This window comes from Lutra lutra, chromosome 6 (assembly GCF_902655055.1).
Source record: "Lutra lutra chromosome 6, mLutLut1.2, whole genome shotgun sequence".
Taxonomy (NCBI): Eukaryota; Metazoa; Chordata; class Mammalia; order Carnivora; family Mustelidae; genus Lutra; species Lutra lutra.
Window position 1 is genome coordinate 24657012 of NC_062283.1, and position 60948 is coordinate 24717959.

The 60948-nt window shown below is 42.2% G+C and overlaps 2 protein-coding genes across 4 annotated transcripts in view; one reads left to right on the forward strand and one right to left on the reverse strand.

The window, feature by feature from the left end:
• SERPINB1 (serpin family B member 1) overlaps positions 1–7732 on the forward strand; it is an 8990-nt gene extending 1258 nt beyond the window's left edge. For all 3 annotated transcript variants that reach the window (XM_047734744.1, XM_047734747.1, XM_047734745.1), the window contains exons 2-7: positions 107–282; positions 3126–3263; positions 3805–3922; positions 5173–5315; positions 5414–5581; positions 5965–7732. In XM_047734744.1, the coding sequence (XP_047590700.1) occupies positions 115–282; positions 3126–3263; positions 3805–3922; positions 5173–5315; positions 5414–5581; positions 5965–6366 (1137 nt within the window). In that variant the 5' untranslated portion in view covers positions 107–114 and the 3' untranslated portion in view covers positions 6367–7732. The remainder of the gene's footprint in view (positions 1–106; positions 283–3125; positions 3264–3804; positions 3923–5172; positions 5316–5413; positions 5582–5964) is intronic.
• A 30556-nt stretch (positions 7733–38288) lies between these two features.
• On the reverse strand, positions 38289–60562 carry WRNIP1 (WRN helicase interacting protein 1). The gene is made up of 7 exons (XM_047733588.1): positions 59560–60562; positions 57185–57376; positions 55673–55914; positions 44555–44784; positions 40415–40570; positions 39609–39688; positions 38289–39023 (listed from the first exon to the last, which is right to left on the reverse strand). Exons 1-7 carry the CDS (start codon positions 60379–60381, stop codon positions 38748–38750), a joined length of 1998 nt encoding a protein of 665 aa, XP_047589544.1. The 5' UTR covers positions 60382–60562; the 3' UTR covers positions 38289–38747.
• Between the last annotated feature and the right edge of the window lie 386 nt (positions 60563–60948).

Below are 60948 nucleotides of genomic sequence, written 5' to 3' on the forward strand. Positions count from 1 at the left end.
ATTCCAGGGTGGTTGACAGCCTTCGAGGAGGAGCTGGGGAGGTGCGGATTGCCTCATTTGCTGCAGTGGCCGGTGGGCAGCTCGGGCCCTCTGTTCTGTGTTGCAGCCTTCACCATGGAGCAGCTGAGCACAGCCAACACCCATTTCGCCGTGGACCTGTTCCGCGCTTTGAATAAGGACAATCCTACTGGGAATATCTTCATCTCTCCCTTCAGCATTTCATCAGCACTGGCCATGATCTTTCTGGGGACTCGAGGCAATACTGCAGCACAGGTGTCCAAGGTCAGCAGAACCGAACAAAAACAGCCCGCTCTCCCTTGAGTCTCCTTGCTCATGTCAAGTCTGTACTGAGAGGTTGTGCCTTTGAGCTCTTACAGTGTGTGTGTATGTGTTTGAGATTTTATTTATGGATTTGAGACAGAGAGTGTGAAGGGTGGGGGGAGGGCAGAGGGAGAAGCAGACTTCTGCTGAGCAGGGAGCCTGAGGAGGGGCTCTATCCCAGAGCTGCGGGATCATGACCTGAGCCAAAGGCGGATGCTTAACCGACTGAGCCACTCAGGCACCCCTCTTTTTTTTTTTTTATTTTAATTGAAGATTTTTGTTTCTTTATTTGACAGAGATCACAAATAGGCAGAGAGGCAGACGGGGGGTGGAGGTGGGGTGAGATGGCGGGGAGGGGAGGGAAGCAGGCTCTCTGCTAAGCAGACAGCCTGATGTGGGGCTCAATCCCAGGACCTGAGCTGAAGTCAGAGGCTTAACCCACTGAGCCACCCAGGTGCCCCATCAGGCATCCCTCTTAACGGTGTGTTTCTAAAACTGTATTTCTGTGTTCAACCATATACTGTGAGGTCAGAATTTCAGAAGAAGCCCCAAGAACAATCCATTTGTATGCAGGCTTTCCTTCATGATCAAGTCTTTACAGGGCACCTGCTCTGTGCCAGGCCCTGTTTTTTATGTGGCTGAGGGCAGGGCAGTGAGGAAGGCTGATGAAAGCCCTGTGGTGTGCCTCTGGCATGACAGCTTTCCTGTAAGCCAGAACATCTCTTCCCGGACGAGGATTTTCCATTCTCTGCTTTGCATGTGATGAGCCTGTTTATATAATGTTACTTTTGAGCATAATGACACATAGGAAATGCTCCACAGTGGAGAAGTTGGCAGTGGTGTCCTTTTGAGGGGACAAAGCAAGTGTGTGATTCCGTGTTGCCTCCGCCTTGCCCTGGGCCTGGCACCAAGTGTGGCTCTGTGGGCTGTGACACAGTGTGCCTTTGTGAGTGGGAGGGCCCCGCAGGGAGGGAGTGACTGGGGGTGGGGGGGGACCAAGCCCTTGAGGGTGTGGCAGGTCCCTCTCTCACTCCCAGGAGGAGAAGCAGATGCCCAGCCTTCCTCCTGTCCTTTGTGGGGGTGGAGGCCACTTCCGTGCTGGGTATTCTTTCATTCCAAGAGGGGAACCCTGGCTTCCCTTGGAATCTAGGGGAAAGGAGTGCCAAGAGGGAAGGGCTTTCTGACGTACCAGTCATAAAGTACAGGGCAGCCGACACTAGGAAAGGTCTAGCCCTGGATTCAAGTTTATGGTCTGTTCCAGCTGCAAAGCCTCTATGACTGTACTTTATGGAGAACCAATCCTCTACATCAGTGCAGATATGAAAGCATTTAAAAATTTTCAAAGCTCCTCTTTTTTTCTTACCCTCTGGTAGTAATTTTTAGTGACTCCCTACAGGTTAATACCAGCTTCTGTTTTTAAAAAATTTTACTTATGGGGCGCCTGGGTGGCTCAGTGGGTTAAGCCGCTGCCTTCGGCTCAGGTCATGATCCCAGGGTCCTGGGATCGAACCCCGCATTGGGCTCTCTGCTCAGCAGGGAGCCTGCTTCCCTCTCTCTCTCTCTCTCTCTCTGCCTGCCTCTCTACTTGTGATCTCTCTCTGTCAAATAAATAAATACAGTCTTAAAAATTTTTTTTTTACTTATTTGAGAGAGAGTAAGTGAGAGACACAGAGCAGGAGCAGGAGGAGAAGCAGGAGGAGAGGGGAAGCAGACTGCCCGCTGAGCAGGGAGTGTGGCCTGGGGCTTGATCCCCGGACTCCAGGATCAGAACCCGAGGCCAAGGGCAGACATTTAATGGACTGAGCCACTCTGGGGCTCCCTGTCAGCTCCTATTTTGAGGCTTTCTTTATGCCTTCAGTGAAGAATAGTTTCAAGGTCCTCCTCATCCCTATTTCCCCTGAAGCAGATCGATCGCAGCAACTATGGAAACATTCCGTATCTTGGTGAGTAAGTGGACTTTGTACACTGTAGAGGTTTGTTCCTTGTGTCTTAAAAGCAAAGAACCAGCCCAGCCCTCATAAAATCATAAATGATTTGTAACTGATACATGAGGAACTAAACTTTTGCTGAATATTAAGTTTAAAGAAGTTATTTTTAAGTAAGTGAATTACTGATGCTAATAGTATAATAAAAAAAAAATATTCCCCCTCTGCCTATAGTAACTTTGAGTTCCTGCCTGGGTCATGTTTCTTATTTTTTCTGTTTATTTCTGAGAACGTTCAGTGAAATTATATTAGATACAAGATAAGCACATGATTTATTTATGATTTTCTTTGGGACAAAAAGCAGACTTGTATAAATACTTAGTTTATTAACCACTCATACTGTAGAACTAGAATTATAACAAAAAGTAGTATAAAGTAGTTTATTTTTTAAATTTTTATTCTTTTAAAGATTTTATTTATTTATTTGACAGACAGAGATCACAAGTAGGCAGAGAGGCAGGCAGAGAGAGAGGAAGGGACGCAAGCTCCCTGCTGAACAGAGAGCCTGATGCAGGGCTCGATCCCAGGACCTTGGGATCATGACCTGAGCCGAAGGCAGAGGTTTTAACCCACTGAGCCACCCAGGCGCCCCATAAAAGTAGTTTCTGATGTAATTATTGTATCTCACAAAGCTGTACATTTTGGATTCTCTATTATTTGTTCACCTATGAGAAATTAATAAAATATTGGGCTGCAGATCATGAAAAATCAGTAAAACAAAAAAACACATTAATTTAGTTTGGTGGAAGCAAATGCCAAGGAATCACCTTGTAATTTCAAAATAAGAATGTTATAGAAGGAACGTTTTCTTTATTTTAGACTCTTCATTTTGATACGGTTGAAGAGATTCATTCAAAATTTCAGAGTCTGAATGCTGATATCAACAAATGTGGAGCTTCCTATATCCTGAAACTTGCTAATAGGTTATATGGAGAGAGGACATACAATTTCCTCCCTGTAAGTACTTTGCACTTCCTGTTCAAAAACTCAGACAACGCAGATTTTTTTCTAGCATAACCAAGCCATAGAAATGTTTTAATTTTTATAAAAACTCAGAAAAATGATACAGAATGAAAACATATGACAGACAGCACTCCCATTAATTGACATGGCCTCATTTTATAGTCTTCACAGTGAAAAAGATCAATCCTGGCTGTTTTGCTAAAGCAAGAGTTAATACCATAATTCTTTTCCAAGGACAATCAGTATTTGCTTATTTATGAAAATGTCAGCCAAATGTTGGAAAAGAATTGGTAAATTTTACACAACACCAAAACTACTGAACAATACATTAAAAAATGGTTAAGTTGGAAAATTTAGTGTTCTGTGGGGTTTTTTTTTAACCATAATAAAAAAAGTATAAAGTTAGAATTTTGTTGTTGTTGTTTTATAATGCAATTTGTACCTTTAGGACCATTTCTGCTTTAAAGGATTTTAGGAAACTATCTCTATATGTAGTAGGAGTTATTCATGACATTACCTTTTTTTTTTTAAACAGGAGTTCCTAGCTTCAACTCAGAAAATGTATGGTGCTGAATTGGCCAGTGTGGATTTTCAGCAAGCCTCTGAAGATTCGAGGAAGGTGATTAATGAGTGGGTCAAAGGGCAGACAGAAGGTAAGAGAGAGGGCAGAATGTAATCATTACACTCGTTCTCCTCCTCCTTCCAGCTTCCCCACCTGCATGTGATTGCCTCTGCCTTTTTCCTGTTCCCTCATCCTGACCCTGGGAATCCTGGGGTTCATCCTGGGCATGAACTCTGTACCACCCGGTTGGACAGTGTTCACACGTAGAAAATTCTTCACAGAGGAAATGTCAGCATGATTTAACTGAAGTAGCTAAATAGGTTTTCCCTCGTAAGTTCCCAAAAGTCCGTTTTAAAATGAAAACTCAGCTTGAATGTAGAATAAAACGAAAAAAAAATTCGAGGGAAATCTAGCCTGGCCCAGATTATTTCATATACACATGGAAAGAAATACGCTAATACTTGTGAAGGAATATTCACGAACCACTGTGGTCATAAATAATATTTGTCCACTTCTCGTCTAAGAAATCAGGGATCGGAGGGTACCTGCATGGCTCAGTGGGTTAAAGCCTCTGCCTTCGGCTCAGGTCATGATCCCAGGGTGCTGGGATCAAGCCCTGCATTGGGCTCTCTGCTCAGTAGGGAACCTGCTTTGTCCTCTCTCTCTGCCTACTTGTGATCTCTGTCTGTCAAATAAATAAATTAAAAAAAAAATCTTTAAAAAAAAAAGAAATCAGGGATGGTAGCTGGGACTGTCGAGCACAGCTGTCTCTGACCTAGTCATGGGAGGAGTCAGGGCACCTGCAGAACACCTGTCTTCCATACAATGAGTTGTTCAGGGTAGCGCTGTCTGTGGTCTAGGGTGTATCCAGTGTTTCAGTGGAGTAACTGTTCTTTTTGGATATGTACTAAAAGCTTTTTTCTTTTTCTTTTTTTTCCTTCTTTCTTTCTTTTCTTTTTTTTTTTTTTTTTTTTTTTTTTTTGGTGAGATTTGGCTCCTACTTAGAGGGTTTGAAAAAGTGATTTACTAATGCCCAAAAATACTTTCGTTCAGGACATTTTTTTTTTCCTGGAAAAGAATGGTCATTCTCAAAATAAAGCTCATTGTTTACCATGCACTCCAGAAAAGGAGCAATGTGCTGTTTTAGCTCATTAGGCCTTTACTTGGATTATTTAAATGAGAAACATGCTGATAGGGCTTTCCTAACTTCATATCATGCAAAAGAAAAATTAAGTACAGAATTTGCTTTTGGATTGCATTTCAGTGCTAATCAAATGTTAGTTCCAGTTTGGAATTCTGATAGATGGATTTATTTTTAAAAAGCTAACTTTATCTTTTTAGGGAAGATTCCAGAACTGTTGGAAGCAGGTACAGTTGACAGCATGACTAAACTCGTGCTGGTGAACGCCATCTATTTCAAAGGCAGCTGGGAGGATGAGTTCCGGAAGGAAGACACTGCGGATACCCCATTCCGACTGAATAAGGTAAGAGAGAGGTAACTGCCTAAACTTACTCTTGGCTCGAAGAGAATGGGGATAAAAATGTGAGTGAGTCGTTCGTTTGTTTGTTTTCAACTCTTCAGAAAGACAAAAAAACCGTGAAAATGATGTATCAGAAGAAGAAACTCCCATTTGGCTACATCCAGGACCTTAAGTGCCGTGTGCTGGAACTACCTTACCGGGGCAAAGAGCTCAGCATGATTATCCTGTTGCCTGATGACATTGAGGATGGGTCCACGGGTCTCAAGAAGGTAACAGCTCCCAGCTTCACGCTTCTTGTCTCTTCTGGTTGTATCCACCTGCCTTGTGTGGTAGTGGCCAGTGCTTGGTGTGTGCTTATGGATGGTTCTTTCCTTTCCAGTGCTTTGTCATTCTATTGTCAAGTGGCTCATGGACGTTACTACTCCAAAGCCCAAAGTTTACATTTTCAGCTACTATCAGGGAACAGCTCTGTTATATTATCTCCAGTCCCTGGAAAGAAATGACATCTTCCAAATGGAATCTGTCTGGGGACAAGACACGGAGGAGACTAATTAGCAACTGATATAATGGGTCCGTTCATTTCAATAATGTTTTACTAGCTTGCTTATGTAAAATTGTTCTCACTTCTTCTTTTTGCCCATTCTCATTCCAGCTTGAGGAACAGTTGACTCTGGAAAAACTGCATGAGTGGACCAAAGCTGAGAATCTGGATTGGGTTGAAGTCAACGTCCACTTGCCCAAGTTCAAACTGGAGGAGAGCTATGACCTCAACTCCCACCTAGCCCACCTGGGTATAGAGGATCTCTTTAGTCGCAAGGCTGATCTGTCTGGCATGTCAGGAACCAGGGATCTTTTCATATCAAAAGTTGTCCACAAGTCCTTTGTGGAGGTGAATGAAGAGGGCACAGAGGCGGCAGCCGCTACAGCAGGCATTGCCACCTTTGCCATGTTGGTGCACGAGGAGAACTTTGTTGCTGACCATCCATTCATTTTCTTCATTCGGCACAATCCCTCATCTCACATCCTGTTCTTGGGCAGACTTTCTTCCCCTTAGAGACTGGAAATACGAGGTCAAGCTTAGAGCTTTGTTAGCTGCACTTTTAATGGTGTCAAGTTTCACACATCTTTGCCAATACCACTACCATCCCTAAGCAGATCTTTAATTTCACTTGTAAGTTCAGCTCTTTCCTGTTTACATACTCCCGTGAACTTTGGCACAGATATCTATTTTCCTATTTTTTTTTATATTGACAAAGTCCAGTGATTGCTTTTGAATGCAAGTAAAAAAAAAAATCAAGAAATGAGATGTGTTAGATTCTTGACAACATAGTAGTGTATGAAGTTGCTATGCTCTCCTGATAGCCAAAGGAAACATGGTAATTCTGTAATTTATTTTACGCACAGAATTTTGAAAGCCCATATCGAGAGATGCATATTGTAGAAAGGAGGCTTAAAAATGGATATTCGGTGGAAATATAGGGCCTCAATTAAGGGCCTGGTTTATAAAGATAAAATTGCCTTGGCCAATATTTCTGATCCCTTATTCTACAAGATTAGTGTTTTTGGTGGTTGTTCTTATTCTTTCAAACTGTTAAAGAGCCACCAGGCTATCCAGATGATAGCCTGCCTTCCCCTTTTCATTCTTCTTTATCCTATGTGATGTGGCATTGGTGTGGGATTACATGGAGTCAAAAAGTAGGTGTCTTATCATAAAAGATGCTAAGAAATGACAGAAAGAATAATATAGTGGGAAAGACTATTAAGCAAAGAGGGGGTGCCAACATCTCACTTGTTAACTGTTTTCTTGCATGTTTTCTGATGAAGGTTCTTGACTTCAGTCATGTGATACTGGTATTTGTGGCAATGGGATGGCTTTATGAAGGCTGTGGGGGGAAGTAGGGGGCGGACTCTGATTGATATACATGTACTGCTTGGAATGAGGCTTGAAATGCTGCATTTTCTTGTTCCCACAAAACTAGTTGGCTGGTTAATAAATGTTCCTAAGATTCTATAAGCCAGACTCATCTCAGTCCCCTTCTTGTTCTCTTGAATCTTAGACAAGCCAAGAGTAAAACAGGGAGTTCTTGGTCTGAAGGAACTGATGTCCATGATGACAGTCCTCAGAATAAAAAAAACATTTTGGCAAATCTGTTGTTGGAAAGCTTTCCTTCCTTGTTTTCTTCTTCTGGAAGGAAATAAGGTAAAAACTCTAAAGTCCTTTGAAATATCTGACCAAAAAGTACTTGAAGAAGAATAACCTCCGTGACTGGCTGCGCGTGGTGGCCAACAGCAAGGAGAGCTAAGAGCTACGCTACTTCCAGATCAACCAGGACGACGAGGAGGAGGAGGACGAGGATTAGAAGTCCTGTGTCTGGGATATTTTGTATAATCTTTAAATAAAATCTAGGAATCACAAAAAACAAAACAAAACAAAACAAAACAAAAAACTCTAAAGTCCTTACATTGTCTGGGAAGAGAATAGAACAGAAGCACAATTACAATTACATTCTATTTTGATAAGTCAGGGGTGCACGTTGTATAGTCTAAGGTAACCACTAGAAGAAGAGTGAAAGGGTTTATAACTGTGAAAAAAACCAAAGAGAAAAAGGGAATAACAAAAAATGAACTATCCAAAAAGAAGAAAGATGAGAGAAAAGCACATAGAGCAGGCATGAGAAATACCAAGAAGGTATATTAAACACCAAATATCTAGGTAACTACTTAACATGCAAATTGGCTAACTGTGCCAGTTAAAAGACAAAGATTTTTAGGCTAAATTGCAAAAAATACTATCTGGTGTTTATAGGAAATATGTCTATAACATAAAAATAGAGTTTAAAAGAATGGAGAAGATATATGGTACAAATACCATAGAAATAGATATAAGCTACAGATATTTTTGGTGGAACATGTTAAGTGGTTCTAGTATTTATACAATAATGTAAATGACCAAGGATATCCAAGACAGTCTTGGAAGAAGAACCAGGTGACAGGACATACCTAATTAAATTGAGACATCCTCTAACTAATATCAGTGTCCTCTTTTACTCTGAAAATTGAGTCAGTTTGGATATTAAGTCATATGGTCATCATAGCTATAACAAACGTGGCACATCAAAGTTGAGAGTGAAGGAAGAAATTTTTCAATCAATTGTTCTGGGATATTTGGGAATGCGTATAGAAAGTAATTCAAGTTGATTCCTGTCTTGAACCTAAACAAATATTCATACCAGCTGGACTTAAACTCTGAGAGCAAAACAATAAAACTTTTAGAAGGTCATATACAAATGTATGCTCATGAACTTGTGATTTCTTTTTTTTTTTTTTAAGATTTTATTTATTTATTTGACAGACAGAGATCACAAGCAGGCAGAGAGGCAGGCAGAGAGAGAGGAGGAAGCAAGCTCCCCGCTGAGCAGAGAGCCCAATGCGGGGTTCGATCCCAGGACCCTGAGATCATGACCTGAGCCAAAGGCAGAGGCTTTAACCCACTGAGCCACCCAGGTGCCCTGAACTTGTGATTTCTTAACAACATACACACACACACACACACACACACACACACACACACACACACACACAATTTTTTGTTAAATGTATTTCTAGGCATTTGGACATTTTTTATGATAAATTGGGCCAAGTGAAAATTAAGAACTTCAGTCCTGTATCACACACTATTGAGAGTGAAAAGACAAACCTCAGATTAGTTGATGGAGGCCAGTACCCCAAGGAGAGAACATCTTCGTAGTGGTCTGAGAGAATGTTCCCAAAGGCAGGTTTCCAAGTCTGGAGCCTTTCCCTCTTTATCTCCCAGGCTAGAACTCAAAAATTATGATTAGGGTAGCCAGATTTTGTGAAGGTACAGCTTTGGAGAACAGGCTTCCAAATATCTTCAGAGTTTTTATAGGTCAGAAACGCTGTATTGATTACCCGAAGAAACTGGAAGCCCATCTCCAGGAGTGAAAGAAGGGGAATCTGGTTGGGTACTACTAAATCAAGAGGGCTTTTAACATCATCCAAAGTCAAATTGCTGAGGCGATTTCTACATTGGTGTTTTTCCTTAAACAGATTACTGCCATGTTTTTGCTATTCTTGAGTCTTCCTCACTCAGAAATAAATTATAAGATCATAACCTAGAACTGTCATGTGCCCATAACTTCTCCCAGTTTGGGTCAGGGAGAGACTCACTCAAACTTCATGAAGAATGACACGGGGCAGCCTCATGTTTCATACGTGACATTTGTATTAACGCCAACCCCATGAGGTGGGTGTTACTGTCTTTGTTCTACAGAGGAGAAGCAGAACGGGGATTGAAGCTCAGAGCTCCGCAGTGCTGAGATCACCGTGATTCATCATGAGCTGAAAGGTCCCCAGAGTGTCACCACCAAGTCTCACCCAGAGGGATAAGAAATGCATTCTAAGTGAGTCTTAGAGAGTCTGCCCTTCAATATTAATGTTACAATTCCACTCTCAGCTTCCAGTCTCAGCCACTGAAAAGGAAACCTTCGATAATTCTACAATCTCAAATAAACTTGCTCTTGGAAAGGAAGACTATAACCTGGGATTGCTTAGAGACAGGAGGTAAAGGGCATTTCAGTAGAACCCGCTGGGGTACCATTTTTCCATGGCACGAATTCTGCACCCTGTTCACCTCCAGTGCCACTGCCAAAAGCTGAGATCACTACAAAAAACGATCTTGTTGGGGACAAGAAATACTTTGGAAGAAGAATGGGCATTTAAAAAAAAAAAAACAAAATAGCTGGGGGCACTGAAGAAGGATGTGTTACACTTTAACCTTGGAGAGGTGGCTGGCTCATAAACGTGTACAGTTATAAAGCATTTCTTCATCCAAACGCTCAGTGTTCTAATTATATAGACTGAACTTGACATCAGCCACTTTACGATCTGAGAAAGATCGAATGATCAGTAGCTGCGGTGACAGGGGCCCAGTCTACAGGGTGTGAAGGGAGTGATGTGGGGTGAATGGATCCGTTCAAAATTAGACTGCCAAAGAATAATTTGTAGTGCAAAACCACATGTGTGCATGGAACAAAGGTGATTTTCTTTTCTTTTTTTTTTTTTTAAGATTTTATTTCTTTATTTGACAGAGATCACAAGTAGGCAGAGAGGCAGGCAGGGAGAGGAGGGGGAAGCAGACTCTCTGCCGAGCAGAAAGCTGGACGTGGGGCTCAATCCCAGGACCCTGGGATCATGACCCGAGCATACGACCGGAGTGGAAAGCAGAGGCTTTAACCCACTGAGCCACCCAGGCACCCCCGAAGGTGATTTTCTAGTACACAGGGGGGACAATTGAAAAAAAAAAAAAAAGGGTAATGCGTAACAAGAACAAGAGGATATTACTGAAAGAGGTTTTCAAAGAGTTCTTGTGCAAGCCCTTCCTTCAGTTTGTAACTATGTTACACCAAATCCTTGTAATAAGATATTTTGTTTCAGCAGATAAATGAGTTTATGAATGACTTAAATATTTGATCGCTGTACAGTATTTTAAAATGTCAGTTTTCAAAGATAGAATATGCACTGTAAATTTTAGTTTTCTATGCAAAATTTGGTACGTTACCTGAGATATTTAGGAAACTGGGTAAGATTTTCCTATTTTCAGGTAAACCCAGATGTTTTCAATCAAGGCAAAATAAGAGATATTAAAATTTTCAATTGCTTTCACATGACATAATTATATTACTATAAGGACTTATATGCTTTTATTTTATTTATTTGTTTGTTTGTTTGTTTGTTTGTTTGTTTTAGAGAAAGAGAGTGCAAGTGGAAGGGGTGGGGCAGAGGGACAGGGAGAGAGAGAATCCTAAGCAGGTTTCACACTAAGCATGGACAGGGGGCTCAATTTCATGATCCTGATATCATGACCTGAGCTGAAATCAACAGTTGGATGCTTAACTGACTGAGCCACCCAGGCACACCAGGAGTTTTATGCTTTTAAAACTCATTAATTTGTTATTATCACTCATGTCCTACATTACTTGCTGAACTACTTTAAAAAAAGTATTATTTTTTAATCATTGTGGATTTTCTTTTAAGCAAAAATATAGTAACTCCAGAAAAAAAAATTGTTAACCTAGAACAGGTAAAGTCCTTCATAGTCAAGGCTCACCATCTTCCATTGAACCACAATAATGGCATGACATATCTCTTAAGAGTGTTCAAGTCAATTTCATCCACTCATTTTTCTAATTAACTTTCATTCTCTGTATATTATGTGCTAAGCTCTGGAATAGGCTCTAAGGATGCAACGATGGACAATGAGCCCAGTGAGGCCCTTGCCCTGAGGTAGCTTATGTCTAGTTCATGAACTAGTTCTCCAATAACTCATTTGGTTAATGACCCATTGGATAGCAATGGTACCAATATGGTTGTTGGCACCTTAATCTTGTGCTTTTGCTCATATCTTTTCCTTTATTGCAACCCAAGGAAAGAGTGCCAACATTCTGGGAAGCTTTTTCTTCTGCATTATTTAGTAAACTGGTAATTAGTTGGTCTGTACTTAACCTTGTTATCAGTGTATGTATGCTGGTATCTATCTACTCCCCCTCCTGGATATACTTATCCCGGGGTGTACTGTCAAAACAGAGCTGTGAATCCCCAAAGCACAGCTAATCTAAGAGCAGACAGGTGCTCCCCTTGCAAAGGGAAGAATGTGATCAAAGACACAAGGTTAGGGAAACAAAATCAGGATGGTGTGATTGGAGATGAACAAGTAAAGGGAAGAACAAGAGGGATGTGTCCAGGGAGTGGAGAGCCTGGATCATGTAGAGCACTGAAGGCCAGGTGGCCCTGGGGATTTCTATCTTAAGTGCAATTACTCCATTCACCCTAGTAGGTCCCATACCCTGTTTTAGGTACTAAAGACAAAACAGTTAAAAAACGGAGTGACAAAGCTATGCCCTCATGGCTATTGAGGTGTTTTAAATAGGTAATGAGAAACATTTACTGTGCCTGGCATGTGAAGACACATTGGGGGGTAGCCAGGCGTGGGAGTCTGAGGGCTACTTAGGGGGCTCTTCCAGGAGTGAGAGATGAGAGTGGCTGCTAGCAGGGACCAGTGAAGGTGGATATCAAGAGATCGATTTGAGACATACTTGGAAGTAGCCACTTCAAAGGAGGTAAATTGTGGAGGGTGAGGGAAAATGAATGATCAAAGTCTTCTTCCAGCTTTCTAGCAACTGGGAGAATGGACAGGGATGGGAAGATGGGAGGAAGAGCAGTTCTGGTGAGAACTACGTGGGAGTCTAATCATGGAGGTTCAATCCGTGTTTGTCATGGATGAGGACGCCTGGTGTGAAGGGAAGGGAGAGGAGAGCACCCAGGGCGGGGGAAGAGCCCAGAGGTGCTGGCATTCAGGATCAGCCGGCAAGTGAGGGCGAACAAAGGATGCCTAAGAGAAGGAGCTTATGAGATGGGAAAGAACAGAAGAGGCAGCGGTCAGCAGACTGGCAGGAAGGGAGAGCTTCAAGCAGGAGGAAGTAGACAAACTGCGTTCAGTTCAGGAGAGGTCAAGGGAGGTGAGGACTAAACTGCCCATGTGACTGGCCACATGAAGGTCCCTGGGGACCTTAGTGAGGGAATGTTGATGTAGTGATGAGAATGGAAGCCAAATGGAAGTGGCTCAAGGAGAAAGCAGCACAAGTTTTTGGCTGCAAGACTGTGACAATAGCATAGATTTTTTTTCTTATTTATCAACCTACTGAAGTATAGTTTATAATCACCCACTTAATGCATGAAATTCAAGGAATTTTGACAAATGTATATATGCATGAAAGCACTACCCTTATCAGTAGATAGAACACCTCTGTCACCCCAAGGATCCACCGATTTTTTTCGATGTCACTATAGATAACTTTTGTCTGTTCTAGGATTTGAAATAAATGGAATCCTACAACAGGTGCTTTTTGTCTCTGACTTTTCCCCTGACCCGATCTGGGGAATTCATCCATGTTGCTACATGTATTAATTCATTCCCTTTCAAGGCCAACCAGTATTTCATTGTATAGATATACTACAATTTAATTACCCACTTGTTTTTTAATAGACGTAACTAAGGTGGATCTATGCTTATGAAAGCAAGAACAATTCAGCATTAGATAGTCTAGTAATATATGTTGTAATCACTCAATTACTAATCCCAAGAAGAAAACCAATATAAGAAGAAATAGAGTAAAAATAAAATGAAGTAAGAATAAACAGTATAAGAGAAAACCTACAAGAATCACAAAAAAGAAAAACATATATATACTTGTTTCAATAAATAGCGGAAAAACATTTAGTAACATTTAACTTGTTAATAAGTTTCTGCTAGAAACCAGCATCATGCTTGGTATTAAAATAGTATAAGCATTTCCATTAAAGTCAAGACCAAAGCAAGACCTCTTATCACATATGTTATTGTACATTTTTCTAGACATTCCGGATAGTGAAATGGCTCAAGAAGGAGAACTAAAATATGAGGATTGGGAAAAGACAAAGAAAATATCTAGAGAATTAGAGAATCGATTCCCAAACTATTATAACTTATTAGTTATAATGAGACCAACAGGATAACAAGATTCCAGATGAATTTACAAAAATTAATAGGTCTCTATTTAACATGATAGTAAGTTAGAAATTGTAATAAAAATCCCATTTACTGGGATGCCTGGGTGGCTCAGTTGGTTAAGCATCTGTCTTTGGCTCCAGTCCTGATCCCGGGTTCTTGGATTAAGTACTGCCTAGGACTCCTGCTCAGGGGGGAGTCAGCTTCTCCCTCTCTTTCCTGCTCCCCCTCCCTGTGCTCACTCTCTCTGTCAAATAAATAAATAATTTAAAAAAATTTTTTTAAAGATCCCATTTACCTTATCAACAAAATTAGAAAATATCTAGGAATTAATAGAAGTGCAAGAGAAGAAAGGAAACCATGAAACTTGAGTGAAAAACAGGGAAATGATGACTTACAGCAACCATATTATAAGACAGAACCAATGTGGTCAATACAAGAATTGCCCCAAATTCATCTATAATTCTAACATAATTCCAATCAAAACCCCAATTTGATAAACTAATTAAAGGTTTTCCTGGAGGCGTAAATGAGTAAAACAGGAAAAATTCTTTTAAAAAGAGGGGAGAATGAAAGAAAACTCGAACTATAATAATGTAAGCAGTGTGGCTCTCACTCAGAACAGACAAATCAATCAACAGAAGAAAACAGAGTGTCTAATGATGAATCTGTGTGAATATGAGGGAGTTTGTTAAATAATTAATGTGGACGGACTAAGTGGAGGTTGGGGCAATCGGCTGACTTTTGGGGAAAAAAAAATATCTCCACTTCATACCCTGAAGGAATCTCAGGTAGATTAAAGACCTAAACTAAAAAAATAAAGCTATAAATTAAGAAGATAAAGTAATAAAAGTACTGCAATAAAACCTCAGAGAACATATTTAAAATCCTTGAGTGAGAAAGGGCTTCATAAAACAAATGACCAGGGTCATAAAGTAGAGATTTACATATTTCATTTCATAAATTTTTTCTACCTGTAGAAAATATTTGCAACATATATGACCAGGGCATAGTAGCCCTAAGATGTGCACCATGAGAGGTAGTTGTGTGTCCGGGCGTCAGGGGGAGAGGCTGGGTGGATGACTTCTGAGGAGCCGTTGGCTCTGTGGTACGAGGATTCTACAGGATTCCAGTCCTAGGAACTGGAAAACTCCCTAACCAGGGCCCAGTTGGAAAGTCCTCTGTCCTCACAGCCCTTCAACAGGTGGAAAATGAGCCAGGTGTGTGCGCCTCTCATGGCCTTAGGTGCTAAAGATCAAAAGGTAACTGAGACAAAATCATTCTTTTGGATGGTGACTATTTTGGAAGACAAGGACCAGAAGCAAATTATCACAATAAAGCATGAGAGGTACAGGACAGAGGCAGGGATTAAGTATTTTCAAAGAAAGAAGTGATTTACTTTGCCCCAGGGGGCAGAAAGGAAGAGGGGGAGGGGAGGTCAGTTAATCCTGGAACCCAGTGTTTTATCCACACATTACCATTCAGTTCTCTTTTAGATAATATTTTTTGTTGTTGTTTTTCAATCATTGCAACCATCAAATATCCTAACTAGGGATCACCTTTATTGGACTTTATAAAACTTATAAAACTCTTTAAAAAGTCTATATTTTGATAAATGACATGTGCTAAAATTAATGAGTGTTTTTTTTTTTTTTAGTTATTTTTTATTTATTTGAAAGAGAGAGAGAAAGCATGCAAGCAAGAGCAGGGGCTAGGGGCAAAGGGAGAGGAAGAAGCAGACTCTCCTCTGAGCAGGGAGCCTAATGACCAGGACTCCAGGCTCCATCCCAGGACCCTGAGATCATGACCTGAGCCAAAGGCAGATAGTTAACCAACTGAGCCACCCAGGCACCCTGATAAATCCATTTTGAATGATCAAATTATCTTGTGAAGAAAGCAACATCCCTTAGGACTGAAGCTCTGTGTTTGGTTTTTATGTGTCCAAGTGATAATAAAGAATTCTCACTCTATTTGTATTTTTCTTTCTCTAGCCTGCTCTTTTCTTTTGTATGTCAAGAAAGCCTTATAAATATAAGCAAACTTGTCACCCATTAAGCAGGAAAGCTTTCTTTTTCTAAGCAGCTAACCAGTTTTGTTACAACAATGAGTACAATTCTTGGTAAACTTCTTTGCTGGCTACTCTTTAGAAGAAATAAAAATAAATCAAAATCAACATTGACATGGAAAATCCTGTGAGGAAAAGCCAGATAATTGCTTAATTTATATTGCTAAGAATCACCAACCCAGCAATCAAGTGGCTCATGTAGTAAATTAAAAATGCCAAGGAAAAGAAAAGAAAAGGAAAGGAAAAGAAAGGAAAGAAAAGGTGCTTCCCTTCCTACCTTCACCTCTCTCAACCCTGCACCTTGCCCATGGGCACAGCCCTTTCTAGTTCCAATCCGTAACTCTGGGAGAATTTGCTTTGCAATGGTCAACAATGATACTGACATGTATCCAACTCTAAAAAAAAGAAGGTAATATTCTCATACTACAAAATGCTTATGTGACAGGAACTTTTCTAAACTTACCTGTTTGCTTAGAGCTTGTTTAATCCTCTCAACAGTCTGATGAATTTAGGTATAACCAATATCCTTGGCTTACTGATGGCAAAACCAAAGCACAGAGTCAAGTTGTCAAGGTTCAAAAAGAGCCAAGTTTCAACCTAGACAGTATGGTGCCAGAGTGTGTGTGTTCTTAGCCACAGTATTGCATTATAATTCACTCCTTGTCTTGAAGATCATTGCTCAGGTTGATGTATTAATACTCCTGTGAACTGATGTGTTAATGTGCTGTAACAGTGGCCGGTGACCAGGGATGAGTAGAGTAGAATTCTCTGTCAAAGAGTCTTTTTATGGAGGAAAAAAAATGACAGAATGAGCACAGCTGCAGAAGACTCCAAGCTTAAAGACCAGGTTCTATTTGGAATGGTAGACTCAAATAGCAAAAGGAGATGGCCATTAATATATCAGTCATAGAAGACACATTCCTCACCTGGGAAGTGAAGAATGCAGTCCCAATGTCAAGTTTCCTTTAAACCTTAAATCTTTAAACCTGCAATCTTCATGCCTGGTCACAGTCCTGTTTACTAATGAGACTCACAGGCCATATGTTGGTGATGAAACCAGCCAAGACTTTACCAGGCTTGCAAAACAAGATATTAGGCACAATTTGGGTGCATCATGGGACTGCAGTTCATTGTGCTGAGTAAAAATAGTACATACGGCTGGGGATACAACCATAGAAAAAAGCTACAAAATGTTCCACTTAGCAAGGACCCTACACTCCTCAAACGTGCATCACCCCAGGGCCTTATATTTACAGCATGGTTCTTATTATGGAATGGAATGGGATAGCAGGATGCTTTGATTTTTTGGAAAAGTGTTTGCTGTAACCCACTCATGACATAGACATTTTCTAGCTGAGAGATTTATGAGCCATTATTGAAGATTGCTCATGGGTTATTATTGAAGAATGCTCTATCTCTCCCTATCTCTTTGACAACCAAGCCTGTTGCCTGGCAACCATTTCCTTGTTGATTTCATATCTCCTCTTATTATTGTTTCTGTAACTTCAGCAAATCTATCCCTATTTTTTTCCCTCCTACACAGAATAAAGTCCCTTCATGTTCCCAAATTACAAGGCAGCAGAAATAGAGTGATAGATCATCAGGGTTTATTATAAGATAAGGGGCTGGGTGTTTCAGTGCTTTAATTGCATCTCAACTTTGGTTTGCATTTGAAGTATTATGGGACAAATTACTGTTGGATTTTAAAAATACAACCTGTGAGGCCTGTGGCAGAGCATACGGTTATATGGGCGGAAAGCAAAGGTGAAAAACTTGAGATTCAGGTTCCAATTTGTAAAGAATTTGGTCAGAACTGGACTTTCCTGGAGAGCAGGAAGAGCGTGGTACTTTGAACACAAAGCAATGAGGCATGTTCCCTTTTTTAGTGTAAGAACAGAGGAAGAGTCTTAAATCATTGTAATTCAAACTTGGAAAACACTTAGCAGTCACTGTACCTGAAACCAGGCTGGTGGAAGCCAAGTAGAAACGCTGATAGTCTACAGCTGTTCCCTGAGGATTCCAGCTCCTCTGCTCCACAGACTTCGCTTATCTTCTGATTAATGCCTGAAATTCCGTGACTAAGCTATTATTTCTGTTACTGTGAACATTTAAGTCCTCTTTATAGTAAAAATGCTTACTTAAGGAGTAATTGATCAATTTGGGGCATCTGGGTGGCTCCGTGGGTTAAAGCCTCTGCCTTCGGCTCAGGTCACCATCTCAGGGTCCTGGGATTGAGCCCCGCATCGGGCTCTCTGCTCAGCAGGGAGCCTGCTTCCCCCCTCTCTCTCTCTGCCTGCCTCTCTGCCTACTTGTGATCTCTGTCTGTCAAATAAATAAATAAAATCTTTAAAAAAAAGTTTAAAAAAATTGATTAATGCATAATAAAAAAACAATGTAATTCACCATATTATATTAAAAACAATACTAAGTTTGTGATCATCTCAATAGATACAGAAAAAACATTTAAAATTAAATATCTATTTATAATAACACACAACTCTCAGAAAAATAGAAATGGAAGAAAACCTTCAACCTGATAAAGGGCATCTACAAAAACAAAAACAAAAACAAAAACCAGTACATCTAATATGCTTAAGGGTGAAAGAGTGAATGCTTTCACCCTAACATTGAGAATAAGACAAGGATGCCTGTTTTTAATCACTTCTATTAAATATTTTACCAAAGGTTTTAAGCTATGCAATAAAGCAAGAAAAAGAAATAAAAGCTTCCAAATTAGACATTAAAGATTAAAATGGTCTTTACAGACAATATAACTATCTCTGTAGAAAATCCTAAGGAGTATGCAAAATGTACTTGAAACTAATACATAGCAAAATTTCAGGGTACAAGGGCAATACACAAAAATCAATTGCATTTCTTATATTCACCCACATTGAACAATTGAAAATAGAAATTATTTAAAATGCCACTTATAATAACTAATACAAATTACATATGGATAAATTTGACAAAATATGTGAAAGATCTGTATCCTGAAAACTACAAAACAAGGTTCAAAGAAATTAAAGAAAACAAAAAATCATTTGGGAGACCTACTGTGCTTGGGGATCAGAAGATTCAATATTGCTAACATGTCAATTCTCCCCAGATTGATTTATTGATTCAATACAATCCCAATAAAAACCCAGAAGGTTTCCTTGTTTGAAAAGCTAGCCAAAATTTATATTGAGATACAAAGGACCTAAGATAGCCAAGATAACTTTGAAAAAGAAGTACAAAGTTGGAGAGTTTAAACTACCTTATTTTAAGATGTAATAAAGCCCCAGTAATAATCAAGAAAATGGGGTATTGAGATCAAAGAGAAAAAAAAATTTTATTTATATCATATATATATATGTACATATATATGATATAAATTAAAAATGTACATATACACATATATATAATATGTATATGTATATATATGTATCTAGTACATATAAATAACATTATATGACATATATCATGTTTACATTATATACATATATAAAACAGAATAGAGTCCAGAAATACACACACACACATATGATCACTTGACTTTCAACAGACGTGCCAAAGCATTCCATGGGAAAAGTACAATCACTTCAACAAATTATGCTGGAACAATTTGACAATCATATTCAAAGATATGAATCTCAACACTTATGTCTTTCTTATATATACTTTTCAGCTTTATTGAGATGTAATTGAACATAACGTGTTAAATTTAAAGTATACAATGTGTGGATCTGATACACTCACATATTGTAAAATGATATGTTAACCAGGAGAGCCAGTTAACATCTCCACCATCACATAATTACCATTTCTTTTTTGAGGTGAGAACCATTAAGACCTAGTCTTAGCAATTTTCAAGTATATTATATAGAATAACTAACTATAATCACCAAGTTATTCATTTGATCCCCAGAAATTATTTATCTTATTACTAGAAGCATGTATCTTTTAAACAGCAGTTCCCATCCCCCCAAACCCCAGGTCCTGGTAACAATCTCTCTGCTTTCTGTTTCTATGAGTTGAGCTTTTTTAGGTTCAACATAAAATTGATATCATAGAGTATTTGACTTTCTCAGACTTATTTCACTTAGACTAATGTCCTCAAATTCAATCCGTGTTCTCTTAAATGGCAGGATAACTCTTCTTTATCGTGGCTGAATATTATTCCTAGATAAATAGGTAAATAGGTAGATAGAAGATATCTCACATTTTCTTTATCCATTCATCTTTCGACTGACACTTAGGTTGTTTCCATATCTTGGCTATTGTGAATAATTCTACAGTAAACATGGGCATACAGATATCTCTTTAAGATCCTGTTTTCACTTCCTTTGGATATATACTAAGAAGTGGAATTGCTGGATCATAGGGTAGTTCTATTTTTAATTTTTTAAGGAAACTCCACACTGTTTTCCAGAGTGGCTGCACCAGTTTGCATTCCCACCAACAGTGCACAAGTGTTCCTTTTTCTCTACATCCTTACTAACACTTGTTATCTCTTGTCTTTTTGATGACAGTCACTCTAACAGGTGTGAGGTGATTATCAGTTTTGATTTGTATTTCCCTGATGATTAAGTGATTCAGAGCAGCTTTTCATGAACCTATTTGGCCATTTGGGTGTGTGTGTGTGTGTGTGTGTGTGTGTGTGTGTGTGTGTGTGTGTGTGTGTGTGTGTTTTAAATGTCTACTTAGGGGCACCTGGGTGGCTCAGTGGGTTAAAACCTCTGCCTTCAGCTCAGGGCATGGTCTCAGGGTCCTGAGATCAAGCCCCGCATCAGGCTCTCTGCTCAACAGGGATCCTGCTTCCCCCACTCTCTGCCTGCCTCTACTGCCTACTTGTTGTGATCTCTGACTGTCAAATAAATAAATAAATAAAATCTTTAAAAAAAAAAGTCTACTCAGTTTCCCCACCCATTTTTAGATTAGATTGTGTTTGGTATTGAACTGCTTATGTATTTTTTTAAAGAATTTATTTGTTATTTGTTTATTTGAAAGACAGAGGAAGAGAAGAAGCAGACTCCCCGGTGAGCAGGGAGCCAGATCCCAGGACCCTGGAACATGACCTGAGCCGAAGGCAGATGCTTAACTGACTGAGCGACCCAGGGGTCCACTTGAGTTTTTAAAATATATTTTAATATATTTTAAATATTTTAATATATTATCATATATTTTAGATATATCAGATATGTGATTTTTCAAACATTGTCTCTCATTCCCCAGGTTGCCTTTCCATTTTGTTGTTTCTTTTTCTGTACAGGCTTTTTACTTCTGTGTAGTTCCATTTATTTATTTTTGCTTTTGTTGCTTGTGCTTTGGTGTCATACCCAGGAAATCTCTGCAGAGGCCAATGTCAAGGAGATTTCCCCCTAAGTTTTCTCCTAGGAGTTTTATGGTTTCAGGTCTTATGTTTAAGTGTTCAAATCTATTCTGAGTTGATTTTTGTGAGTGGTGTAAGTTAGGGATCCAATTTCGTTGTTCTGCCTTTGATTACCCAGTTTTCCCAGTACCATTTATTGAAGAGTCTAGCCTTTCTTCATTGAGTATTCTTGGCTCTCTTGTCAAATATTAGTTGACCGTATACGCAAGGGCTTGTTTTCTGGGCTCTTGTTTCTGCTTCATTGGTCTATAGGTCTATTTTTATGCCAGCACCATACTGTTTGGATTATTACATCTTTGTAGTATAATTTGAAATCAGGAAGTGTGATATGTCCATATTTGTTCTTATTTGTCTACTTTGGCAATTCAGGGTCTTTTGTGGTCCCAAACATATTTTTTTTCTGTTTTTTTTTTCCCTATTTCTGTGAAATATGCCATTGGAATATTGAATTTTGATAGCTCCAATGATTAAATCTATGGATGGCTTGGCTAGTATGATCAACCAATTGAACTATATAAATTCTGATCCATGAACATGAATATCTTTCTACTTGTTTGTGTCTCCCATTTTTTTCATTAAAATCCTGTAGTTTTCAGGGTACAGATCTTTCACCTCCTTGATTAAATTTATTCCCAAGTATTTTATTGTTTTTGATGCCACTGTGAGCGGGATTATTTTCTTTTCTTTTCAGATACTCTGTTGTTAGTGTATAGAAGTGCAGCTGGTTTCTGTATAATCATATTTTATCCTGTAACTTGACTGTTGTCATTGATTAGTGCTAACAGTTTTTTGGTTGAGTCTTTAGGATTTTCTCTATATAAGATCATATCACCTACAGACAAGGATAATTTTCCTTCTTCTTTTCTGATTTGGATGACTTTTTTTTTCTTGTCTTGTTGCTCTGTCTAGGACTTCCAGTAATATGTTGAATACGAGATGCTGAGAGTGGGCACCCTTGTCTTGTTCCTGATCTTAGAGGAAGATACAACCTTTCACCATTAAGAGCAATGTTAGCTATGGGCTTCCTACATGGTGCTTATTAGTTGAATATCTAAGTGTGTTGAAGATATTGAAGTTGTTGAAATATGTTGAGGTGAAGTTTGTTCCTTTTATACCCAATTTATTGACTGTCTTTATTATGAAAGGATGCTGTATTTTGTTAAATCCTTTTTTTACATCTATTGAGATGATCATATGATTTTTACCTTTGATTCTATTAATGTGGTATATTACATTTATTGATTTGCTGATGTTATCCCTCCTTTATCCCAGACATAAAATCTACTTGATCATAGTGTATGATCCTTTTAATATGATATTGAATTTGGTTTGCTGATATAGTGTTAGGATATTCACATCTCTGTTCACCAGAGATATTGGTCTGTAGTTCTCTTTTCTATAATTTAAAAAAATGATTTTATTTTATTATTTGACAGAAGGAAATAGTAAGATCACATGGAGGCGGAGCAGCAGAGGGAGAGGGAGAAGCAGGCTCTGCACTGAGCAAAGAGCCCATGTAGGGCTTGATCTCAGAATTGTGGATCATGACCTGAGCTGAAGGCAGACACTAACTGACTGAGCAACCCAGGCACCCCTGTAGTTCTCCTTTCTTATAGTGTTTTTATCAGGCCATGATTAGGGTAATGCTTGCTCATTAAGATGAGTTTGGGAGTGTCTCCTCCTCTTCAGTTTTTTGGGAAGAGTTTCAGAAGAATTTGCTTTAATTCTTTAAATATTTGGTAGAACCCAGCAGTGAAAACTTCCAGTCTTGTCTGTGGGTGATTGGTCTAAGACAGTGTTTTCCAGGGGCTCCTGGACCATGCCCAAGAAGGGCTGGAGGTGGTTCATGGGCCATTTCAGGGTCTGCAGTAGGGACCAAGGTCTTGCTGCCTATTACTTAACTAACAGATGGGTGGGACTTTTCCTGGTCCCTTGAGTAAGGTCCTGGATCCCAAAGCTCCAACAAAGACACTTTTGTTTGTGAATAGATGCTGATTTTTTTTGTTGTTGAGAGGGGGACAAAATGAGTGTCGGCTTATGCTAATGTCACTCCTCTCCTATGTAATTTTAATATGCAAAATTTAATTGCAAACAGAAACACAGACCTCGATGTAAGAGCTAAAAAAAAATAAAATAAAATAACATCTAGAATAAGACATAGGAGAAAATCTTAGTGATATTGTATGACATTGAGTTTGGTAAAGTATCTTTAAAAATACATAAAAAGATCAAATTATAAAAGAAAAAATTAATATACTGGATCTTACCAAAACAAAACAAAGCAGAAAAATACTTGTTTTTCAAAAGCAAGCCACAGACCAGGAGAAAATATTTGTAAGATACATATTTGACAAAAGATATAATCTAGAATATGTAAGGAATACTTAGCGCATAATAACAAGACAAAAATTCAATTTTTTAAAATGAAAGATTTATATAGATACTGTGCCAAGAAGATATATGGGTGCCAAAAAGCACATGAAAAGATGTTCAATGTCATTAGTCATTAAGGAAATGCAGATTTAAACCACAACGAGACACAGATCCAGTAGATTGGTTAAGTGAAAAAGATTCATCATACTAAGTGTACACTACTGATGGTGACATAAACATGACACCATTCTGGAAAACAATTTCTCAAAAGGTTAAATATGTACCTAACATAGGACCCAGCCTTTCCACTTCTAGTTATTTATCAGAAAAGAAAGCACATGTCCACACAAAGAGTATATGCAAAAGTCCATGGCAGTTTTATTTGTAATAATCAAAACCTGAAAACAGCCCAAATGTCAATCAACAGACAGATGAACGTACAAGTTGTGGCATATCCATATGACAGAATACTACTCAGCAAAAAAGTATCAAATTATCGGTACATTCTGTAACGTGCATGAGTCTCAAAATGACTCTGTTGAATGAAAGAAGCCAGACCAAAATCAAAGCACACTCTGCATGATTCTGTTTCTATAACATTCTAGTAATTGTAAACTGATCAAAAGTGACAGAAAGCAGATCGGTCGTTGCCTGGGGACAGGACTAGGGGTAGGGAGAGAGAGAGATTGCAAAAAGAATGAGGACATTTGGGAGGCTAAGGGATACATTCACTATCTTGATTGTGATGGTGATTTCCCAGCTGTCTATGTGTGTCAAACGCAGCAAATTATACCCTTTATATAAGTGCCGTTTATTGTATGTCAATATAACTCAATAAAGTTGTTTAAAGTCTCTCTCCTACAGCCATTCCTTCTTTCCCACTCCCAGCAACACCACCTATGGTCAGGCCCTTATTATATTTTGCCTGCTCTACAGTTACACCTTCAGAGTTCTCGACCTGCTTAGTACCCTCCAACCAACCCATTCTTTGATGTTAAAAGATAAAAAAAAAAAATTTCAGCTAAGAACCTACCAACTTCTGCTCTAAAATCCCATGACCAACTGACTTAAGGAACAGTAATAACTATGTGCCAAAGACTTGACATACATTATTTAATCCCTACAATAATCATTTAATGCAAACATTATTACCTCATTCCCACTTTCAGACAAGTCAAAGGATGTGACTCAGTTCAAACAGCAGCACCAGATAAAAACTGTAAATGTATGTATGGATGTGTGCATCTGCGAGGTATAGAATTTATGTATCAGGGTTCTCAACAGAGATGATTTTGCTCCCCATCCCCAGGGATTTGTGGCAATATCTGGACACATTCTTGCTTGTCATGACTCGGGGGAGGTGTTACTGGAATGGAGTAGCGGGAGGCCAGTGAGGCTGCCAAACGTCCCAGTCTGCACAGGACAGCCCCCCCGCGACAAAGAGTTGTCTGACCCCAAACGTCAATAATGCTGAGGTTGAGAATCTTGGAAGCAGAACTGTGAGTGCCACTTTCTCTTTCTGGAATGCTGATTTTTACTCTATGTACCTGCTGAAATACTACTTAACCTTCAAGTCGCCTGTCACTACTCCCTCTGCCACCTGAATGCTTCCCTGGTGATGCCATGTTCTTGTTCACATCCTCTCTGTTGCTCTTTGTGTGGACCTCCTTTAACACTTACCAGCTATGTCTTGGAGTGATTGCTGGTGCCCTTTCTGAAAGCTGCTAATAGACTATAAACACCTTGAGAGCAAAGACCCACTTCCTGCTTATTTATATCTTCTTCAGATCATAATAATTTGGCTAATACATAAAACAGAACCCAGGAAGCACTATCACACCAAAGATGCTGTACCAGCCCTGTTGGAGTGTGAAGAAGAGAAAGATCGATTCAGACGGAGAGACTTCCAGGAGATCAAATCCAACCAAACTTGCCTGTTACTAACAAACTGACTATCAGACACAAAGTATCAACTCTTTTACAGTGATACGTGAAAGTAATTCAATTGTGTGTGTATTTATTCTGCCAGATTAGTTTTGGAGTCCTCTCACTGACTTTTATATTCCCAACATCCAATCTTTGTTAAACCAGTGAGGGAGGAAATGAATGAATGAATGAGGGAGGGAATGAATGCATACAATCGGGTGCCTGTGTCCAGGGACCAGACAGGGATTTAAATGGAGATGGTACGCTGTTGCGGGTGGAGCTTCTGAAATGACATGCTGAGCTCCCACTTCTTCCTTTTATGTTCAGTTCAGAGGAAACCTTTCTAGACCGTTCTCCAGCAAACCTGGAACATGCATAGAAACTGGAGAAACGGAATGATGTCATGGGCATTTGTCTAAGTGCACAGAGCCCTGCTGGGGTTAACTTGGCCTGTTAAGCACATACTCACTGAAAGGAGTCCAGTCTCAAGTAAAATTCTCCGTAACGACAGCCTGATCTTATTTTTTTTTTAAATGTGCTCTATTTTGTTTGCAGGCAACAAGTATTATCAAGATGACTAATTAGGGAATGGTGTTTACTAGGTATGTTAATGGGAGAGTTATGATTCAACAAATGATCCATCAAAATGACTGATTTTGATCTTTTCTTTTTCTACCACAGTCAAATGTCTGTCACATGGGCAGTAGGACCTGTGTTAAATGACTCAGAAGTTCCTTTACAGTCTTATGATGCTATGTGAGACAGCATCAATTATCTATAAGTGATCTATCCTTTTTTAAAAAGATATTTTATTTCTTTGAGAGAGAGAGAGAGAGAGAGCGAGAGCACAAAGGGGCAGGAGGGAGGAGGGGTAGAGGAAGACGCTGAGCAGGGAACCTGACACAGGGCTCCATCCCAGGACCCTGAGATCATGACTAGAGCTGAAGGCAGATGCTTAACTGACTGAGCCCCCCAGGCGTCCTTATAAGTGATCTATTCTTAGGGCTGAAACAGAGACTGAAATGCAGCTTGATTTTTATGTTCTAACAACACAAGGAAAAGGATCTCCAGAAGTAAATCACAGAGGGGATGTTGGGCACACCTGGCTTCACAGGTCAAAGGGAAAATCATATCTGGACTGGTCCCAGCACATGGAAACAGTACTGGCCACTTTTGAAAATACCCAGGAGCAGAAAAAAAAAATCTTTACTTTCAGAAAGCGTGTTACATAAGGGTTTTTCAAGATTGATAACGAAATACCTTCTATATGCCAGGCATGTTATAGTCATGACTTTGACTTCTCTCTGGTCATAGAAGTAAGTGTGTCATTAGCTCATTTATACCAGTGAAGAGGCCAAGGTCCAGAGTGTAGGTCTAATGAGCCAGGATTCAAACCAAGCTTGACTCCAAACCCCAGGCTCTTCTCACCACCCCTCTGCACCTCTCAGCAAACAACTGTGGTAACAGGGCATAGGGTAGGGACAGATGGACAGGCCTGGGGTGAAGACGGACTGGTGTAAGAGGGGAGTAGCAGACAACCTTGGCTGCTTTTGATCTCAAAGAATTATAAAGGCCAAGGATGTTCCTACCAGAGTTTGGTAGTTCTTGAAGACACTTTGCCTCCATTTCAAAATAAAGCTGGAGCTTTTTCAATAGGAAATCCGAAATAGCAAGTTACCAGTAAAAATGGGTGTGAGATTTCAAGAGCCTCCCTCGACCTACCCGTCACCCACTGCCTTCTAACAGCAACTGAGTCACAGCTGAGTAAGGCCTCTACTCCTCAGTACATCCTCCCCAGCCCAGCTCTTGAGCCCGAGGTGTCCGTGAGTCACTAGGTTATAGAAGGGCAACCTGAACCGGATGAAGAGGAGAGAGAGTGGGGATTACTGGCAGTTTCAACCCCAGAAATGACAGAGGTGTGGCTGCCCTTAGGAACATACTCAACGGGGCTTCCAAGGCTCTGGCTTGTCCCTTTTCCTGTCTTTCCATGTGTCACTCTGATATCCTCATACTGAATTTCTTCACAAAGCAGGAAGCCTATTTTCACATCTCTGAGTGTCATGGCCGAGGAAGAACGGGGACTCACCTCTCTGGTCTCTGGGCAGAACCGGGGCCTGGCGGTCAGGTCCTGAAAGTCAGGCACCCAGTGAAGCGAAGTGCACAGAGCTTGGCTCCTGGGCCAGGGCGGCTGTGGAAGCCATAACCTCTCTTCATGACACACGCTCCAAGCGGAGGAGCAGAATGTCCCCCAAAGAAAGCGATGGCTGGTCTGTACACACAAGATTCTAGGTGTCCACCATCACTGCCCAAGAAAATCTCTGCCAGTGTCTTCTGGGCACCGCTAGGGAGAGGGGGCACATGGTTGGAAATCAGGCGGTAGCTATCCATACCGCAACTCCTTATACTCAAGGATTAAAAGCCAATCCAGGATTTTACAGGAATTTTATGTTCAAAATATTATTTACTTACGCACTATCTCACAAGTGTATCCTTACAGATTTACAAATATCTATTTAAAAGTATCTTTCTGATGCTGAAAAGTTGAATGAGGATATTTAAACAAATTTAGATGCAGAGGAGGGATTCATTTGAAGAAAGTGAGACGCATCAGCTTGAAACCACAGTGGAATCTGATTTTTTAAAAAAGATTTATTTATTTACTTTTGGGAGAGAGAGAGAGAGAAAGGAGAGAAAAAGAGAGAGAGAGAGAGAATCCTGAAGCAGACTCCCTGCTCTGCTGAGCACAGAGCCCAATCCCGGGCTTGATCCCAGGACGCTGAGACCATGACATGAGCAGATATCAAGAGTTGGCCACTTAACCGACTGAGCCACCCAGCCGCCCCTGGAATCTGATTTTAAAGGAAACACAGGTCCCTCCACTTCTCCCAGAATTGCCTGCAGCAACGCGGGAAGGACCAGAAGAGGACATCCTGCCTTTGATAAAATTGAGTGATGACTGGAATGTGTGCCGTGGGTTCAAGTGGATGCCTTCTTTGTGTAAATCTGAGCGAACGCTCCCTGCTCCCTCGGGTATAGATTGTCCCCTGGAGGCCTCAGGGGCACTGGGCACTAGGGACCAAGCCACAGAGGGTGCTGCTTGTGGGAACTTCCCTGCTGGCTGCTTGGGGTGGGGAGGGCAGAGGACGAACGGGAAGAACTGAGGACACATTCATTCTTGGTCCCAACATGCAGTTCCAGGGACGTGGTTTGGCTCACTCTGTCACTGGGGGTCAATCCCTTCTCTCCCACCCTCACCAGCATAGGGAGCTTCGGGGGGCTTCTGTGACCTAGAGAATGAGCTTGTGGATGAAGGGGGCCAGGGTTAAACCATGTCTGCAAAGTTGCCGGACTGGGTTGAGTGTTGAGCTTCTGGGCCTTAGGGCCCGAGAGTCACACTTGGCCTACCTCCTCTCACCTCCTTTTTTCTCTTCACAGGGACATTTTCTCAATTCACAGATAGCACTAATGGCTCCAACTGGGCTCCCTCTGGTGCTCCGTCCTGCAGATACAGCCAACCCCATGCCAGCCTCATGGGGCCAGCACGGGCGCTATCCCATATAGTTCTTTCCTCTATCTGGGCCTGCTGGTGTCTTTCCCCCAAATCCAGAAGGAATGGGTGGGCCACAGTAAGTAATAGGGTGAGCTCTAGACATACCAACATCTGAGTGAAGTTCTTACTGTTGAGGGACATCCAGCCTTGGTGTGGCCCAGACATATCCTTCCTGGAAGAGATTTGAGGTTGTGGAAAAGGAGGGATGAGAAGAGAGAGGATCTGCCAGGTTTCCAGCCGGTGATTGGGGGTGGGTGTGGGGTGGGTGGTGGAGCCATCTGTCCTCTCCTTCTACCTGCCCTTGAGGGCTTCCAGGGCAGCCCTGCATGCTTTCTGGAACTGTGGGAAAATGAGCAAGATCTCTGGGTTCTAGGTAGACTGAAAAGGGAAGTCCCCTGGAGGTTCCTGAGAAATTAGAGAAGAATTTGGAGAACCTGATTGGCTATTTGATATTACCTGACTGTTCCTGAGTCACAGTCCCTTGCATTATGGGACCAAAGTCTCTGAGAATAACTTACAACATTGTTTCTTAAAATTTAGCGGGCACAAAAATTAGTTGAGATTTTGTTAAAACACAGACTCCTGGACCTTAGCCTTTCTGCTCACACCCTAAATTTCTCACCTGTTTGTGGGGCTGCTGCTGAGTTCAGGGAACCCCACTTTGAGTAGTGCTAAGAAGACAATGCTCGTTGTCCCGCAGAATCCTACAAGACTCGTTATCCACCCCAGAGTCAGATGACACTCCCAGTTCAAGCATGACTTGGGAAAATGTTGGCAAAGATTTCCTAAACATCAAATGTTGTAACAACGCCAGTGTCTTCCCCGTTCTGCCCCCTGTGCTGCTGGGACACTCATAGGACAAGAGAAACTAGAAGAGAGGTTCCTGATATGATGCTCAGGTCTCATCTTCCTGAGTTCCACACCATCACCAGGTTCTGATTCTGGGAAAGGGAAGGTGGAGGCGGATGGGCAAGGAGAGATTCCGCTCATGTTGCCAAGGGAGACAAGGACAAAGAAGAGCAGAAATTCATTCCCATCTGTGGCTGCTCAGGGCCGTTAGGGGAGAGGAAGTGGTTGAGACCGCAGGGTGACAAGGAGCCCAGGAGATGGGACTGGGGGCATATTTATCAGTTTTGGAGTTCCTTCCATTCCTGTGTATTAAGCATGCTGATGAAAAAATTCTCTCATGGCAATAGACCTCTGAAACTTGCTAATATTTCTTAACACTTTAATCTATAAGTGGACAAAAAAAATAGTCCCTCAATTTTAGACTTTATCGACAGTTGATAAAGTACCCACATGAACTGTGTTGTCTTATTGTCTTGCGTAAGAATTGTCCAAAGTCAAAATGAGCACAGCAGCCACTGTTATACTCACTCTAAAGCTGAGAAAACAGAGGCCCAAAGAATGTATGTGACTTGCCAGAAACTGGACAATGGCTTTGTCTCCAAATCTCATTTGCCTGCCATTGAAGAATTCTAGAAAGATCTAAAATGTATACTTTGAGTGACTCATCAGCAAAAGAGGGACTTTCCTTTAAGTGGTTTTATGATGTGAATGACAAGCATGTATCTGCAAACTACCCGAGTTTTTAGAGATTATTATAATCTACCCTCCTTCAAGAGATAAGGAGACAGAGGTTTACAGAGGCTGATTAATATTCTGTGATTCCGGAAGTCGTCCAAATGTGTTTTATGAATTCCACCTCAATTGCGTTAATTTTATAGTTTTATTCTGCCCCATTAAGACATCACAGAAAGGTCAAGAACACTGACTTTGCAATCAGGTTATTGCTTCAATAATGATATTGCAAGAGGGACACGGACTCTGTTTTTAGTGCAGAAATGGAAAAATTCATACCTTATCCTAAAGGACACCATCCCTCCCAGGCATTTACAGAAGCCCAGAAAGCCAGATGCATTGCCCTGAGCTAGGGCAAGTTCATGCCCGCACCATCGGTGACGGGAAGATGCCTCCTCTTGGATATCACCATCTTCTCTAGCAAGAAAGTCAACTAAACAGATGCTTGGCAAAAGCCTGCTAGGAGCCGGCCAGATGTTGTGAGGCTAACATGACCAGCGCTCTGACTGCCCTCAGCAGGCTTCTCATCCATCACCCAAAAGACAGACTATAGGCAGTGTCGGCGGGTGGGTGTGATGTGAGCAGAGGAAAGAGCAGTGGATTCTCACTGGTTGGTTTAGCGAGGACTTCATGTTTTTGATGGCTCTTGGGGCAAGATTGCAAAAAAATTAATGGAAGAGATCTAGGATTCAACTCAAAGGCTAGGATCATAGGCTTCCGGTTACATAACTTCCACTCACAGTAAAGCAACACTAGCCCTGCAACTTTGCAGGTTGCCCAAGCAGATGGCCACATGGATGCTGGTTTCCTCAGAGCTGCTTTTCACCGGGGCACAACCCCACCTGAGGCACAAGGCCCCTTCCGCCTGTGCTCACTTCCTATATCCGTGCTCAGTTCTGACTATCTCCATGCTCTTGGCCCAGCGAGAGACTCTCTTATCACAATACCTGTTTCAGCTCATTGTAATAGTGAGGAGGTGCCCGGCTGAGTAGAGAACTTCCTGGCTACAAGATCAAGTCCATACATCTCATTCCTCAGGAAGGAGCCAAGTCACGGAAAAACAGTGTTTTCAGTAGAAGCTAAAAGTTTATCAAGATAAGCAAGAAACACAGCAATCATCTTGCTCCCAAATTCATCTTCCCTCAAGAGTCTCGGCAGTCCATGTGGCACCTCCCTGAGAATCGGAAACGGAGGCCCTTTCCTCTGGATTTCAGCTGCCCTGCCCCTGGGCCTGCCAGGCTGGCATGATGCACAGCAGCCCTGTTTCCCCACTCACGTACCGATTTCAAGTGTGGAGGATTTAACCCAGCCACACTGGCTATATGAAGGAGCTGAGGGAAAAGTGGGAAGGGAGGCAGGCCCTGTTGGCATGGGGACTTTGGACAGGCTTCATGGCTTCGTAAGTCACAAAGAGCAACAAAGTCAAGATAAATGGGTATGGGTTGGGGGAAGACAAACATGGCAATTTTACCCTCAGTCTGAAAAAAGTGTGTTTTCCATTGAAAACCCTCTTTCTAGAGTATTGATGGCTGGGAATGTGGCATAGTGCAGTGACTGTCTAAGTGTGCCCAGCACAGACCAGCAGCAACAGCATCGCTGGGGAACTCATTAGAAACAAATTCTTTTTTTTTTTTTTTTTTTTTTTAAGATTTTTTTATTTATTTATTTGACAGAGAGAAATCACAAGTAAGCAGAGAGGCAGGCAGAGAGAGAGGAGGAAGCAGGCTCCCTGCTGAGCAGAAAGCCCGATGTGGGGCTCGAACCCAGGACCTGGGATCATGACCTGAGCCGAAGGCAGCGGCTTAACCCACTGAGCCACCCAGGCGCCCACATTAGAAACAAATTCTTAGGGCTCATCGCAGACTGATGGAATTAGAAATTTCTGGGGTTTAAACAAGAACAGCAAATGGCTCTTCTGAGGCACACGAGAGTCGAGAAGCTGGCCAGACCACATGGGTTCCAAGCCTAGATCTGTCACTCTGGGACCATCACTTAACCACCCAAAGTCCTCTTCTCTTCCTTCCTTCCTTTTCCTTCCTTCCCTTCCTTTCTGATTTTATTTTTATTTGCGAGGGAGAGGGAACATGAGAAGGAGGAGGGTCAGGGGGAGCAGACTCCCCGCTGAGCAGGGAGCCTGATGCGGGGCTCAATCCCAGGAGTGTGGAATCATGAACTGAACTGAAGGCAGATGCTTAACTGACTGAGCTACTCAGCCCCCACCCACCCCCCACCCCCAGCACAAAGTCCCCTTCTATATTTAAAATCGACACAATAACAATACTAGTTCAGATAGTTATTTTGGAAATTGAGATCATAAATGTAAAACACTTGGAATAGTGTCCAACACATAGCAGTCAGTACACATGTTTGCAATTATTGACACCAGCCAAAAATAAGTGTCAAGTGTCCTTGGAAGACTGCAACCCAGCACTGCCCCTGGGCTAGTCTCCCTAGCTGAGTGCGGGCCCCTCAGGGAAGGAAATGAAAGAGGATGCCAGTGGCCTGGCCCCAGGAGCTCACGTTGCACGCCCAGAGGAACAGAGCGATGTCCAGCTGGCCCGTGGCAGCCCTGGAAAAGCACAAGTGCTCACAGAGCGACAGGTGAAAGTTCCTGGGCAGTGGGAGCATCTCCTAGACCTCACTCACCTGCAGGATCTAAGGGCCTTCCAAAGACAGCGATGTATCAGCTGAGATCAGAATGAGTGACGCTCCTATCTAGCTCTTTGTGACCCCCACCATTGCTCTCAGCAATATGTTGTTTAAATCAGGTGATCCCCATCCTAATTAGGTAATATTTGCATCCCTATTTTACAGAGGAGAAAAGTGAAAAGGATGAAAACCCAGGTCACAGAGTGGAGAAGTGGCCCCGGGTAGAATTCGAACCCAGGCAGACAGGACTCTGGGCCACGCTCTTCACCCTGTGTTGCTGGTGGAGGTGCAGATAGAACCTGGGGTGGGGGCTACTGGGGCAGGAGTGTGGGGGAAGTGGAGCTGGGGAGGAGGTCGGGCTCAGGCCATGGACTTGTTTTCACACCGAGAGCAGAGAAACAGCGCGGCAGGATTGCAAGCACTAGGCAGGAGAGGTTGAGGGCACGGGATCAGACGGTTGCCCTCCTTCCTTCCTCCCTTGCTGGACCGCACAGCCTGGGGCACAGGGGAAGGAACGTGCTGAGGTCCAGGGAAGGCCCCGGGACAGACAGTCCGGGGCTGGCAAGGGACACCAAGGAAGTGGCTTGAGGCCCAGAGAATAGGTTTCTCTGGTGGTTGCTAGATCCCCATTCTGAGGTGCCCACTGTGTCACAGCCTGAGTGGATGGTACAGCTGGTGTCGTGCGGCACAAGGCATGTGTGGCCCCCGGGGGGCTCTGTGGGCAGCCATGAAAAGTTAGATGCTAAGAGACTAATTTCGGGATGTGAAAAATCATATGGTGAGGTGAGAAAAAGCAAGCTGTAGAGCAGATGGCGTATGTTCCCAGTTCTCACACGTGCGCGCAAACACACACACACATACACACACTGGAAAATACCCAGAGGGCGTCTACTAAAATGTTAACACCAATTATCCCTGAACAAAGATTAAAGTTGATTTTTACAATTTTTTCTCTGTGCCTGTGTATGTTTTTTGGTTTGTTTGCTGTTGTTGTCTCTCCTCCTGTATCTCTTTTGCAACGATCCCTGGCTACTTTTATAATCAGACAAATAAGTTCTTTTAAAACCCGTTTATTAGTGTATGAGGCTATTAAACAGTGAGCGTACCCGTCCCAGTCCCAGGGGAGCTGGGAGGAAGTACTGAAACATGGGCTCATCTGTCACAGCTGAAGCCTGACTCCTGGTGGACAGAAGTATCATGGACAGACCTCTAGTTGAAGACACATACATAAATAGTTAGGTGAAAGTTTTTTTATTCACTCTTTATCATTCAACAAATTTGTACTGATCACATTCTAAATGCCAAGCATGATGGGAAAATGAAAACAAGTTTAAGTAGTGTTTGTAAGTCACATTTATAATAAAATTATGTCGCTTCTCCTATTGTTCAACTTTTCTCAATCTCAATAGTACGGCAGTTTCTTCACTCTGGTCCTGTTCCTCAGAGATTAAGGCTGTTACTGAGAATGGGATATTTTTCTTGGTGTATTTTCTGACTACAGTTAGTTGTCCAGAATCTACTAATTTTCATGTACTGTTAACATTGAACCATTTTCCTAGACTCCATTGTTAATTTTTCAAACTCTTCTTTCTGGTTCTCAAGGCATATATATAAGATCATGCAGAATTCTCTTTTCAAATACAGTAGTTATCTCTTATTTCAGAGATCTGGCCACTCTAAGTGTTCATCACTTATTCCTTTAAATCGACTCTCCACCCGTCTTGCGCTGCTTCTTAACCAGGGAAACTTCGGTAGGTTCTGCCAATGGGAGGCACCAGCAAGAGATCAGAGGGCAGGAGAGGGGTTAAGCTATTCATTTCCCTTTCACGTATTTTGCTCCCCTATTTCTGCCAAGAGGTACAGTAGCTGTCAAGCTCGTCCGCTTCTACGTACCGCCACCATCCTGGTCAGAAGGCGGTCCTAGCGTTTCCCCTGAGCTCTCTCCCCTTGCCTCCTCAGGTCTTGAGTTGGAATTGCTTCCTGTGGTTGTAAACTGTAAACAGTTTTATTAAATTAAATATCCAAATATCCATAAAGATGATGGATTGAACCTACATTTAATTTTTTTCTCAAGGTCCCCCACTCCCTCCAAAAACTATGGTAATCTTTAAAAGTCATCAGCTGTGAAAATGATAGAGAACAAGTGATAATGGCAACACTATGTTGGAGGTTGTGAAGACAATGGGCAGATGGTAACTGACTTGAGAGATCCTGGTGGGGAAAGGCAAGAACCCACCTGATCCATGTGGCAGATGTCTCAAAAGCTTGGGCAGTGGCAGGTATGCTCTCTTATTCCAGGCGATTGGAGAATCTCTGAACTGGACCCAAAGAGAGTGGGGGGTGGTTGCTGGCTACTGACTCATATTCAGAGATCAAGGGGACATAGACATACTGATTGCTGTATGATGACTACCTACGTGGCACCCAGAATGCAGGGAGCCAATCTTGACCTACTCAGCGGGAGAAGAGAAGAGTTTCTCTGGGGCCCTAACCAGCCTAAAGATGCAGACTTCAACGATTTCCAACAAATGGCTCAGTAAGGATCGAAGTCCACTCCCACCAAGGGCTCAGAGCTTTCAGTCTGAAAGAGACTAAAACAACCAGAAAATAATATGGAAGAGAGTATGTAGGGAGAAAATTAGAAACAAATTTAATATCCTTAGGGAGATAAGATAAGCAGTCATCACACGAATGAGTAAGCAAACACAAGCTACTCCCCCCAAAACAAAGGGGAACATTAAAAATGAGCTCTTGGAGATTTAAAATGTGTGATGGTAAAAATGAAGGGATGAAAGTAAATTTTCGGAATCTCCCAGGAAGTAGAGCAAAAAGACAAAAGGATGAGAAACAAGGAGGGAAGACAAACACCAGTTCAAGAGGGCCAAGCTCAGGGAAAATGGAGGTGAGGAAGTGCACTCTCCCTTCAAGCATATTCCTAATCACACCACTCCTCACCATGCCTGCTCCCACCAATCCTGTCACCTCCTCCACTGGAGCACTGCAAATTCTGATGCCCCTTCTCCTTGCTTTGCCCTGCTTTCCTTCAACAACGCAGCGAGTGCTATCCTTACAAAATATAAGTGCCACTGTGACACTCCTTTGCTAGAATCGTTGAGTAAAAGCCAGTCTTTCCCAGGACTGGGAAGGTGCCACATTAATCCAAACCCCCATCATCTCTTCTCCACTTCCACTACTTCCTTCCATCCCAATTACTCACCTCCTCTAGAGCACTGAGCCAGCCAGGCACCTTCCTTCTTTAGGGCCTTTGTACTTGCTGTTCCCTCTGCTTGGAACGCTCTCCCTTATCCTTGAATGGCATAATCACGTCCTCTAATTCTTGACTCAAATATTCTCCTCTTGACGAAGTCTACCTTGGCTACTCCAAATAAAATCTTGGCTTCTCCTCACCCTTTCTAGCTCAGTTCCCTGATTATTTCCCTCGTGGCACTCATCATCAGCGGACATATTAAAATACAATTTTTCATACTATCTTTTTCATGAGCACAGGATGTTGTTTTTTTTTTTTTTTTTAAAGATTTTATTTATTTACTTGACAGAGAGAGATCACAAGTAGACGGAGAGGCAGGCAGAGAGAGAGAGAGAGAGAGGGAAGCAGGCTCCCTGCTGAGCAGAGAGCCCGATGCGGGACTCGATCCCAGGACCCTGAGATCATGACCTGAGCCGAAGGCAGCGGCTTAACCCACTGAGCCACCCAGGCGCCCCAGGATGTTGTTTTTCCTTAGCTGATGCGTCCCCAGAGTGCTTAGCATGAGGCAAGTACCCAACACTTAGTAAATGAATAAAGAAAGAAACTTTCCCAAAACAGAAAGACATGAATTTCTAGACTGAAAGGGTCCACTCAGCACCTGGTAAAATCACTGTGAGCTTTTCAAAAACTAGGAACAAAGAGAGAAGATTCTATCAGCTTGAAGAGGTCACAAATCAGAATGTCTTCAAATTTCTCGATAGCAACATGGGAAAGAGGAAGACAACTGACAAGTAATTTCCAACCTAGAATTTATTCCCAAACTATCAGATAAGTCTGAAGGTAGAATAAAGGTATTTTTAGACTCTTAACAGCTCGAAGTATTTTGCCTCCCATGCATCCTTGTTTCATAAAGCTCTTAAAGCATGTGGATCCCCTCAGGAGAAAAAGGCAAGCATCGGACCCCTCAACTAGAACACGTGAGGCAGGTGCAAGGTTGATGCCCAGACAGAGGAGGGGAGTTCACACACCAGGCCTGCGAGTGCAAGGTCACTGTCGCTCCAGCCTGCTCAAACTAGTAAAGCATACGTTGTACAGAAACGCTGGGATGAGCTGAGACGGCTGGTATACTATGGAGAAAACAGGAATCCTCGTGCAGGAGAAAGGCAGTGGAGTCCCCGGACGTCAGCTGTGCAGCGCTTGGACAGAAGGAGGTGCGTTCCTGAAGGGATCGCACCAGGTTGGGGGAGAGGGAGAGGGAAACAGAACTGACAGATTACTTGAAGGGACGATTCTTGTGGATGACTATTAAGTAGCTTGGGAAGAATCAGAAATAGCTGCAAAGGAATCAAAGGTGTGTGTGTGCGCGTGTGTGTGTGCACGTGTGTGGTATTTGCGTTTAGGAATCACAAAAGTAAAACAGGAGTGCAACATCTAGAAACACGGGGTGCAAGAAGAAACTGGAGGAAGAAGAGACCACTGGGTTCTTTCATAAGCCATTTACAACTCTAGCGTATTCCTTTAAAACTTAAAATGGATCTTTACAAAGATCCACAGGCTTCTCATTAAGCTTCCCAACCTTCTCACCTATGGGCATTTTTCTTTCACAGTATTTACCTACCGACATGTGAGGGTGACAGACATTGGCAGCTAGGGTCCCGGGTGGGAAAGACGTGAAAGGACTGAAGAGTACTTTGAAATAGTTTTATTGGCTCATAAGACCTTTGCATATAAAAAAAATACCCAAAACACTATGCAGTATTAAATCACAATTACATTTTTTTACCAATTCAAACTACCCTGAATATACATCTTTTAAAGAAAAAAAAATCCTACAGAACTGAATTCTGAAATGACATTATGACTTAAATACTATGACAAAATAGATAATTCCTTATAACATTAATTCATTGCACAAAGCTGCCAGATATTTTCATAAGCATAACCGTTGCACAGAGTGCAAATGAACACAATTTCAATGTTACACATTTAGCTGAAGTACGTGTGCCTCCACCTAAGGAACTCTGACATTTCTGGCACAAAATGTTGGTCTCGTTTAACTTCCATTGGGCAACCGAGCCCACAACTCTGTTATTCTCGCTCTCCTTAAAAAACAGACACATCCCACTGCTATCAAAGCCTACGAGAGTCAGCATCGCCTTTGCTTAAAGAAGTCGACTCCTCTCAACTCCTCCGGCAGGTATTCCTGGTCCACGGGCTCACTGTACATGGGATTGTACTTGTAGCCCTTGCCGTAGCCCAAATCCTTCATCAGCCTGGTGGGCGCGTTCCTCAGGTGCAGCGGGACGGGGGGCAGGGGCCCCTGGTGGCTCCGCAGGCATGCTTTGACGTTGTTGTAGGCGCTGTACACCTCAATGGACTTCGGGGCTCTGGCAAAATAGACTACACACTGGGCCAGAAGCACCTAGGACACAAAGAAAACATTACTGAAGGTGCCAGAAAGCTTCTGTCCTGTAGACTATTTTATGACATCCCTACTTAATTCTGAAAAGATTCTCACTATGCGTTTATTATCCTCCTTTTCTACCTACAGCCAAAATAACCAGTTGTGATGGAGAGAAGAAATTCCTACAGGAGGTAAGAGGTTGGAAAAGATTTATTGCTTTTTTTTGTTGTTAAAGAGAAGAATTTTTATTAAATGATTTTTTTCTTAAAACCCCAACATATAAAACATAAATATGAAGCTGCTGGTTATGGGTGAACTTAGAGAAACTTCCTGCTCAGTGCTTTCAATACTTCTGCCCCAAGAAAGGGCTGAGCACTTCCTTTGAAACCACAACTACAGAAAAGTTTCAAAACATGACCTTGTTTATATGTAAGGTCTCCCCTCTAGAGTGTAAGCTTCTAAAAAGGGAGTTGAAAAGCCAAGCAGCTTCTTTGGTGGGCCTGTACATTAAAGGTGATGGCAGGACCTATGTTCAAATCCACAAAGGGACATGGCACCAAGAGAAAGGAAGTGATTTGCAAAGAACTGAGCTGATTACTTTACCTCACATTCGGGCATGCCTATAAAATGACAGCCTTGGTAGGCGGCAACTGCTTGTGTTAATGCAGAAGGGTCTGCCAGACCTGTCACACACACAGAAAGACAAAGGAAAGTTTAAGTCATAATGCACACTCCCACCCAGACCTGTCTATGAGCTGATGCGACCAGAGATCACCACTGCCTGTAGATGTTACTGACCAGAAAAATCCCATTTATCAGAACAGACTCTCCTCTGATCTCATTAACTTATTTGAGAAATATTTACTGAGTGGTGTCAAGAGTTGTTTCTTCATGGATAAAAACTACATCTAGTAGGAAAAATATGAGTATGAATGACAAACATGAGGGGCTAAGGCCATACAGACAGTCACAAGGACAGACACATTAAAAACAAAACATTTACTATATCAAAGAACTGTTTTCCTAATGTTTTTCATTACATAGTGTCCAGAATCTTCCCTTTTTATTTCAGGAGCTGTCCAATGAAAACCTGAACATGACTGCAAAGCATTTAAAACATTTCTTTTATTTCAATACCCATGTTAGGAAAAGCACTCCTGAAGAGGAAACAGATAATGATGACTTCTTCAGAATACAACCACCCAAAAGCACATACACGATGCCAAGAAATAAACCAGTCAGTTCCTATTTGTCTTCTCTTCTCCTTACCTGTCCACATGGTCCCAGGAAATTCCTAGGCCCCAAAGCGGTCAGCATTTCTGAACGCCCCCTCCCCCTTCTCCGGCTCCCGCACACAAAAGGCCACACTCTGGTCAACACCAGGGTCTGCTCCTTCCCAGAACACTCACCTATGTCCTCACTGGCAAACCTCACCAGCCTCCTTGCCACATACAGCGGGTCCTCTCCTCCTTCAAGCATGCGCGCCAGCCAGTAGAGGGAGGCACTCTGGTCTGAGCCCCGCATCGACTTATGAAGCGCAGAGATGCAGTTGTAATGCTCTTCTCCTAGATAACACAAAAAGCACATGCTCGATCATGGGCGGAAGAGGAAATCCACAGAGCCCATAGGAGGGTTATCTAAGCCACAGGTTTGTTCCACTTGGTTGATTTTAAGGAAGCCCGAATAAGGGACCTAGGAAAGCCTGGGGAGAGTGAAGTCTGACGGCTATCCTCAAGCTGCTCAGCAGGAGGGTGCAATGGCACCAGTGCGGGACGCTGGAGACCAGAGGAGCTCTCTCTGGGGTCTGTGGGCTTGTCTCGTAACCCGGTCAGCCTCAGCGCAGGAGGCTGCTGGAGTACCTGTGCTGCCGGTGCTGAACACGAGCAGAGACCTGGGATGGGGACAAGGAGAGCAGCACATGGAGAGCTGGTTCTCCTGGACCTCCGTGGATTGCCACAACGAGAGGTGGAGGGAACTAATCTGATATTCTGTTTCTATGTGCCCCCACTGTCATTTTGAGGAAACTGTCCCTGGGCCTGGTTGGAGACATGAGGATGGAGAGTCAATGACAAGGACAGCTGTTACAGATGGCCCATTTGTTCCTCAGTGTTCTTTCCAGCTGTCTTTCTGGTATCTGAAGGCTGTGGTCACTTAAATCTGGTACAAGGACATTCATGTGGCAGGATCTCAGAAGGGCTGACACATGGACTAAGAGCTCTCACCTTGAAAGCACTATAGCCCCCCACTCACCACCTAGGTTTCCCCCCACTTTTCGCCCAGGATTCACATGTAAACAAATCAGTGAAATGTGCTTTAAAAAACATATTTAAGAAGAGAAATTTCAGGATTTTCTGACCATCAACTCTTCTCTAAGTTTGAGGAGAGAATAGTCACTTCATAAAAAAAGCAGGGGAATTCTTATTTGCATTAGTCCTTCCAGGGAAGCACCGAGGTGGACAGAGAATCCATGACCTACTTTGCAAGTCCCCCACCAGCTGACCATGCTGGTAGGACCACTTTGGCCTTCCTCTGAAGACAGCATGAGACAAGATGCCGGCTTCTCAGGGGGAAAGACCCAGGAGGCTGACTGTAGGGGCCCAAACACCTCCCATTCAGGCAGAGGGCGGATCAGTAGTTTTTAGTCCAGCCAGCAGATTCCTGTGGACAAATGGACTTGTCATCTATCTCTAGGCTTCCTAGCTAAGTCACATCGTCAAGGAGACTGGGTGGGGAAGGGTTCTGGGTGAAACCCACAAGGTCCTGGCCCCGGTCACAGGCCTGGCCACCTTGCAGATATGTGGGAGATGAAAGCCGCCTCGTGCCACTTTCTGCGAACCGTAAATGAGGTGGCAACGAATCACCCTGAAAGACTTACTCACTGACTCATACCTTTACTGCAGGTCGAAGAGGAGAAGCGAATTAACAGGGAAGAGCATGGGCTCTCAAGCCAGGTAGCCTGGATGTGAGCACCAAACTTATTAGCCACGTGACTAAGAACATGTCACTGATCCTCCCTGCCTCGGGCCGCTCATTTGTAAAATGGGGATTAAAGACTAGCTGGCTTTTGGGTTCTGAGTCTTAAATAATGTACGCCTGGTATGGAGTAAGCACCACAGAAACATGGAAGTGTTAGATTTACTCTACGCTAGCTTCCACTTTTGCTTTGATCATATACAATTTTTTAACTTAAAATTTCGACATTATTTATGTAGAACCCTGACCTCAATGCAAGGCAGAGAACCTGTGCTCATTTAGAAATTTCTTCACTCTGATACATAAATATGTGAGCTAGTTACTGGGTCCTAGAAGTGGGTAACTATACACTAGAAGACATGAAATAATTAAAATCTTGGGGCTGGGGATTTTTGTCTCACCAGAGTTATAAAAAGGCCCAGGAGTATAAGCTAGCAGGTTTCCAGGGCAATACTTCTATCATCCCTATTTATGGAACACAGCTTGGAAAAGAACAATTCTCTAGGATCTGAACTGTATTTATGAGTATCTACAGATTCACGGTTGTGCTGCTACACTCCAGTGGGGTAGTGGCGGGCAGGCCACAGTCATGGTAAGCGTAGGCCTTGTAGAATGTGTGGGTTCTCAAGGTCTGACACCAGGCAGCCTCCACTGTCCCCAGCTCTTCCAGGGGCAGTGCAGAGCTATAGAGAAAGTGATCCCCACTGCGCATAGCTCCCTTGGATGGAATGTGAGCCTCGAGAAGTAGAAATCCTAGGACTAGACATGTCTGATATCCACTGTGTGCATATGGGTGTCTGTGAGTGTACTCACATGAGAGTGTTACTGCGTGTGAGTGAACATGCTCTAGCAGGAAACTGGTGATGTCAGGCTGGGGCTGGCAAGGAGGCAGCACCACCAGTGGGGAAGGACATAGTCCTAGGAACTAGTCTTATACCTGTGGTTGAGAATGAGTTTTATCACTTGCTTTGTGAATTAAGGCAAGCTTTTTATCTATAAAACGGAGATACTATTAATAACTACCTCCTAAGGTTTCTTTAAGACTTAAAAAAAAGGACAACATATATAAAATGTTCCATATTCAATGTTACCTAATGTTATGTTAAATGGTAGCCTTTTGATTTTTAAATGACAGTCTGATAAAATGTGAATGAACAGTTCCAGTTCATCTAGTCAAAATGAAGAGTCTCGTTTAGGCCACGTGCAAGGGAGAGAGATACCTGTTGCTGGAACCCCCAAAACGATGGAGAACCCAGCATGTGGGAATATTTTTACCTCTTAAAATTTTAAATTTTGTTTATATCCCCCATTCTTGTATTTGGCCAAAAGAAAGCAAAGCTCTATGTCTAGAATACTTTACTTTTCGGACTTTCCCAGCATTCCCATGACATTCAGGAGCAGACAGCTGGCCACCGGAGATCTTTGGGTTGTGCTAGGAGAGGTCTTGCCGAGAGGCATGTTCACATCAGAGAGGAGACAGGACTGTTTGTTAAATGCCTCTAATGAGTCCCTAACTAATGTGTCCATAGTACTTATTAGTATTCCCATGCACCCAGCTCCCAATCAGTTGAGGCACACTAAGGCTGAAGAGCTTCTGCCACTTGCCCAAAGTCAGTGTTCTGCTCATCAGGAGGCAATGTCCAGAACCCAGAGTCATTCTTAAGCTCCTCCACCCCGCTACTCTAACCAGTAAGACCTATTCTCCATCATCAAAAAGCATTTCAGAATATTGTAGATAAACGTACTGCCTATGTGATATCTGGAATGTTTAATGATCAGCTTCCTTTTCTTGTATAACTTTTAGAGGTATGGAATTCCAGTTACTGCAGATAGAGAATCCAGAATCACAAATACTCAAGCCCTAGAGTCCAGCCTAATCTACCATATGCTAATCTTCACCACCCACCCCTTATATAAAAAGATACAACTGTGCTGTGCTTATGACATTTAATATTGCCAGGTCACGGATCTAGTAGGAGTCTGTTTTTAAATCTGTTACCTATAAATGCAGTTCTACAAAAGTACGTAAGTGTATGCAGAAAAATTGTTTAAAAAAGCTATCACAACCAAAAACATCACATCCAGATCCACATAAACTTCATTTTTAGTTGGGACTCTAGAAATTATGGACTTTACTTCTCATTAAACTAATAGAACTAAGTCACTTACTGCAAAAGTCTTGTTATTATTGCCATTATAAATGACCACAAAGATTACTGTCAACTGTGAACATAGGGGCTTTCAAAATGTTTTTATCTTAAAAGGCACTACAGAGAGTAATGGAAAAAATACCTACCCACCTTACAAGGCAGGTCTGAAGCCTGCAATTTTAACATGAAAACTCCGCTCAGTTCTTATCAGGATAGCTTCTGCTCTGTGCCTCTCACAAGAAAGATCGATCAGGAAGCTAGGTCTTTGAAATCAGGCTCTGAGTTGGAGGTTTAATTCAATTACCAATATGGAGATCCAACTGAGAATGAGGTTCATGTTCTGAACTCAGCTGAAGCCAGAAGTCTAGGATGGGAATGTGTAGATACAACTTATTTCATTAATTAATGAAATAAGTTGTTACTTACCTGCTCGGTCATATAAAATATGAGATCGCTGGAGACCTTCCTTCACATCATTTTCAGTGATCAGAACTCTACTGGAAGAATAGGTTTGCCCACTTTTCTTACAGAACATCTTCCTAGAGCTTAACCTGGCCAGCACTGCCAGCTGTAGTCCATTCAATCCAGCTCGAGCATCCCCATCACTAAGATAAGCCAGAGTGTCTACTGCTTTATCCTCTATGAACACAGACGGCCTGTAACACAAACAGGGTTAGTTACCACCACTTTCATGTCTGACACTTCTTGTTCTGTAGCACCTTTACAGAACGGCTCTGAGCAAGGTCACTAAAAAGCTACCTTAGGTTCAAGGCTTCTACCCTTTCTCCCTAACTCATGTTGTCAATATGGTGAAGCATTATCAAGACTGGGAGTCATGAGATTATTTTGAGAGTCCTGAGATTATTCTGCTGTATAAGCACACACCCATAAGCATGCATGAAGGAGGCATGGAAAGATACATGGCTGCTCTGGTTCTATCCTACTAGAGTGAAAACTACAGAAATATTTGGGCTTCATTATAGTATACAGAAAACATACGTCAAACACAGGGCACATCCTGACGAGATAGGTACGCTCAGACCACTTCCCAAACAGGAAAGGGCCAAGATCGCATCATGCAGTTCATGTCCCTCATTTTACAAACAACCTGGGTCCCCAGTTACTCTGGACACATGGGGCGTAGGAGCAAGCCTCTGGGATTTTGGCCTGAGGCATGTTTCCAAGAAGGTATTAATCACATAAAGGCTGCACAGAGTAGTGGAGAGGTCACTAGCCTGCGTATCCATTAGAAGACTCCGACAGAACTTGGCTCTAAGACCTGAGATAAGTCACCTACCATCACATTTCCAAATGTGGACCTTCATAAAGGTCTAATTAGGATTGTTCTCAAGTCTAATTCAGTAAACTTTTCTATTTCTAGTCTAGTTAGACAAAATATCTCACACCTATAGGTACTTAGAGATGTCTTACTATTCTTGTCTAGCTGCTAGCTGCACATTCACAAAGCAAAATATAATTCTTCAGAGTTAAGCTCACCATGTCACTGCCAACCTTCAGCTGAAAATGTCTCTATTAATTAATAAGCTGATTGGGACTGTCCTCATCAGCTACCTAGAAAACAAAGCACAGGCACCAATGGTGTTGGGCCAAGGCAGGACGGTGGGGGTCCGTCCATGAAGGGGACCCCAGCCTGTCTCTGCATAATTCCATATCATACACCCACCCGCTACTCGGCTTTAAAGTGAGTAACTTGAATAACACCAATTTGCTTTTCATTCACTAACAGATTTGTTTCTAACATCTTTCTTTTTTTAAAAAAGATTTTATTTATTTGAGATAGAGAAAGAGTGAGCACAAGAAGGTGGGTGGGGGTGTCAGAGGGAGACAGAGAAACAGACTCCTGGCTGAGCATTAGCCGGACGTGGGGCTTGATCCCAGCACCCTGAGATCATGACCTGAGCTGAAGGCAGAGGCTTAATTGACTGAACCACCCAGGTGCCTCTTGTTTCTAACATCTTAAGGACTACCTCATCCCGCCCCTTATTTACCAAAGCCAAGACTTCCAGTTTCTCATCTATCACTACACATAAGGCACCTGTTTTCTCATAGCCGATAATGAATGATTCCCTTATCACACTCCTCCTGACAGCTGCCTCGGCCCTGAAAACCATGGTTACAGTTTAGAAGCCCATCCTCCTCCCTTCTTGACCAGATAGATACTCAAAACACACACCAAACCGACATCACTGGCACTACGTAAAGCTGATGAAGCATTTCTCAAACAGATATTGTTTAGCAGATTCTAGATGATTTGGAAGAAAATGACAGATAACACATACTCAAGAAAATGTATTAGGAGGGACTAACGTCAGAGGGGGTGTGGTAGCAACCGATGTGCCGGAAAGGGAAGGGCACTCCTGGGGCTTGGTTACTGTATGTTATCTGAGTTGTGTGCATGAGTGTGCACACGTGTGTGTATGGGGAGGGTGGAGGTGGGTAGAGAACCAAAATTGCCTGAACACCTCATTTCAGCTCCAGAACTAATAAAAGCAAAGCCTTCCATCTCCTTGGAAAGCTTCCTAGCAACAAAGACCCTATGGGATCATTTGCAGGAAGAAAACAGGAGTTAAATAGGAGACCTAATCAATCCTAACTGACTGAGCCATCAGAGGAGTGGGGCCATTTGTTGATCAAATTTGTCATCTCTCTATCCCCACTAAATGTGGAGACCTCAAGAATAGGAATTATGTTTTATTCCTTTTTTATACCCCTAGTGCCTGGGAGAGAATAGACATTTGATATCTGTACAATGAATGGACTAATTTCAATTCTCCCCACAATCTCAGTGAAATGTTTATTTTTTAATAATTATAACATATGGGAAAACATTAAAAAAACAAAAAGAAATCATTTTCTGTGCCACCTAAAGATAACAATAGCTACTAGGTCATTTGTTGAATTTCCTTTATGATCCAACCAACCATGGAACCATCAACCTTACATCTAATTTTTAAAACAAAATCTGGATCATACTATATATAGTTTGCATCCTTAACAATTAAATAATATTCAGAACTCTCTGAATATTACTTTTTTAAACAAAGTGTGTATTATATAAAATTGGGAAAATAGACACATGGTGCAAAAAATCACCTACTGCTGTACTTCCTTAATGCAGTATTTTGGCATATATCCCTTTTCTATGAACTTGTCCACTGTAAATATTTAGCAGCATGAAGTGCTTTTGGGACAGAAAAAAGACAAGTGTCCTTATACGCCCTAGCATTGACTCTATGCTCATTTCCGTTGGTCCTCATAAAAAGTCAGTGAGTAGGCTTTAATATCTGAGAGAAGCCAACTAGCAGACCACGCCATAGACGTATAAACAGCACAATATTTATAAACCTAAGTAAATATAAATTTAAATAAGCCTTTAAGTGGGTATTTTATGGGTCGGAAAATAGGATCTTTCCTTCAGTTTTTAAACTCTTAACCAAGGTCCGAATTATTCTATTGTTGTCCTTTTCAATCAGGTTTGGAGTCACAAGGAGTGGGAGAGCTGCCACAATAAAATCAGAGCTGAGAGCTTTCACCCAAGTTCCCAATGTTCCATTCTTCCTCCCCCTTGATATGATCCACATTCCAAATTTCAACCCTGTCCAAAATTGAGTATTTTTAAACACAGATGAATCTGTCAGCAACTCTGTTCAAGTAATAAAAGATGACTGCTGATGGCCCCCACAATGGTCACACAAGTAACTTACCAAAAGAAATTTTGCTATTAAGAACACTGTACAGGATGTTCAAAAGGTTATCTATTCTCCAATATATCCTGAACCCAAATTTACACTACCTCAGTTCTGAAAAGTAATAAAATGTGTTAAAATATCTTGAGACCTTAGAAGAGGAAGCACATGAGTGTTCACGCCAACAGCAATAAAATAAGGAATATTATATTGATATTTGCAAAACCCCTCAGCAAACAGTAACTATTGCACAAATTATCTTGGAAGAGCACTCCTAGTCCAGAGACATTATTTTGAAATTTAAGCATAAACTATAGAAAATAAAAAATAGTTAAAATAAGTGCATTTGAAAAGATCATACTCCCAATTAATGGATGAAGAAATCAAAGACTTAGCCTTGTTTCTTCAACTGAACAGAAATGCTCTGGTCTTAACAGGAATATGGGAAGCATGCTGTAAAGACAACTTCCTCCTTTCCTTTTTATTTCCAAGGGCCTGAATCCTTCTGCACACTGTTTTTGTGGTGGAGGATACTGGGATTTGGAGAATTCTTTTTTTTTTTTTAAAGATTTTTTATTTATTTGACAGAGAGAAATCACAAGTAGATGGAGAGGCAGGCAGAGAGAGAGAGAGAGGGAAGCAGGATCTCTGCCGAGCAGAGAACCCGATGCGGGACTCGATCCCAGGACCCTGAGATCATGACCTGAGCCGAAGGCAGCGGCTTAACCCACTGAGCCACCCAGGCGCCCTGGAGAATTCTTTTTATATGGTGAGCTGTCTAAGTTGGAAGAGGAGTGAAAATAAGTGAAAATGTACTTGTTATTTCATAGCAGAATAAAAAAATATGTATGGCTCAATTAAATTCTCTCTTCATAAATTACAAAACTATACTCTATGAATCCCTTTCACTAAAGAAAAGGAACACTCCATGGTCAGGGTAACAACTGCTTAACAGTGGTCCTCAACCAAGGATATGTATCAGATTACAGGGAATTATCCTAAAATAGAGATGTGTATATCTAATCACAGATTTACTGATCCTAAAACCTCCAGGGACAGACTCTGGGTACCTGCATATCTGAGCCGTCCACAATGTGAGGGTTAGGGGCAACATAGTCAAAAATTCACATAAAACTTCGGACTCCCCTAAAACAACAATCAATAGCCTACTATTGACAGAACCTTACCAATAACAAGTCAATTAACACATATTTTGTATGTTACCTCTACTACATGCTATAATCTTAATAAGCTAAAGAAAAGTTATCAAGAAAATAAGGAAGAGAATATCCATTTACAGTACTGTTCTGTAAGAAATCTGTGTATAAGTGGACCCAGCCAGTTCCAACCCATGTTGTTCATGGGTCAACTCTATTTTCAAAATGTATTCCTGGTAAAATGTGATGTGCAAATGTGGTTAAAAGGCAATACTGCTAGGGGCGCCTGGGTGGCTCAGTGGATTAAAGCCTCTGCCTTCGGCTTGGGTCATGATCCCGCGGTCCTGGGATCGAGCCCCACATCGGGCTCTCTGCTCGGCAGGGAGCCTGCTTCCTCCTCTCTCTCTGCCTGCCTCTCTGCCTACTTGTGATCTCTCTCTGTCAAATAAATAAATAAAATCTTAAAAAAAAAAAAAAGGCAATACTGCTCTAGATGGGAATCTTTTGTTCCTAATCCTTTACAAATGAAAAGTATCGTCCTTAATGAAGAAACACAGAGAAAGAGTCCCATGTTAATCTTTCCCAGTAGCATTTTAACCCGGTTCTAAGTGAAAGCGAGTAACTCGCTTAACTTGGTACCTAGATCCCTTCTAAACTGAAAATAGGCACATCTCCCTTACCTTGGTTCATTTTATTGCAGTTCACAGACGTTATGTTTTTTACAAATTGAAGGTCTGTGGCAAGCCTGCGGTAAGCAAATCTATCGGTACCGTTTTTCCAATAGCTTTTGCTCATTTTGTGTCTCTGGGTCATGTTTTGGTAATTCTTGAAACACTCTGAACTTTTCATTATTTGTTATGATGAACTATGATCAGTGATCCTTGATGTTAACTATTCTAATTGTTTTGGGGCACCACAAACCACAAAACAGAGAACTCTTATTGATTGATAAATATTTGTGTTCTGATTGCTTTACCAACCAACTATTCCCATCCCCACCCCACCCCCGCCCCCGCCTCAGGTTCCTCTATTCCCTGAGATACAACCATATTGAAATCAGGCCAGTTAATAACCCTACAGTGGCCTCTCAACATTCAAGTGAAAAGGAGAGTTGCATGTCTGGCATTTTAAAAAGTGGAAATGATTAAGCTTGGTGAGGAAGGCACAGTGAAAGTCAAGACAGGTGAAAAGCTAGGCCTCTTGCACCGAACAGCCAAGTTAAGAATGCAAAGGAAACTCTTTTCAATTCTGTGAAGGCTGAGAGAAGTGAGAAAGCTGAAGAAGGAAAATCTGAAGCTAGCAGAGGTTTGTTCCTGAGGTTTAAGGCATGAAGCCGTCTCCATGACATCAGGGCACAAGATAAAGCAGCCAGTGCTAATGGAGAAGCTGCAGCAAACCATCCAGAAGATCTAGCTAGGGTCACTGACGAAGGAGGTGGTACTGAACAGCATATTTTCAATGTAAACAAAACCATTTTCTATTAGAAGAGGGTATCACCTAGGACTTTTGTAGCTAGAGAGGAGAAGCCAAAGCCTGCCTTTAAAGCCAGGGAAGTTGAAGGCAATGGTCCTTTATTCTTTTGAAAGTCCCAGGGCCCTTAAGAATTACGCTAAATCTACTCGGCCTGTGCTTCATACATGGAAGAACAAAGCCTGGATGACCACATGTCTGTTGACAATTTGGTTTGCTGAGTATTTTAAGCCCACTGTGGAGACCTACTGCTCCGAAAAAAAGATTCTTTTCAAAATATTCCTGCTTGTTGACCATGCACCTGGTCTTCCTAAAGTTATGATGGAGATGTATAAAGAGATTAATGCCTGCCAACACAACATCCATTCTGTGACTAATGGCTCAAGGAGTCATTTCAACTTTCAAGTCTTATAATTTAAGAAATAAATCTTGTAAGGCTAGAGCCTCTGATGCATCTAAACAGAGTCCACTGAAAACCTTCTGGAAAGGATTTACTGTTCCAGATGCCATTAAGAACATCTGTGATTCATGGGAAGAGATGAAAATATCAACATGAACAGGACACTGGGAGAAGCTGATTCCAGTCCTTGGGGATGACTTTGAGTGGTTCAGGACTTCACTGGGGGAACTGCAGATGTGGTGGCAATAACAAGAGAACTAGACTTAAAAGTGGAGTCTAAAGATGTAACTAAATTGCAGCAACCTTGAGATAAAACTTGAATGCTGAGGAGTTCCTTCTTTTGAATGAGCAAAGAAAGTGGTTTCCTGAGATGGCACCTACTGGTGAAGAGACCATGAAGACTGTTGAGATGACAACAGAGGATATAGAATATGACATAACTTAGTTGATCAAGCAGTGGCAGGGGGTAAGAGGATGGACTCTAGTTTTGGAAGAAGTTCTACTGTAGGTAAAATGCTATCAGACAGCATCACAAGCCACAGAGAAATTGTGAAAAGAACAACTGATTGTGGCAAACTTCAGTTGTTTATTTTAACAAGTCTGCCACAGCAACTCAACCCTCAGCAACCACCGCCCTCATCAGTCAGCAGCCATCAATATCAAGGCAAGACCATCCACCAGCAAAAAGATCAAGACTTGCAGACGTTCAAATGATGGTTAGCATTTTTTAACAGTAAAGTTATTTTTAAATTAAGGCATGCACGTTGATATTTTAGACATAATGCTATTGCATATTTAACACACTACAGTGTAAACCTAATTTTTATATTCACTGGGAAACCAAAAACTCATATGACTCACTTTATTGCAATGGTGTAAAACCAAACCCAAATCATGTCTGAGGTATGCCTGTGGTTAGAAACGTGCCTCAGAATCCAGATAAGGGTCTGGGTCCCTGATGATACCATGAGGCTGACTAGCAGCTGCATTTTTTATACTTGTCTATCTTCAGACTCTTTAACATGAAAAAGGAAAGTTCTATCTTGTTTATGCCAGTTAATTTGATTTTTTCCCCAATATATGCAGCCAAACTGAATCTTAAGTTTGGCTCAAAAACGTTGAATACTCCTGGCTTGCTGAGGCTCTTCTCTGTAGAGCATCCTTCTGGTTTTCCTACCTTTCTAAACTTTTGTCGTTCTCCTACACAACAAATGCTGACAGGTCTCCAACTTAACTACCCTTACTTCCTGGTTCCCTTCAGCTCTCCTACTCAAACAAATGGACTGTATGTTCTCTGAAGTGCCGGTGGCTTCCAAATCTCAAACAACTCTGCTGCTCTCCTGAGTTCCTTATCTAACTGCCTAGAAAACCTCTTCATATGAATCATCCAGAGGCCCCACAAGCTGAATAAGTCCCAAACTGAACTCCACACCTCCTCTGCTCCTCTTCCTCATACCGTTCTTGCCAGAAGTGTAATTATTTGCCTAGTTACCTGGTATGAGAGTCATCTTAGACAATCCTTTTTCCTCCCTCCTCACACCCAGGCCTATCAACCTGACTTTCCAACTTCTCTGAGCAGCTCTGGCTTTTGTTCAAGTCACTTGCATTTGTCACTTATCTTCAGCACCACTGCAACAGCTCCCTAATTGATCTTCCGGATCTCTGGTGAGGGGCAGGGAAGATGGGACTTGACTCCCTCCAACCTACCATCTCTCCAATGCTATTCTCATCTTCCTAAAATGTAGAGCTGATATGTCACTCTCTTGCTTAAAATCTTTCTATGGTTTTCCATAGCTCTCCACATCACTCACCTTACCTTAGCACACAGGTCTTTCATAATCTGGCTCTGCCTTCCTCCCTGGCTTCACTGCCCATCACTTCCTCATGCCCACTGTTCCACTCAGCTATAATGAATGGATCATACTAGTTATTACCACCTTGACTTTCAGGTGCTATATTCCCTTGCCAAATGAACTTTCCATTTCATCTAGTTAAATTCTGCTTATTCTTCAAAATTCAACTCAGCATCCCCTCATGTATCAGGTGAGATATCTGATTTCACATATTCTAGATGCCTCTTCTCTATCCCCTACACCTCTTTGGTCATAACTCAATCACAGCACATCCCTGGAAGCCCACTTACCTTATTTCCTTATCATATACTAAGCTCTCTAAATGGACAGGAATGCGCTTTTCAACACTCAGCCAATGCCTAGTATATGTGGGGCCTTCAATTAATGCTGACCAAATAAATACGGAAAGAAAAATTTTAAAAGAACACTTCTATCTCACTCTCACAGGAATCTGTCATGTACAAACATATACTAGATGAGAATTCACAATTCAAGAAAAACCAACAATGGTCTAACAATCAGCTCCACTGGTTTCCAGACCAGTACTTGCTCAGCTATTCTATGCACAGTGGTAGTCTAGATTTCTCCGTAAACTAGGGCAACAAAACACAAGACTACAAATGCACTCATTTGTACTTCCCAGAGAAGTAATTATTTGGGGTTTAAAGTTGTTCCTTCCAGTTAGATTAGTGTTACCAAACCCAATTTATGTTAACAAGAATGTATATACATTTGAAGCCAGTCAATAGATGGGAAAGTACAATTTTACCTAAAATTGAAAGAAAACAATACCTGTTTTTAATTCTCCACTGGGGTGGTCAGGTGCTTCTGTTAGGAAATCACTTATAAGAGTTCCTTCTGTGGCCTATGGAATCTTCCAACTTAACTTTCTTTTCAGAATTGCTAACCAGTAAATCAATTAACTAAGCTTAATAATCTTTAGTTTCATTCTGTTTGCTGAGGCAGTAGTATTAAATGAAAAGGTTCTTGATACCCAGGCTGTGAGGCAATCATCTCTTATGCTGGATGATCCAAAAATAAAATTAAACTATTTCTCTCAAATTGAAAGTTACTAAGCATGTATATACTAGGCACTGTGCTGGGAATATGAACAAGGAGGACAAGTTCTTATCCTCTTAGCCCTCCCAGGAAGGGGAGGGATGGGAATTAGAAAGGAAACAAGTGAATAAAAATAAGCTATAATTAGAATCAACTCAAATGAGTGATAGTGGAAAAAGCAAACAATCTATTATACATGGCAGGTTTTCTCTGACTGAAATGCAATTTTAGCAGATTAAGAATCATTGGCTCACTTTTGTATCAGGCTCGCAGTCTCAGTAATAGAGAAATCTTAATTCTTTCACTTATCCTCTCAAATTTAATATGCATGCAAATGATTCAGAGATCTGGTTAAAATGTGGAAATCCTTTTTAAGATGAGCTCCATGGTTCTTCCACTGTCTTTCTCATTTCACCTAATTTTGGCATGGCAGTGATTGGAGAGAAAAAACCTGAGGGTATCTGAATAACAATTCCATGAAATCATTACATGACTGAAATCAATAAAACTACCCTAATTAATAAAAATGCAGAATATGTAGTAGATATATTATGATAACTAGTACGCAGAAATAAAAATACACAGAAATATACTAGGATAGTTGTTCCTCTCTCTTTCCATTTTATCACTTGGTTATATGAGTTTTGTAGTGAAAATGTTGTTTACAGGACAGTTATACTAGATGTGAGGGCTGGCTGTATGTAGCCCCTTTTGACCCCGACAAGTGCTCAGCACACAAAGGGCTCTAAGTATGAATACACTTAACTGATACCAGCAGGTTCTGTATTTCTTTTAAGCCACAATTTTGATGGCTATGCCATCACAACTCTACCCTAAACTGATGTGACTCCGTTGCACCTGGGAGTCCTTGGCCATGTTTCAAGGCTTTCATGAGCCACAGCATAATTCCTCCTACATGAGACAGGGGCAAATGGGAGAGGCCAGACACACAGGGAGAGACTTTTGAAACCTAAAGCCTGAACCTAAAACTATGTCTTGTACTTTAATCCTCACAGAAGAGTGGCTCCAGAACTTGGCCTCGGGGCAGGCACCAGCAGCTGTGGGGTCCACAGCATGAAGAGGCAGGCATTAGTCTCTCATCACACCAGATTATGTTCCACTGCGTTATTTCAGTTGACACATGAATAAATGACATCTGAAGAATATATTCGAATATAAAGAAAACCTCTAACCCAAGTAATCTAATTGATTACATATAACTTTATATATACTCTGGTATTAATGAACTTACACGGTATTCATGATACAGAAACAGAATGCCAAAAGGAATAAGAGAGCTTTTAATATGTCATTTTCAGATAAAGTTTCTTTACTTTTACAGAATTGAGCTTGACTTTTAAAATGTGCAAAAATAATTTTAAAAAGATTTAAAAATCGTTATGGTAACATTCACATTAATTTATAGTTAATATTTCTAAAAGAGGCGTAAACTTCAGGAAAAAAGAAATTGGGAATCTGAGTATAAATCTCGAGAAAGATTTGTAGGTCAAGCCTATTTGATGAAAGAAAATAATCAGTAAGGCTTCCCATAGTCTTCCAAGCCTTATTAAAAAAAAAGTGTGTTAGGATAAAAAAAAATCCCTAAGCACAAATGAAAACACCCAAGGACTGAAAAAACACGCAAAACAATGTTAAAGCTTGAAAAATTAGATGCACCCCTTATAGGGCTATAAAATCCATCTTAAAAGAAAGGAAACATTTGCAGAGATACACTTGGTACAATTGAGCACTTTCTTCCACTCCTGTTTCCATTACTAGATCAACATTTCTTCTCTGTCCCTGCCCTCTCCTTACGGCCGTCCAGCCCTTTCTGGCTGTCTGCCAGGGGATTCTCTGAGAGGTGTGTGCCCCCAGAATACTGCCCACAGTCAACTTACTCTGAACTGCTGTTACTGCTGTGGCTCAGAGGGTCCGTGGGACGGCTGGAGTCTAGGACGTGGATTCCCAGTGAGTTGATTGCTCGCATTAAGATAGCCACCATTGCCTCTACGGGAAGCTTCTCAAGAACAATAACGCGACAGCGGCTTAGGAGAGCAGCATTGACCTGGAAGGAAGGGTTCTCCGTGGTAGCCCCAATCAGAGTGATCGTCCCACATTCCACGTGAGGAAGGAAAGTGTCCTAATCATGGGAGGAAAACAGAAGAAATTGATTCCAGTCAACAACCTGCAGAATCCTATGTAAGTTGGCCATTCCTTCCTTTTCCTAGTTTTGAGTTCAGGAACAACAGCTTTATATTCATTGGATGTGGATGCACTGTTGTGTGAGTGCAACTCACGCTTTTTAAGCCAAAAACACACCTTTTGCAATGTGAATGTCTAAACCTGGCCCCTTGCTGGTACACTAAACCTCAAAGTACAATTCTAATGTAGTTTCAAGATAAATGATTTTTTTACTTAGAAAATTATCTTCTATCCTAAGGCTTCTATCCCAACTGGCAGGTGGCTATTCGAGTTTAAGAAAACACAAAAACATTAGTATTTGTAAAATTTTCCTCTGGAGTACTCGGTCATAACAGCCATTCTTCCTAACAAACTTGGTAAATATGCATTGGTGAATATGTAACCACTGGACATTGTCTTATAGGGAAGAAATGCTAAGATGAGTTAATGGTCTAATGAAACTGAAAGCGATAACATCCTGTCAGAACTCTGAAGAGTCTATTTAAAAAGAGATTCAGATAAAAAAAAAATTAAAAAATAAGAGATTCAGATCAGGAACAAGGTTTTGTAGTAAGGTTTTGTAAAATATTTCTGTCTCTGATTAAAAAGCTTTAAAATATATCAGAGAAAAAAGTGTACTGGAAGAAAAAAGTTAATGTTTATTTACAAGAATACAACAGTGGCTTGGCTTTGTTTATACAAATAAACTGTACTTTTACTTTTATCTCAGAAAGCCATTAAATAAGTAGAGGTGATTAGATCTTGTAACATTCACCCGGCTGAAACCCTGAGGTCACAGAAAACATTCTTTAATTTTGAAAATAAAAAAGTAACACTGTATACGGGAGAACTTTAAAAATATTAAAATAAGGATCTTAAAAATCAAGTTAAATTTCTTACTAGGACTCTTAATATTGAGATCCAAAAATCTGTAAGAATGAGAAACTTGATAAGCTGTTTTTCTGATATAGTATAACTCAGGACCATATTAATAATTTCATTTATCAGACAGAGAAAGCATTTTCTTGTCACCAAAAAACACTAAGAAAAAGGGGGGAAAAGGCTCAAGGAGATGGGCTGACAATCTATACCTCTTTATGCCCAGAAAACTAATGATAACAATAGTCCTTATATTTGCGTAGTGCTTTATGCTTTTCAAAGTAATCTCACATACTTTATATTCACTGTAATGTTCACAATGACCAAAAGGTAGAAGGAAGTTAATATACCTGCTGAGATTTATTGAACCGATGAATCTCATCAATAAAAAGGATGGTTTTCCTTTTGAAAAAGCTCTTTTCATTTTGAGCTTGTTTTATGACATCTCGCACATCATTTGTCTTGGCATTTGTTGCAGACAATGTCACAAATCTTATGCTATGTTTCTTGCTGTTGTTGGCTATGATGTGAGCCAGAGTGGTCTAGAAAATATGACACACAGAGTTTGGAAAGCTGATCAGACACAGAGAGAAAAGCACCCATGGGCACTAACACAAGCAGCATCAGCACTATTTACCAAGCAACTTGAACTCTAAAGAATGCTCAGCAGCACAGATGCAATCCGAAATACCAGAGCACATTTTTAAAAATTAAAAAAAAGATGGTTAAAAATAAAACAGGAAAATAGCTAAACCTTAGGCTAATCCTGACCTTTTCTCCTTTATACCTAACCCTGTTTGATTCCTTTTTTGGGGACTCTAAGATCTTTGGAATCCCCATAAAGAGCGGCTGTCTTGATTTAGCAGAGCCCGAGTGACAGCTGTGACCTCTTCCAGAGAAGAAAGCACTACTGTTGAAGGACTAGTTGTAGAAATGGAGTGCAGAACCACAGAATCAATCAATTCTACAACTGGAGGCTCATCAGTGCAGCTTGGAAAAGGAGTGAGCCTTTGAACTGAAAGACTAATGACAACTACCTAGCATTAACGATGACTGCAAACTGCCACCTCTGAATGTCTGCTTTGGAAGTAGATTAAACAACAGCACTTTGACATGTTAGTAGTTATGAGAAGACAATGGTGAGATCCAAGGAAACCACTGCTTAGTGCCTGGTACGTACCAGGTGTTCCATAAAATTGCATATACTGTTATTAATATCATTATTATTGTTCACAGAAAAGTATAATAATAAGAATGAAAATAAAGAAAAAGGGTTTAATGAGAGGGACAAATTCAATACTGAATTAGTGGGAAGGTACATTTTATTTTCTAAAATTTGTAGTGTATCATTAAACTACTGTGGCTGCTGCTTCATCAAATCCCAGCCTATGGGCTTCCACACCACATATGCCTAGGCTTGTGACCACCAACCACTATGCTGAGCAGCCCATCACATCTTCTGCATGGCGTCTTTTATTAGTTCACCCTACTCATTTTCCTCGGGAGGTTTTTCTTGCCATCTAGTTGGCCAACAGCTGATTAGCCATTCTTATGACTTTATGTAAAGATTTCACAAACAATTATTAATAATGCTCTTGCTCAATCTCCTAAATAGGGTAGCAACTAAATCTCCCCCCACCCCCGCCGCCCGGGTAAATTATTTGGGATAGAAGTGAACAATAAGGCACAAAATGAGCAAGATGCATTCCAGGAACCGTAGCAAAGGACGGTGTGATTAAGTTGGAGATGAAATCGGAAAGAAAAACTGGGAAAAATCATTAAAGCCCTTGCATACTAACTAAGGAGTGTGAATCACAAAGCTAAGAGGGCTCTTTTACATTCTGATACTGACTTTTGCCTTTCACTCACTGCTGCTCATCCTCCTCTCTCTTCCTGTGGATAGGAAAAAAAAAATCATATATTTAAACACCTCTTAGCCTTCTGTTTTGCTTAACTCTGCCTCTGTTTCTCAAGTGTTCTCCAATGACACCTTTTCTAGACCCCAATATCTGAACCACCTTCCTTTGGACATATGCTAATTCCTAACAAGGTACATACAACTGGACACCAAAATGCATTGATGTTTCTTCTCTTCTTCTCTAAAGCAGAAAGCATAGTGAGGACAGTTATGGAAATGCTAGATAAAACGACTGGGAAAGGGGAAAAGAGTTTTCCTATTAGACTTGGTAAATAAATATATTCTCAAGGATAAATAAACACCAGTCTGTTAAAAATAAACCAACAGCTAGAGGGCGGGAAGAGAAACACAATCGAAACAGAAAAATTTTTGATCCCCCCCCCCAAAGCTAAACCCATATACCTACAAATCGAATACACAAATGTTCCTCTGCAATTTGCAGCATGTCATTTCCTTGAGAATTCGGTTATTAATGGGAGGGTCGAGGTACACGTTGGAACACAGAGATAGCTCAAATCTAAGAGTCCAAATATTTTTGCAAACCTATGAATTCGGACATCTTCATTTTGCAAATGACCGGAAAACGTGTCTTACAAATCTGGCGCGGTGTGTCTTTTTCACACCCATCACTAACTCCACCTGTGGACTAGGCGCGGCCCCAGCTCAGATAGTATCTGAGGCCCTGCCCTCAGGCCTCAACATCCAGGGTGGACGCGCGGGTTCTTCGGCGACGGCCTCTGACCGTTAGATCCACGCCCGACCCGTAGAGATCGACACTCGGAACCCTCCAGCCAAGGCGGCACTCACCTTGCCGCAGCCCGGCGGTCCCCACAGGATGAGGGAGGGGATTTCGTTCGTCTCCAGGAGGGACCGGAGCAGCGTCTCCTGCCCCACGGCTCTGCTCTGCCCGATGTAGTCCTGCAGCGTGTCGGGACGCATCTTGTCCGCCAGCGGCTTGCCCTCCAGCATCTGCCGAATCTCCTCCGCCGCCAGCGCCCGGGCGTGCGGGCGGCCCCCACCGCTGGCCCCGAAGGCGGCGGCGTCGGCGGCGTCCGCATCCCAGTGGCCCGGGTCGTCCTCGCCGTCCGCATCGGCGTCCCCGTCGCCATCGCCGTCGCCCACCGCCTCTTCCTCCTCCTGCGCCTCCGCCTCGTCCCAGCTCCGCGGAGACGCGCTGCCCGCCGCCGCGGCCGCGGCCGCCGGCCTCTTTCCCGAGCCCTTCCTCCCGGGACTGCTGGAGCGGGCCACCGGGAAGTCGGGGATGAGGCGGGCGCCGCTGGGCGTGGGCGGCGCGTCGTAGCTCTCCCGGCTCTCGGTCTCGCCGCCGTCGTCGCCCTCCTCGCCCTCGCCCTCGCTGCTCTCGGCCGCCGTCGGGGTGGCCGGCTGCTTCAGCGCCGAGCTCTCGGAGAGCCGCCGCCTCTTGGCGCTGGGCGGCGAGAGCCCCTTGGCCCGCTCGCCGGCGCGGTGCGGCCCGGCCGAGGGCTCCGCGTGCCCCGCGGGGTTGAGCAGCAGACAGCGGTCCAGATGCGAGTTGATGTGCGCGGCGGGCATCATCTGCTGGCACACGGGGCACTGCACCTGGTGCAGCTGCGACAGGAAGGGGTCGTCTTCCGGCCCGCTCACCTCCATGGTGGCCGCCGCCCTCGCCGGCGCCCGGCGCGGCCGCAGCAGCCCCTGCGCACGCCGAGGGCTCGAGATGCCCGCCGCTAGGCCCCGCGCCGCCCGACCCTCGCTCGGGGAGGCAGCAGGACGCGCGCGGGCCGGGGGAGGGCGCCGCTCATGCCTCACGTCCGGAGCTTCCCGCGTCGGCCCGCCCTCGGCCGGCCTCCGGCGGCGCCTCGCGGGGCGCGTCGGGAAGAGTAGTCCTCAGCCGTTTACCTCAGCCGCCGCTGGCAACGCCTCGTGTGTCGCGTCGGGAAGTGTAGTCCGCGGCGGTTCAACCTAGCCACCGCTGGCATCGCGCCCCTTAGCCTTTCGGGAAATGTAGTGCACACTACCAGCCCTGGCGGCTGCGCGTCCACTTCCGGCCGGCCCTGAGAGCCACCTTTGTGAGGGGCCGGGAGGCCGGCGGGTTGCGCGTGCGCGGGAGCCGCGGAGGTGAAAGCAGCGCACCTCCCGCACCCTTGCAGGCTGGTGACATCTAGGAGGAGTCTGAGACAACGTGCCGAGATTGCACCTGGGAAAGCGGCTTTTCAC

What these genes read in the sequence shown, in the direction of transcription:
- WRNIP1 (XM_047733588.1), bottom strand. Translation starts at nt 60,381, where the DNA reads ATGGAGGTGAGCGGGCCGGAAGACGACCCCTTCCTGTCGCAGCTGCAC. An exon ending in GGTTCAATAAATCTCAGCAG is followed by an intron (nt 55,915 to 57,184) that starts GTATATTAACTT and finishes TCCCATGATTAG; the next exon opens with GACACTTTCCTTCCTCACGT. An exon ending in GTTTGCCAGTGAGGACATAG is followed by an intron (nt 39,689 to 40,414) that starts GTGAGTGTTCTG and finishes TGTGTGTGACAG; the next exon opens with GTCTGGCAGACCCTTCTGCA.